Raw genomic sequence first — 72,089 nt, 5'->3', positions numbered from 1 at the left:
TGGACAAAAGGTCCTTTTGAAAGCAAGGTAGGGATCTGACATTATGCATTAAAGCAAAAGGATACCCTTTATGTTTTTGTAAAAGTGTATGGTTGGAGTTTGAAGATTGTATTCTGACATCCAGTTGTGCCATTAGTTGCTCAGGGCTGTGGGATGTACCAAAGTTATTTTTGCGGAGGAATGAATCGGTCATGTGATTTGAATTGGTTTTAACCTTTTTTGTACTGCATTGTCTGGCAGCATAGTATATCAATAAAGATTGACTTTGATTTAATTGACTTTGATTTACTTGACTTTTGTGTTGGTACAAAGTTATGAACCTTCTGTGTAGTTTTGTTGAATATTTTTTGTCCATATACATTACATGCTGTTAATAATGTAATTACCTGGTGTAGTGCTCATTTTTCTCTGTGACTGTATCAGAAGTCCAATGACCAGGTGACCAAAGAGGTGCGTCTGTCTCAAATTGCAAGGTGGTCTAGACAAGGGTCTTCAATTTAGAACTCTCAGGGTCCATGTTTCAGCACTGTTGGTTCTTTTTTTTAGGTCATTCTTGGGCAGAAATGCCTTTTCTAAAAAGTTTTTTTTAATGGAAGCTATTATGATTTGTCCTAATAGGAAGGCTCCAAAATTGCAAGCCCTGTCAAGTAGAGCGGAGAAAGTGTATTTTTTGCTACCGAGGCCTTTACATTTGTTCGTTACTGACAAAGGTTGTCTCCTCTTTCACTTGGGTATGGATATTGTTTTGCCCATTTTTGAGAGCTTATTCTAAAAGAGCTATGGCTACCTCATGATCAGTGTTGGCAGGAGTTTTGACATCCCAGATTGGTCATGTAGCTTCATCGTCATAAGCCAAACCTTCATCAAACACTATCATCTGGATGTGGGCTTCTCTGAGTCATGATTTTGCAGGGGGGTGCCTGGCTTTTATATGCTGCATTTGGGCTGTAGTGTTTTAGTGTTTTTGGTCACCAAACCTTTTATTGTGGTCAAAAACTCTTTAACAATTCATAAAAATTAAAAAAAATCTTAAATTTTTATAAGTCGGCCCCAGCTAAACAAAGCAAGTCCTGTTGGGTGTGTTAGTAGTTTGTCTTCATTATAGTTGAATCGTTCCATCCATATTACCAAGTCAGTTACATATCTTTTCACTTTTCTAGACCGACGCTGCCCGGAGGTATCTCTTCTGCTATCTACAATAACTCAAAAATAACTTTCAAATGAGTAGGTTCTAAACTTAATTTTTATTTAGTATAGAACTTGCCTTTATTTCCTAAATTTAACATTTTCATACCTTCATTCTTAAGGATTCATACATCATACCATCGACCAAATTTAAAAACTAAGACATTTTGGGAACACGGAATACTATAGACTAGGTGCCAATGCTCAAATTGCTTTTCTTGTGGATAAAAAGTTGGGAACTTTAAAATATTCCATATATTTTCTACAGTCTTAATGCATAAATATCTAACATCAAATTTTACATCTTAGAAGGGTCATTGCCATTAAACACTTTTTTTTTTTTTCAAAATTCATCTCACAAACATAATAATTTACACACTGGGAGTTCTAACTATTCTCATTGGGAAACCCTTGCTGTAGCAAAAGAGTTATAAATACTGCTCATCGTCATGTACAGCACAAAACTAAAGACCAAATGAGAAGGACTGCATGCAGGAAAAAATGTTACCTTTATTGACAAAAAAATGGGTATAATGCCAGCATCAGCAAGAGAGAATAATTCAAACGTATGTACAGTTTAACCTGCAATTCCCATTAAATAGAATTTTCTAATGTCAGGAAGAACCAAGATTGGTAGTTACATTAGACCACTGATCCCCAACTAGTGGCTCAGGGGCAACATGTTGCTCACCAACCCCTTGGTTGCTCTCAGTGCCCCCAAACCAGGGAGTTATTTTTGGATTCCTGACTTGGGGGCAAGTTTTGGTTGAACAGAAATAAGAGTTACTGCCAAATAAAGCCCCCTGTAAGCTGATAGTGTGCATAGAGGCCCCTAATAGCAAATCTTGAACTTTTATGGTGCTTGTGTTGCTCTCCAAGTCTTTTTACATTTGACTGTGGCTCACAAGTAAGAAAGGTTGGAGTCCCCTGCATTAAAGTCTGTATAAATTAGAAAAAACATCATATTCTGCAATATCACTAAGATGTAAAAATATATTCCATTACAGTGCCCCCACCCCTTTTTACTCACTCATAGCACTGCTTTTATATATGCATTCAAAGAAGTACAAAGCATGAAGGGGACAATTTATAAAGGACTGTAGAATGAAAAACACCAAAAGTAATGCGGCATTCCTTAATGAGAACTAATTGTGGTATTTCTAAAGGTTTATATTTTATTTTATAAACTCTTTAGCTCTACAAAAGACAAAATAAATGGAAGGGCTTCATGCAAATCACAGTGAGAGAAAAATGAAGTCACGGCTCTATTTTGTTACCACTGTTTTTGAACCTACTACATAACACAGCAACAGTATATCAGTTAGAGCAAAATTTAGACGGAATGCAATGGTGCCTTTGCTGCTTTGGCCCAAAGTTCAAATTGCCTGCATCAAAGAGAAAATGTAAGAAGTGGTGGAAATATCCTCTAGCCAAATACTCTCACACCCAATGCACTTGAATATTGTGATTTTTTTCATCCCTGTACAGAAATAAATCTACTTTAATGAGATCCTTCTCACTAAACAACATTTTTATGTTACAGAACATGTTGATTTGAAGCAAAGATATGCCGTTATATAAAGAATTGTTAACCTTTGCGGTACCTAATGTGCTGGCCTGTTGGAGAGAGATCAGTCTGTGTTTTTTGTATTCCTCTTGCTTCCTTAGACTTTTTAACATCTATCTAATTTTAGAAGAGATAATTACATTTCTGTCCACACTTCTGATCTCCTCAGACCATGCCCAGAATCACCATGACCCCTTCCTTATCAGCATAACCTTGTCTACTTCATGGGGAGCCTTAAGTAACATGGAAATAAGAACTCTGAACATGTCTTTCTTTGTTAATTTGGACAAAGCATTAATGTTTGCTTGCCTTGGTGATATATAACATGCTGCCCACAATTACTCAAGACAAGTCCAGACTGTTGGCATTTCCAGGGCTAGGGCATCCATGCCCCCATCCATAAGCACAAACTATCATTTTGAAATGTTCTTCTCCTTGATAAAGCATACATACCATTATGTGACTAACTTCCATTGCCTGCTACTTACATATTATGTTAGCCCCTGAAGAAGATCCTATATGCTAAGGGGGTCGTTGTGTGCAATTGACTGTAATCACCTTTCTCTATTCTTGAGGCTCTAGTTACTGTTTTTAATTTCTATATTATAAACACTTGTGACTTGTACTATTTTATATACTAAAACAGATTTATTTTATTTATACTTTATGGAGCTGAACAAGTTCAAAATAGAGATGAGCTCTTAACATTTACTGAAGCACAACTTAAGTTTATTTTGTATCTGTTTCTGAATAACTTGCCTGCCGACTAAATGGACGGATACTGAACGAGGGGCCATATGTGTATTATCACCATCCCATTGATCCATTTGTTTGGACTGAAAGCCTGAACTATAAGAACCACAATATGTGAAGAGACTTTGAACAGTTGTGGCTCCTCTTCATAATACTTTCGGCAGACTGATGGCAATATTCATCATGGACAATAATAAATATTGATCGAGGATTACGATCTAAATCGGTTTAACTACCTGACTAATTCTGGGAGCATTTCTTTCCCTTTCCAACCCAATTATACATCTACAGCACTGACAGTTTAGCAACACATTGTTCCCAAATTTCCAAACTCCAATATCCACTGTGATACAATAATAACACTGACCCTAAATAAATGTTATTGTATTTTTGTACACACATTAATTCTGTTTTTATTTAATACACTTAATACCTCTTTAATCTGTAGCGGTGTAGACGGTAGAGTTTAAGACCCCCATGGCACTTCCAAAATTAGCTAGAACCTCACTCATATAAATAAACGTAACTACAAGAATCAGGAATTATGTGACTCCAACACCTTCAATATGAAGTTTGGAAAGACCCGGCACCATGTTTTTACATGTTTTACTTGAATACTTTTACCGGATATATGTTTTTGCAGCTTCTGAAGTTCCCTTCTACTGTGTAAAATGAAAGAAAATATTGAAAACAAATCATTGACTGACTTCCACCTATTGGCATTTTCATCATCTGCAGGTACCCAAATCCTATTTCTAGTTAGTGTGATTATAATGTACCTACTGGCCATCTTTGGAAATCTGATTACTCTGATAATATGTTTGGTGTCCAAACTGCATAGGCCTATGTATTTCTTTCTATGCTACTTGGCACTTCTGGACATTATCTACGTCTCCACAACTCTCCCTAAGCTGATGGCTATTACCATTACAGGCGATAACAGCATTTCACTTAATGGCTGCATCATTCAAATGTTTATGTTTGCAACTTGTGTTATGGGAGAGTTTTTCCTGCTGGCCTTTATGGCTTATGATCGCTATGTGGCTATCTGCATCCCGCTGCGCTACTCTGTTATCATGAACAAAAGGACATGCAAAGTATTTGCCAATTTGTCCTGGCTTTGTAGTTCACTAAATGCAGTGATTTATTGTATAATAATACTTAATCTGCCATTTTGTCAAAGTCATGATATCAATAACATCTACTGTGGCCTAAAAACCATAGTCAAGCTCTCCTGTGGGGACATCACACAAATAGAGACTTTTATGTCTATTGAAAGTATATTTTTGGGATTGCTTCCATTCATGCTGATCATTACTTCCTATATATTTATCATAAATGCAATCCTAAAGATCCCCACTTCTACTGGCAGAGCCAAGACCTTCTCCAGCTGCTCGTCCCATATTACTACTGTAATAATATTCTATGTGATAGCTCTTATGATGTACATGAAGCCAGAATCTGAATATTCTCAAGAACAAGAAAAAGTGCTCACCTTGCTGTACGCTACTGTAATACCAATCTTAAATCCATTAGTATATAGTTTGAGAAATACAGAGATTTTACAAGCTTTGAATAAAATAATGCACAATATATTGCTAAATTGTAAGGTCAACCAACGTCAGTCACATTAAAATGATTGCAATGCTTGCTCTTTTAGGGGAACTATATGATACATAACCATATACCTTGTGACAGGCTGGCAGGTTTGCAATTCATCTGCCCTAAAATGTCTAGGGCTGCAAAGGGAGCTATACCTTTCAGCCAGGTAATTAAGCGGCAACTGAGGGTACAGAGACATGTCTGGCCGTTGCAACAGTGTGAGAGACTACAGGAGCCTGACAGATTGGCAAGGGGGCTGAGAGGGGATTGTGAAAGAGACCACCAGTGGGGAAGCTGGTACTGTGAATGTGAGGGACTATGGTTAATAAGAAAGGTATTGTTTATATTGTTTATGTTTAGGTGGAGATAATCCAGTAAGACCAGGGATCGCCGACATTTCTTACCCATGAGCCACAGTCAAATGTAAAAAGACTTGGGGAGCAACACAAGCATCATAAATGTTCATGGAGGTGCCAAATAAGGGCTGTGATTGGCTATTAGGAGCCTCTATGCACACTATCAAGCTTACAGGGGCTTTATTTGGTACTAAATCTTGTTTTTATTCAACCAAAACTTGCTACCAAGTCAGGAATTCAAAAATAACTACCTGGTTTGGGGGCGCTGAGAGCAACAGCCAAGGGGTTGGGGAGCAACATGTTGTTCACAAGCCACTGGTTGGGGATCCCTGATTTAGACTCTAAGGAGCAAGGGTCATTCAACTATTTACCCAGAGACTTAGGGAAAAAAGTGCAGTGAGAAAACTGCTTTAAACTGCAATTAATTGTCTCCTATCTGCCTTCACTATGCCATTGCAATCTTGAGCAAGGCCACACATATGGTGGAGGATGCGGGAAGACTTCTTTAAAGGACATAAGCTTATTTAAAGGGATGATGAGACTGGAAATGCCTTTAGGAAACTGTGACAAAATAGCAAATGTACAGGCAATAAGTGATGTCTTAAAGTAGAGAGATAGTGATTGGTGGATGCACTTCTGAAAAGACTGGGAGAGAGTTTGTAATTGAATGTGTTTCAGATGCTACTGAGGAAAATAATGATAAAAGACCCATCGCTAAAAAGTAAGAATTGTCATGTGCTGCATGAACCGTGAGAGTGGCACCAAAAGTTTCAGCAACAGCTGCAAAAGTGGGCAGAGAAAAGCCCAGCAGGTGTGCAAGGAGCAATGAAGGCTTGTACAGTGTCTTTAATGAAACAGACTCATTTTAAGCAGATGAAAACTGGACAGATGAAGTGGGATAGTGCAAGCCACATGGAGAAGCCAGGATGGAAATACCACAGGTTTGTTACTGGATGGAGAGAGTACAGGCCTGCAGGGCTGGGTGATTATCCCACTGGGTCCAACTGGGTTAGTCTTTAGCTAGAGAGGCTCCACCTCCCCCTCTTCCCAGTTTTGCTATGGAGTTGGGTGCTGTGTCTTTGTTAACTGCAGCTGATATAGACTTGGTAGGGACGTGACTTGTTTGATATGCCACTCACTCTATCACACAACAATTATACACCCGAGTGACAGTTATCTGAATATACCTGGGTTATTTATTTGTACCCTTTTTTAAGTTATCCCTATTAAAATGCTTTATTTCCCTGTAACTATTGAGTATTCTGCCCAATATGGTGCAAGACTCTCTGGATCAACATGCAGCAAAGTTTCCCAGAGGTGCCTCTCAAAGGGACTGGAAAAAATTTACATAAGTTAAAAGCGAATGGGTTCCAACTGTGGATTACATCAGACTTTACAAGAACCATATCTGTGGTATGAAATTAAGTGTTGCCGTTTGTACTTCCAATATATTACAGATATTAACTATGAAAAATATGGGACTATGAAAATCAGGCTGTTCCTGTTACATTTGATGCACCACAAGGGAAAGTTGACCATGAACTTGTTCTCACCCATTTAATTGGTCTGGAGGTTATACCAGGCATAGATTTTCCCCTTGGGGTCTCACTCTGCCAGTACTGGCTTTATGCTCCATTTATAACATATACAGGACAATGTCCAGTACTGTGCCCAGTCCTATAACAGTGAGTACATCTCCCCATATGAAGTAAAATTCAATGCGCTTTTGTACGAGCTTTAAGACAGCTGACCATTAACTCTTTGTGAACCATGTCATTGATGTGGAGGTCATACTGGGCACAGTTTTTCCTCTGTTCAGAGTGTGAGTCGCCACTGGAGAAAGGGAATGGCAGCAGCAGAATAGGAGCAGTCAGCAATAGGAATCAGCCCAGCAGGATGAAAAAAAGAGAGAAAAGAGGGACCTGGCTTACATTGTCAGGAATCGGCTACCCAGTCTGGAGCCCAAAATCAGCTGAGCCATTCTTGAGCAGGGGTAAGAGATAAGGCACATCCAGACCAGAATCCTGACCCAGTTAACACTCCACAGTCTCCACTGAACAAGGCCTGCCTTGGCTGAAGAAGGGCCCAGAAGCCACCAGACCCAGCATAACTCTATCCTACATAGTTTTTTCAGTGCTTGTCCTGCTGCTGGGGCCCACGTGGGGCAACCCTGATATGGAGCAGCCAGAAGAGACCAGTTCAGCAACACCAAGGCAGAATGGGCTAGGGAACCATCAGCCACCACACCAGAGCCAGTCTGTCTACTAGAACCAAGGCCCTGAGGGCCTCCTCTTATACACTGTAAGCTTTTTTATGCAGGGCCCTCTTTACGTCTTGTATTGGTTATTGGTTGCTATGTAAATACATGTTAATACTAATAAGTGAACCTACCTTTATAACCATACTTGCAGTAATGCTTGCTATCTACATTTATAGATGATGCAAAGTTGATGATGTTTAGGTTCTTTTATTAAACAGAAATTTGCACTAATTAGGATTAGTATCGAGGTTATCATTTTTATGGTACTAATAGCACCATGGCTTTTATCTTGTGAAGTTTAGAATGTATTTACCATGTAAATATGTTTTTAGCCTTAGAGAGGGATAATAATTCATTTTACAACGATCTCACTAGTATGTTTGGTGTCAATGATCTTGCTAGTATGGCTTTACTTTGGCAATAATAGTGTTCATTATCCATCTATAAAGTGATATCTCATTGCTCACTGTTTAATAAAAATCCATTAATACCTTTTGAGTCTGTACTTGACGCTCTTTTCTCTGAAGCGCTACAATTTAATATTATAGATGAAAAACTGTTCTCTTTTTTTAAAACCAGAAAAACCTAGAGCAGCTATATTTCACTATCTGCCAAAAACACATATAAAAGAGAGACCCCCATTAGGGAGACCAATTATTGCTGGAATAGGTCCTTTGGGAGAGAATCTATGTGAATAAATTGACTGCTTTTTGCAACCACTTGTCCTCAGGTTACCTAGCTATTTGAGGGATAGCGGCCATCTAATACACACTCTTTGTTACCAATGGGCTTCAATTGATGTCGTCTCTTTATACTCGGGCATACCCCATCAATTAGGTTTGGAGGCTATAAAATATCATCTCACTCACTACTCTTTTGAAAAAATTACCTACAAAGCCGTGGGACGGCTATGGGAGCAAAATCTGCTCCCTCATACGCCAATCTTTTTCTAGGTTGGTGGGAAGAAAAGCACATTTTTAGAAATAATGCACATCACATATATATTTAATATTATGGTCACTTTATTGATGACATCATCATCATGTGGTCAGGAACATCTCATCAATTTAATGAATATCTCACTATTGTAAACACAAACACATATAACCTTATAAATTTACTTTTGAGTTAAATCATAATTATCTTAACTATCTTTACATAATTTGGTCCACTGAAAATGCACACATTATCACCACCATCTTCCGCAAAGAATGTTCAGCCAATACAACCCTAAACGCTAAATCTAGTCATCCTAAACATTTGATTCATAATATGCCGTGTCAATTTTCACGTTTAAAAAAAAATTGCTCAAAATAAGAAGACTTTATAGAAAAATCTAAGGATCTATTTAAAAGACTTAAGGTCCCCATACACTGGCAGATTAGCTCGCTTGGCGATGTCCAGGGTAATTGGGCCAAATGATCAAATTATGACGGACAAAAAAGTCGATCCGACTAGATTTTCTAACCTGCCCTATCGAGATCTGGGTGATTTCAGGCCAGATATAGGTCGGGCAGGCCCCGTCGGAAGTGCCCATACATGGGCCGATTAGCTGCTGAAACGGTCTATGGGACTGATATCGGCAGCTAGTATTGGCCTCTGTATGGGGACCTTTAGTCAATTTTTACATTTAAACGCATTTGCTCAAAATAAGAAGAATTTATAGAAAAATCTAAGGATCTATTTAAAAGACTTAGTGAGAGAGGATATGCACCGGATATTTTGAATCACGCTTTTAAAAGAGCAGTGGCTACTAATAGAGAAAACCTCCTTAACTGATTCAAAGCTAATAATGGTAATATAACCTCGCTGGGTGCTGAAAAAGAAAATACACATGATACAACATTAGAGTCAAAAGATATTTCTACTATTTTATCTTGTATTATATATAGTCCCCAGTATGATGCAATTAAGAGGATTAAAGATAAGAACCTAATCATCCTTAAGACAGATCTGTCATTAAGATCTATATTAGACAAAGGGCTTAAGTTTGTTCCTAGAAGAACTGAAACTCTAGGAAACACACTATCCCCTAATTCTATCAACTAGATCAGAGAACACATGGCTATCTGCTCAAGGCATGTTCGGCTGTGGTTCAAAAAAATGCATGACATGTAACTTCATAGACAAAACGAATAATTTTTCTTCAACAATCACAAACACTATATAAATTGCAATTTTAGATACGTCATATACCTTTTGACATGCAAAAATGTAGCAAACAATACGTTGGTCTGAAAAGCAGGAAATTAAAAAGACGAATTTATGAACATATCCTAAACATCACTGACACATGAGTGGCTAGGTACTTTCATGAATGCTCCAATAGATCATTGTCTAACCTTTCAGTCATAGGCATTGATAGAATTACCCCAAGTCCCAGAGGAGGCAATATTACTAATGCCCTTATTAAAAAAGAAACCAAATGGATTTTACCTACACACACAACAACCAGAAGGTTTAAATTACGACTACGATGTATCTTGTTATGTATAACGAATGAAACGGATGTGTCTTGAAGTATCCATATAGACTGACTAGTATCTCTAACTTCATTTAATTTCTTATGGATACTCCATATTCACATCTTTTCCAATTTGGATTTATTATTGATATGAAATAAAAAATATGTGCTTAAGTGTTAGATACTTCTGACTATAAAAATATTGTGTATAGCAAGAAATAGATCTTATTCATTTTTTTTCTATATATTGCTATTCTCTCTATAATGGGTAACTGTTAGACAATGATCTAAGAAATAGAATATTAATCAAGGAATAAATAAACTGAGAATTATGTTCTATTTAAAGATAAATAAAAACGTTTTGTATATACTATTCTATGGAATCATGGCAGATTCCTAAACTGTATTGCTCTAACACTTGTGCCTTTTTTTCTTACAACCACAATTGTCACTCAATTAACTTTGATTAACAATACATTGTGATTAGTTGATTTTTCCTCTAAAGCCATTGGCTTATTTTGCTTTAAATACCTATTGTTTGTGGATTGTTACTCAGCCTATGATTAAGTACCATATGGGTACGAAACGCGTAAGGCTTTGTAGCATTATGTGTTAGTTTAAATAAACTTTTTTTGTTTTTACTTCATTTTCCGAGCTACTGCTGAAAAGCAGCACAGCCCCAATAGGGGCTTTCAAGCAGAGTTCAGGGGGTGGGAGAGTAACGGCACAAAAACGGGCAGCAAACGGGCAGCATCCAGGCACATTGGTTTGGATGGATCCAGGACATCAGGAGAGGGGTCACCGGACCGGGGTAACAGCCTGTCCCGCACAGAGTCTAAAAATTCCCAGAGCAGATGGCCCTGCAGGTTACTATTTCGCAAGCCCCGTAGGAGTCCACATGAAGGCTTAGTTGAAGAAAAAAATATGGAAGGGGGAATTCCTTGTGTTGTTTTCATAACTGCCTGGGGAGGATATTGTGGATGCAGAGGGGGAAAAGAATAAGAACAAAGCAAAAAAGAAGAAAGATGAGGATAAGATGCGGCACAGGAAAATCCCTAAAAAGTTTGGGAAATGGCTTAGAGTTTGACTAGGTGAAAGCATAGCCTCAGCGTGATGGCACGCAGACCTAACCTTCCCGGGCGTGCAGACTTAACGTGCCAGTGCAGTGACACGAGTAATGTAACACAACGTAGCGTAGCACATAGGCGCGCCGCCCTCTCACAATTTAATTTGGCAAATGGTGCATCAGGAGCTATAAGGTATAAGAAAACATGGAGCCCAGTCTCCTGCTTACCATTAGGGTTGAGCCATATTTACTATGTTAGGCTTGCCCCAAGAATGGCCGTATTGTTCGGCCCTGCCCTAAACCGATTGCGCCCAATGGGGCCCCGCTGCAATAGTCAGCTTCTTGGAGAAATGGAGATGACCCCCTTTCCAACTGATTGATGTGCAAAACAAGGGGTGCATAATAATGATATTGGTGTATTCTTTTTTTAATCTGAAACTTCTGATAAAAATGACAATTCGGCAAATGGTGCATCAGGGGCTATAAGGTATAAGAAAACATGGAGCCCAGTCTCCTGCTTACCATTAGGCCTGAGCTATGCTCTTTATGTCACAATCGTCCCAAAAATGGCCGTATTGTTCAGCTTAACAAACCGATTGCGCCCAATGGGGGTGCATAATAACAAGATAGCCGTATGTGTGTAGCTCTGTGGGATGCCTTTGCCAGAGTTTTAAAAAACATGATCAGGCCCCCTATGAATTTGCTACAATTAGTTGCCAACTTACACAGATATACGCCTTTAGCGTCACCTTCTATATATTTTCTTACTTTCTGTTTCTTTTGTTTTCAATATATTATATATACTAATGTTCTACTGTATTTATTAAATATCAACTGAGGTGTCTCAAAAAAGAAATCAATGCAACTAAAGATGGCCATACAAACAGCAGGCCGCAGAAGTGCTTACCAAAGATAGTAACTGCTTCATTTGCAAATGGCACTGGGAGATAGTAGACCTGTCCTACAATGCTCTGAAACAGAGCTTTAATTACTCAAAGTGGACAAGATTTTCTAAATGTCACATGAAGTTCTTTTAGGATGTGCCTTCTTTGCCTCTACTGCTACAGCTTGCCAGTAGAACATGCATTTCTGCCACTCCTTGCATAAGTGACTAATTTTAGGAGCCACCTAGGACATATGGCATTAGCCAGGCACAGGGAGATATGTTCAGGGGTCACTAACTTTTATGGCCAAAGCTTCTGTCAGTGGTCTCAATGGCATAAGAACCTGTGCTACAGGAAGTGCTAGCCTAGAGCTTTAGCTTAGTAAAAACACTCAGTGTTGTCCATATACAATAAAAAACGTTTATGGAGAAGAAAATGACCTTTATTTTATTCAGTTACAATGCAGCTGCAGAGATCTTTCTCTGGCCAAATCTTTTTCCAACTGACAGGAGGTGGGACGGTTACTGAGCCGCCAGGATCCGTCACTTTCTTTGATGGACAGCTCACCATGGACACAATTGCACTACAATTCGCTTGCTGTAACATGAGTTTCCATTGTTACTTTATACCATTTTCTGTGTCGCTGAATCCCGATCACCGCTACACTGCATGTTTTCTAATAGAAATGTGTGCCCCAGTTTAATTACACTTTTCATGGATGTGAGTATGTTCATTTATGAAGCTTGCACACTGATTGCCAATCTCCAGCTCTGAATCACTTTCTGTAACTTTATTACATATTGTAACTGTATGCACCATATTCTGTGTCGCTGAATGGCGCTCACTACTGCACAAGTGGTTCTGTAATAGAAATTTCTGCCCCAGTTAGAAAGGCAAGGTAGCAGGGATGCGAGTATGTTCATTCATGAGTCTTCTCTTTCTAATAGAGGCACTCCCATCGCCAATCTCCTGGTCTGCATCACTTGCTTAGTGTTTATTGTACCAGTATGTACCATATTCTGCATAGTGGAATCACAATCACCAATGCACAACAGTTTCTCTAACAGAAATGTGGACCCCAGTTAAAAGGGCAAGGTAGCCTGGATGTGAGTATGTTCATGCACGACTACTTTCCCTTGAGACAGGTGTAATTCATCGTCAATCTCCAGCTCTGAATCACTCGCTGTGACGTAGGTGTATATTGTAACTGTATGTACCATATTCTGTGTCGCTGAATCATTACTGTACAGCAGGTTCTCCAATTCAAATGTGGGCCCTAGTTAGAAGGGTAAGGGTATTTGAATGTATAATGACAGTGCATGATAGAGATTATAGCTTCATTAACAATTTTGAGTTATTCGATATTATCTAGACAAATTTATTAAAGCCCTACTGTGTTCTTATATATATGTAGGCAATGGTATTAAAATACTACAGTGTTTATATATATATTTCAGCCGTTTAGTATGTGCCTACTGTGCACTATAAAAGTATTCAAATGCCTTCAAGATGTAATATCTAATTTAATGTAATGGCCATAAAATATATTGTTATGTATAATTTTTGCACTGTTTGTACGAACATATATGTTTTGGGCTGAGTGCAGGGCAGTTTCTATAACCCTGGAATGTGTATTTTTTTTTTTTTTAAATCGTTATAATATAAGCTTAATACAGGGTTTGGCACTAACCCTGCACACTGTGTAATTGATATGTTGGGGGTATAAAAAGGAAGTGACACCAACATGCCACGCCTCCTCTGATGAAGCACCCATTGGTGCGAAACGATTTAGGAGAGTGGGTACCATGAGACACTTGGATATACCTTTCCACTGTTTGGTATAATATGGTTTTGTCTTATTTGATTGTGTTTGTTTAAATTTTAAGTCATTAATGTTATTTTATCTCACTGAAATACTTGTTGTCTGCTCGTTTATTGATTCAGGGCCTATCAGTGAGATTTAAGGTATAGATTCCCTTTCCTAATTTAATATATTGCATTCAAATTAGAAGGGTAAGGTAGTCTGGATGTGAATATGTTTATTCCGGTTTCTTACCCCTCTGACAGGTGCCCAATCATCACCAAATTTCAAGCTTTTTTTTCACTTGCTGTAATGCGAGTGTATATTGTAACTGTATATGGAACATTCTGTGTTGCTAAATCATGATCACAACTGCACAATAAGTTCTCTAATAGAAATGTGTCCCCCAATTAGAAGGGCAAGGTAGCCTGGATGGGAGTATGTTCATTAAGGCATCTTAAAAGTGCATGCCCATCGCCAATCTACAACTCCAAATCACTTGCTTTTATTTGATAGTTTATTTTGCTCTGTTTTGGTTTTAATTTAAATAGCTTTAATCTTTAGAGTATACTATCTTTTTGTACTTTTCTTTTTCACAGAACTTGCTGTATGTATGGGAGGTTTACAATTACCTGTGTTTTGTGGGCCTATAAGAAATGGCTAGTTAGACCTATCTACAGAAGTTCTGTTAATTTTGTTTAAAAAAACTGTGTGTGCCACTTTTGATTTACATTTGACTGGATGTGATGAACATGACTTATGCAAACCCCCCATAATTAGGCATATGTACAGTAGTTGATCAATTCAGTTCATTCAGTTTTAGGTTTGAATGGGTGTGCCACGGCCATTTTGTGACCATTTTCATCTCTCTGTTGTAGAACCAAAAGGCACACATACATCACTTGCTGGCTTGAATCCCTGCTTCTATATGCTGGACTCAACCCAAGCTGGTTGACAACTGCCAGGAATCTGAAACTAGCCAAAATGCTGTAGTGCTGCTTGACTATTTGTTAAGACAGCCTTCAAAGAGTTAACAAAAGTTTGAAGGCATGGCATTGTACTGGGCAACCCCCATATGCTGCAGCATGATTGCCAGTTTACCTGTGTGGAATAAATTCAAATGTACACAACCAATAGGATTATTCCCAGTGAACAAGGAGGGGTGGATCCCGTACCTCAGATTGTGTAAACTCCCCAAACAGTTCAGATGTCAAGAGACTGCTCTTGGAGAAAGACTTGGTTTTTTTCAGTGCTCATTTCTTCTGTAAGTTGAAAAACGAATGCTGCATACGCACAAGGCAAAATCTGACTTTCGGTGAATATAAAGATTAATGCCCAGGTTTCATAGCAAAATCACCTTTCAACATAAGCGAGATCGCCAGAAACACAAACAGACCTAATGGTCTTCCCAAATCAATTGAAAGCCAACCTAATATTGTGGTGTTCATTCTAGCTTTTGGGTTCCACCTAACGATCAGTTTCATTTATTTTGATAACTTCAAGCCAGTATGTAAGCATGCCACTGCTGTATAGAAATATGTAACTTGCATAAAATTGCCAACTTCTTTAGCCCATCCCCATTTCAATTGCTGGGGTCAATCTTGAGCTTTCCTCGGTGTCTTACACATCTTTTAAAGAAGAAATTCAACTACAGCTTGAAGCAGAAGATGGCATTAGGAAGGGTTAATTAAAAACTCAGTACTGTTATAGATAATTCTAATTCTGATGCCAATAAATATATATAGTAACATAGTAAGGATGAAAAATGATGTACATCCATCATGTTCAACCATAATGTCTATATATAATATCCTACAGGATTCCTCTTGAGAAAAGCTCTTTGCCGAAACGTTGGGGTAATTCTCATCGGTGGCAAGTGTATACGCTAAACTTGTGTGTTCTCTTTTGCCTATGCACATTTTGTGGTATGTATTACTCTGTTCATTTATGTATCTTTTCTTATCTTGTAATTGAAATTGACTGTTAAATTTCTTGTATACTATATAAAGGATTATTTTTTAATACTACCACTGTGCTCATATTCCTTGTGTGCAAACCCTTGTTCTATTTAAAATTACTGTTTGTGGTGCCCTGTATGGGGGTACTGTTTTTGGGTTTTTTTACACCAAAACTTTTATATATTTTTGCTCTTTATATGCTTAGTGAGTGCCCTCCATTTATGTATATTTACTATAATGTCTATATATAACCTGTTAGTTGATATTGGGACCCTGCTGTCTTTACCGACTAATGGGTCCGACCTGCCCCATCAGTGGGTTTGAGCCAAATAGGCAGAACTGTTTCTGTGGGTCACTCACTCTACCCTGACGGACCCCATCTCTGTGTTCTGTCAGCTGAAGGTCAAGATTGCTAAACTCAGAATAACAGAAATCGCCGCTCCAGACCCTATCATCGAAGGTCAACCCGACTCTGATCTGCCCCATCTATGGGTTTAAGCCAGAGCAGGTTACAGAGTTCTCCATTACTTGGCTGAAAGTAGATTCAAGAGGTCAAAAAACAGAATTTAAGTATTTGGATCAAGCTGAAATCAATGATCATTCCAAATATTGCCTGACAAAAAAAAGATGATGATATGAACTATTACCTAAGCTATCTGACCCTGAAGGCCGCAGTGCGGGAAGATGCTCAGTACTTCTGCATGACTAATAATCACACAACAAAGGAAACAATAGAGAAACATTTAACACGTCGGGTTTTAGATAAACACGCACTCTTCAAAAATCAACGCCCCCTTCCCCCCCGCTCTGTGTCCTCCAAGGTAAATCCATGGCTCTGACCGGTTTAAGTACAACAGAGGCTTATTCCGCACACCCTAGCTCTCCAAACCAGAACGCCCGGTGCACACCGCCAGAGGGATCGGCACCCTCCCAAAATCCAGTAGAACAGCAAAAAGCAAATGGCACTCAGGGCTAGAGGAAAAACTCCCTTTCAAAAAAGATTTCATTTGCGGAACAATGCAACGCCTCGAGGCAAAGTAGCCCCCTTATCAAGCTTGATAAGGGGGCTACTTTGCCTCGAGGCGTTGCATTGTTCCGCAAATAAAATCTTTTTTGAAAGGGAGTTTTTCCTCTAGCCCTGAGTGCCATTTGCTTTTTGCTGTTCTGACCGGTTTAAGCCATTGTTGGGGGGCATTTTCTATCACGGGAGGTACCGTGATCTAATTAATTGCTGCTCACCAGCAACCACGATTGCCAGAAAATTAACATCTTTATTTTATCTTAGAAAAAACACCTAAGGGCTCTGGTACACGGGGAGATTAGTCGCCCGCGGCAAAACTCCCTGCTCGCGGGCGACTAATCTCCCCGAGTTGCCTTCCCTCTGCCATCCCACCGGCGAACATGTAAGTCGCCGGCGGGATGGCAGACGCGGCGAGGCGATTTCGGGAAATCGCCGAAAAAGCCTCGCGAGTCTTTTTCGGCGATTTGCGCGAAATCGCGCCGCCGCGTCTGCCATCCCGCCGGCGACTTACATGTTCGCCGGTGGGATGGCAGAGGGAAGGCAACTCGGGGAGATTAGTCGCCCGCGAGCAGGGAGTTTTGCCGCGGGCGACTAATCTCCCCGTGTACCAGAGCCCTAAGTGAAAACTTCAACTGGCAAGTCCACAGTCACTGGCTTCTTCCTTGAGCTCCTCTGACTGGCCAGTGAATACAGTTGGCCTCCATTGGCTGTTTGAATTCACAGACCCCTTCACTGTGAGGATAGGTACCATGACACAATGCCGGATCTATTAATATATACCTTGTACCAACTGCAACCAAAGTAAAACTAAATATAGAAACAGTCAGTCCCCGCACGGGGCACCTGTCACATTAATTGTAATCAAATATTGATAAATAAGTGCTAATTTGTAGGTAAATTAACACAGGAATTTAATTTTTTTTGCATCAGATTGTTCCAAGAACACTTAAATGCAATATATGGCTAAAAGTCACGCATTTCTCAGAATTAAGAATACTGTTGCTGTCCCGTTTTGTTTCAATTAGGCAATAAAGGCCTCCAAGCGGGATACTTTTTACCAATCCAACACAAATAAGTTGTTTTATTAATTTATAAGGCCTTCTTACTTTTTAGACTAGATTTAGACTAAACAAGTAACCAGTTAATTAGTCCCTTTGTTATTCTGAAACATTGTAAAACACATATGTATAATATATACACTTATATTTTTATTTAAATATCTTATACAGACTTTTTTGGCCTCTGTGGAAAATCCAAAGATTGTTAAGATTGTAGGATATTAAAAAACACTTGGAATGTTTCAGCTGTTTTACCACAACAAACAAAATATGTGTGTTATATGCTGGTGTAGCATATTGTATACAGGTCCCAGCATATCTAAATATATGCATATACTGTACGTAGGTGCTGCTATACAGCTTACATTGAATAATTCACCATATCACCATAGTCAATAGGATTGTTCTGTCCCCAATAAGAGTTAATTATATCTTAGTTGGGATCAATTACAATGTAGTTTTATTATTACAGACAAAAAGAAAATCAATTTTAAAAATATCAATTATTCCATTAAAATGGAGCCTATAGGAGACAGGCTTTCTGTAATTGGGAGCTTTCTGGATAACGGGTCTCCAACTAACGGATCCCATACCGCTATACAGAACAGATGCGTGTGATTATTAATGATGTTGCTGAACTTGGTGAAAGTGCCCAATTATGTTTTTAAATGTCCATGGAACCAAAAGGAAGACCAACCTCTCTTAGCAGCTGCAGTAAGAACACAGTCAGACGCAGAAAAAAAGATTATTGTTACAGGGGTTGAAATTTCTGAGTGCATTATTACCTGTATACAATTTATTCATACTAGAGAGGTACATTTCCTTAAGAAAATGTGACTGGTGCTTGCCGTGGCAAAACTCGTGCCCCAATATTACAATGTTTCCTTCAGTTTGGTTAATTGCCCCCTGCTGGGGCAATTAACCTCCCACCCCTCAGAAAAGCCATTGCAACCCATTCCCGAATAAGCCGCACGGTTTGACACCTCATTCATGGGTCTACGCAAATGGTGGTTAATTGCCCCCTGCTGGGGCAATTAACCGTACACACCTCCGAAAAGTCATAGCACCCCATTCCCAAATAAGCCGCATGGTTTGACACCTCATTCATGGGTCTACGACAAACTAGTTATTTGCCAAAATCCCCATTATAAGTCAATGGGGCAAATTTGGGGACCTCTCTTGACCCGGGGGTAAAACTTATACCCCGCAAAAGGGTATCTTCTGACACAGGTTGCAAACCTCTTTAAATGTGGTAAATTTCACATTTCTAAAAAAAATCCCTCTCTGCACTACAATCTGTCAAAGTTGGCCTCAATGTTAAGTCAATGGGATTTTTGGCCTGGTTAATTGCCCCCGCTCCACCCCTTAGAAAAGTCATAGCACCCCATTCCCTAATAGGCCGCACGATTTGACACCTCACTTATGGGTCTACGACAAACGGTGCAGGACTAGTTACGTACCGAACTTTTGTATGGAAGAAGAAGAGAAACTAGAGAGGTACATTTCCTGAAGAAAATGTGAGTGGTGCTTGCCGTGGCAAAACTCGTGCCCCAATATTACAATGTTTCCGTCAGTTCTCTGTGACAATTGCCCCTGCTGGGGCATTTAACCGCCCACCCCTCAGAAAAGTCATAGCACCCCATTCCCGAATAAACCGCACGGTTTGACACCTCATTCATGGGTCTACGACAAACGGTGGTTAATTGCCCCCTGCTGGGACAATTAACGTCCAACCCCTCAGAAAAGGCATAGCACCCCATTCCCGAATAAGCCGCACAGTTTGACACCTCATTCATGGGTCTACGACAAGCGGTGGTTAATTGCCCCCTGCTGGGGCAATTAACCGCCCACTCCTCGGAAAGTCATACCACCCCATTCCCGAAAAAGCCGCACGGTTTGACACCTCATTCATGGGTCTACGACAAGCTGTGGTTAATTGCCACCTGCTGGGGCAATTAACCGCCCACCCCTCAGAAAAGTCATAGCACCCCATTCCCGAATAAGCCGCACGGTTTGACACCTCATTCATGGGTCTACGACAAACTAGTTATTTGCCAAAATCCCCATTATAAGTCAATGGGGCAAATTTGGGGACCTCTCTTGACCTGGGGGTAAAACTTATACCCTTTTGCGGGGTATCTTCTGACACAGGTTGCAAACCTCTTCAAATGTGGTAAATTTCACGTTTCTAAAAAAATCCCTCTCTGCACTACAATCTGTCAAAGTTGGCCTCAATGTTAAGTCAATGGGATTTTTGGCCCGGTTAATGGCCCCCGCTCCACCCCTTAGAAAAGTCATAGCACCCCATTCCCGAATAGGCCGCACGATTTGACACCTCACTCATGGGTCTACGACAAACGGTGCAGGACTAGTTACGTAACGAACTTTTGAACGGAAGAAGAAGAAAAATAAGCCTGTGAGATAACAGTAGTGATGCTTTGCTTCGCAAGCCCCACTAATTAAAGGTCTCAAATGGCCAGTCAAAAAGGCCCAAAGTTAATGGGATCAAACATCCATATCAAATAATACTTATTAAGTTTGGAAGACTTATTTGATATGAATACACTAATACCTGCTAACAGTAACACATGTTAATTGCTTTTGCTTTGCAGATCTAGTTTAATCACTTTGCCAGCTAGAAGCTGTCGAAATGGATTTTTAGCAAAAAAGGGGAGGGAAAAGTTGCCGTTTAAATTTGCTCAGTGAAGAGGCACGAAAAGGAGCATCTGCCAATAGCGCTTGTCAATAAATAGGCGAATGTGCTGGCGAATTTTAACCAGAGAAAGACAATTTGCCCTTTAGAAAATGTGCCCCATAGAGTATGCACCAACTATCTACTGCTCCTTTGATTTGAAACAACAAACTTTGGTTGCCATGGGTTACCATTGTGATGTCACAGTGGAACTTTGGCTGTCCCTGCATGTAGCGCAGAAAACAGAAGCCAAACCATCATTTGATTTTCCAGCTTGCTGAGGTAAACATCACAAACAATAATAAGTAAAACACTGATATTAAGAAAATATACATATACAGTTATTTATATATCTGTTTTTCTGTCTTCATAGAGAATCAAGTGATTTCAACAATGGACAAAATAAGAAAGTTTTTTTTGAAATTCTTTTGTTGTATACCATCTAATATAAAGGTAAATCTTCTAGTACTATGCTATTGGGTTGTTTTTAAGGTGTCAGGGCTCCAATACTGAGTTCCAAGTTTTCTATCCCAAGTGTTCTATCCCAATACCCGTGACATCGGTTGTTTTTTCATCTTCAGTTTATATAGAGATGATGGCTTAATATACATAATCACATAACTACATAATCTAAACACAAGTATATGTATATATATATATATATATATATATATATAATATATATATATATATACACACACGTGTGTGTATACAGTATACATGTGTTTGAATAGACATCATTTTGCATAAGTTAAAAGCTTTTATACATTTATATACACAACTTCATCTGCAGCACTTGTAACTTTAATGAGAAGGGGAGTGTGATAATAATAATCACTCACGTGTCACTTTAAGGATATTGGGAGTGTGTAATAAGTAGAATTTGGTACAATTTGCACAATTACAGGTATGGGACCTGTTATCCAGAATGCTCGGGATCTGGGGTATTTTGGATAAGGGGTCTTTCCATAATTCGGATCTTCTACCTTAAGGCTACTAAAAAATTATTTAAACAGTAATTAAACCCAATAGGATTGTTTTGCCTCCAATAAGGGGTAATTATATCTTAGTTGGGATCAAGTACAGGTACTGTTTTATTATTACAGAGAAAAGGGAATCATTTAACCATTAAATAAACCCAATAGGACTGTTCTGCCCCAATAAGGGGTAATTATATCTTAGTTGGGATCAAGTACAGGTACTGTTTTATTATTACAGAGAAAATGGAATCATTTAACCATTAAATAAACCCAATAGGGCTGTTCTGCCCCCAATAAGGGGTAATTATATCTTAGTTGGGATCAAGTACAGTACATTTTGTACAAGTACATTCAAGTACAAGTACATTTTGTGTTTAATATTTTTTCACTTTTTTTTTTTTTTTACTATTTACTATTATGCATTTACAGGTATGGGATCCCTTATATGGAAACCCATTATCCAGAAAGCCCCAAATTACAGAAAGCCTGTCTCCCAAAGACTCCATTTTAATCAAATAATTCAGATATCTTTAATGTATTTCCTTTTTCTCTGTAATAATAAAACAGTACCTTGTTTTTGATCCCAACAAAGAAATAATGAATCCTTACTGAAGGCAAAACAGTCCTACTGGGTTTAATTAATGTTTCATTGGCTATTTAGTAAACTTAAGGCATGGAGATCAAAATTATGGAAAGACCCCTTATCTGTAACACCCTTGGTCCTGAGCATTCTGGATAATGTGTCCTATACCTGTACTATTAGTATGTATTTACTATTACTACGGCAGCATGTATGGCAATAGCTTAGCATTAGAAATATACAAATTTGTACATGTGGTAACACAAGCTGCTCATTAGCAAGTTCTTTTGTGGGTTTTCCCTAAAAAGACAAATGTCCATACAGTAGCAAGGGTTTATATTAATGTGAACATCTGGGGACAGTGTCGGACGGGGTTAGCCGGGGCCCACCAGAAAACCAGACGTGTGGGACAGTCAGACACTGGAAATATATTATTTACATTACATTTTCTAAGGGTCTCATTTCTGCAAATTATTTCTCTCAACAGGAGAACGAAGAATCACTAGTAGTTACAGCTAGTAATGTTCAAGAAAACACAGAAGCTGCAAATAAACCTATTGGTGAGCAAATATTTATCAATATCTAGGCTGAATAGGTCAATGTACTGCCCAAGGGGCCAGTGCTTTTAAAGGAGAAGTAAAGGTTAAAATCCTGCTGAGCACTAACACCCAATAAAAATGAATGTGTTCAACATATGGATGATTTGACACCATCACAGGGTTTAAAAATGTCTCTTAATTCATTAGTTTTTTCCCAGCTGTCCGGAATTCTTTTCCCAAGCTGCAGTTAAGTGTTTAAATAAATCTGCCCCCATATCTGTTCTTATAATAAAATCCAGCCATAGCATAAACGTGCTCTTCTGGCCCTAAAAACCGGATAGACAGAGACAGGATAAAAAGAAAAAAAAATATAGACCAATTGCAATTTAATGTGAATAACCCCATTAAGTAGTAACACAGTTGCAACTCAGTAACCAAACTACAATGCCTTTTGTGCAGATTCTCCTGAGTGCAAGAATTGTTCCTCTGTCGTAAGGAACAAATGCACAAAAGCAACACGCCGGAGATACTTCAAAGCTCGGGTTAGAGCCGCAGTTGTGGTAAGTAATGTACCAACTCCGTGATTTAATCCCATTCTGTGAATTTAAGTATAACAGTATAACAATAAAAACATAATAATTTTCAAAAAGCTGTAATGTCAAATATCAATATCAGCCACTGATCTGACCCCACATCCTGCCCTGCATCAGGGTTGGTTTCTGAGCCATGCAGAAAATCTGATTTAGAAATGTCTTTTATTTACTTAAAAATATCCTTCCAGATGGGAACCCAGACTCAGTATCTTCTTTTAGTGAATAGTGAAGTTCTAGCTGCTAACCTCCAGCCAATTAGTAATCAGGGCAAGTACGTGTTCTGTTGGGATAGCTATGATTGGCTGAAAGGAGGAACCTGGTTCTAACAGTTATGTTCTTCCACTGTTACATTTGCCACTTTTCAGCCTTCAGGTTGGGGACAGAAAGTGACATTATTTGGGGTGCTGTTATGATGTAACGGGGTGAATGGGGCAGGGGAATGGGCAATGCAGGGGCTATCAGCCATGGAGAGGGTCAGGGAATGGGGGTTCTGGGTTGGGTTGCCACCCTTACAAATTTACTAGCCCTATATTACCGGCCCTACCTGTTGATCTGTAAGCTAGCCGGCTTGGTGGAAACTAGTAAATGTGTAATGACCTCTTGTTCTATACCTGATCTACCCCCATTCTGGACTGATCCACCAAGAACCTCCCTTTAACAGTATCACACTGGCAGTCAACTCTATAGCTCCGCCCTTTGGAGGCCTTTCATTGGCCCACCCCCCCCCTTTCATTGACACACCCACCCGCATCAATGTCCTACCCCCCCATAATCAGGCTGGTATTTATTTTTACAAAAGTTGGCACCTTAGTGGCAACTAGAGATGAGCGAATTTTTTCGCCAGGCATGGATTCGCAGCGAATTTCCGCATTTCCCCCTGGCAAACGGGAAAGATTTGCTCATCACCAGTGGCAACCCAATCCATTATATTCACTTTATATTTATAAATATGGAGAGAAAAATGGGCACCGCTGGTTTTTCTCTGTATAGCCCCTATTGTAGTATTCTAGAAGCAGCCAAATACTGTTAAACTACAAATCCCAAAACATACTTATTAATTCCCCTTATATACCTCTATGTCCTAAATATCACAAAGAAGACGTGTGATACCCTGTAAGCAATATATTCTGTATGAGCTGCGGTTATTAAGAAATCTCTCATTAACGCATTTCTGATTTAATACTATTCAGGAAAAGAAGATTTTCTGGGCTGATTCTATAGTACCCGACGTCAGAAGAGGCCTGCTCAGAAGGGGATGGACGCAAAAACTATCCCCCACCTTCAGTAAGTCTGCTTAGAAAAAGCCAAAGTATACCACATATAAGGTTTATAGGGAGCTCGGCACATTTTAGGATATGAGTATTGGCCCTGCAGTTTCATTAGCAAAAAGTAGATAAAGTAGAGTTGCATACAACTTCCTATAATAGGCCCGATGGCATTAAAGTTGCACGCAGCTTTATCTTCCAGTCACTGTGTGATCAAAAAGGCTCTCATGTTAACACATCCATAGGCCAGCAAGCATTTAATCTGCTACTGGTGATAAACCTGAGCCAATAAAACCACAAATTAATAATTTCTCACCTATTTTAGTGTGCTGCTGGGTTGCAGCTCTTTGGGGCGTATTTATTAACACTGGATACAAACATCACCGGTAATGTTGCCCATAGCAACCAATCATCAATAAGGTTTGAACAGTCACCTACAAGTCAGAAAACCAAAGCAAAGAACTGATTGGTTGCTATGAGCAACGTCACCAATGATATCCTTAATATACATATACATTTCCGGCTCCAAGCAGCCTGGGGTACTTTTCTACAGACACCACGAAAGGTAATAAAACTGCTGTAATGATACTGACACACTGTTTTTCCCTTGACAGGTGACAATGCCATGGCAACCCTATTCTCTGTTCCATGCAGAACCGATTACTATCAGGTAAATCCATATCTGTGTTAGTACAAGATCCTAAATAACAACCTGTGGATATAACCAGTGTGTATGTTGGACCCAACTAAGATATGATTAATCCATATTGGCGGCAAAACAATCCAATTGTGTTAAATATATGTTTAAAAGATTTTTAGTAGAGTTAAGGTATGGAGATCCAAATTACAGAATGATCCCTTATCCAGAAAAGCCCAAATCCCGAGAATTCTGGATAACAGGTCCCAGGCCTTTAGTTACTTGGCCAGTTGTTATTCCCATTGTGTAGAGGAAATAATATGATACGCCATTATCATAATCATCAATTTATTTATAGAGCAGCAGCAAATTAAGCAGCTCTTCATATGAATTCACATAGAATTACATCCACCCACGTAGACTGTAAGCTCTATGGGGCAGGCACTTCCTACTGTGCCTATTACTGCATGGAGCTTTATCACTATATATTTAAAAATAGCATAAATATATATGCCACCTGGGTGGTATTTTACTGGCCTCTCTGGTAAAACTGCCAAATTTACCGGCAATGTAGTTCTTGTAATACCCTAAAGATAAGGCCCTGGCCCACCCTTGATCCTTGATCCAAACTTATATTTATTTTCTTCCTGGAGTGCATCCCTCTCTCCGGCTGTGGCACTTTATAGTCCCACCCCTTTAATAGCATTACCCCACCCCTTTTACATTATTGCCCATCCCCTTCTGGTTTACAGTAAGTTATTTAGGAAGGTGGCAACCCTATTTATTTACCATTATTTAGCATTTAACAAAGGTTACAGAATTAAAAAAAATAGGACAAGAAGTTATCATTTGCTATCCCATTTTATTATACATGGTTTCCATTAATAACACCTTGTATATTTATGTTCCAGTCGAGAGTGCATTATAATGTACAGCCCAACTTCATCTGGACGTACGACGATATTTCCCCAAGGAATCTAAATAATGACCAGATGTTAAGTGATTTTATGGATAATCCATGCTTCGTATCCAAGGTGAGCCATCTTCTAAAGTTACTTACAATCACCCACAGCAACCAATCAGATATCTGCTTTTAATTTCTGTCTTGTAGTAGGGTAGACAAAACAGATTGCTTATTTGTGGCTACTTATAAATACAGCCCAAAATTCTCATGCAGCTTTGCAAGTTTGCCTTTAATTTAAACAATATAACAGAAACTCACATGCAGTTTGATTTAAATGCTGCTATTTGGTATAAATGGTGATTCAATTATGAATATATATATATTTGTATAAAAGCACAAATAGCTCTACGCTGGCCCATTATAAAGCACTGGGGTATGGCCACTCATAGCAGCACCTTTGGCATTCATTAGCTTGCCCAAGGCAATCACCCCTTACAGTTGCACCAACCTCCCTCCCTGCTGGAATCCTAACCCCATCCCTCCCTGCTGCTGACAGCCCCCACTCACCCATCTCTAAGGGTAGTGGCAAACAATATTAGTCTACCCAAAATGCTCTCCCATCGGCAATAATGTAAATCGCCAGTGAAAAAGGCATACACAGTAATATTTTATCCAAAGTTTCCTGAGCAAAAAACTTTAGGCGACTTCAGAAAATGAAGCACTGTGTGTGCCTTCCCACTGGCGATTTACTTTATTGCCAGTGGGAAAGCATTTTGGGGATATTCGCCCATAGTAGAAGAGGGCTGGCAGAAGTGAGTATTTTCCAGTAAATTTTTTAACCTGACTAAATGAGATTGGCATAGAGATGAATAAGGCTATGATAAGATGCCCCTCGTGACTGGTCACACATAGACACTTCCGACATTTGACGTTGGATAACATGGTACACAGTGACCAAGTTGGCATAGCTATAGAAGCCAGAAATTTGGGCAATTCATAAAATTTCAATGGCAGATTATACTGAATCATCTTCATGGCTGTTTTTGCTCATCCTTGTTCCAACCACTCAGTCATTTGCTATAATTGTTTAGGACATGCACTTTAAATGTACTGAAAATATATAACTAAATGTGTTCTCTACATGCCAGGTTGGGATGTGCACCAGTTTAAAGAAACTGTATCGGTTTGCTGGTGCAGATCCGTATACTTTCTACCCTCGATGCTACGTCTTGGAGAAGAGAGAAGAGAGGCAAGCATTCATTGGTAAGAGTGACTAGAATGTGATGGCAGTATATTCTAGGGATATTATTATCTCACGTGTGGATTTTGGGCTTTTTACTTTTTATAACTAAAGTATTATTTATCTCTATGGTTATTTTTCTAAGTTGCCCTTTTTTATTGAATAGTTATTATGGGGCATTTTTGGGGTTGCCATCTTTGGGTTGCTGCAACTGTGGGCAGGGGGGTGGGCACTGATGTTATAGGGGAGGGCACTGACATTGGGGGCAGGGGCCATGCCATCAGTGGGTGGGACTATGATGTGGCGATTGCTTGGGCAATCACCATGTCAATCAAGGAGAGTCCTGTCCGGACAGCCCTTCTGAAAACTGGGTTGTCAGAGACTCAGCTTACACTCAAAAATAATCATGTTTTATAGGGCTAAAGGCAGCGGGACACACCTTCTAAACACTGTTTTATGTAAAAGAAGATAAATCCAATGTTTTGCCTGCTTAGAAATACAATACTGTGTGTCATTTCTTAGTTTCTCATTCTCATGGCTGAATATATTCTAACAAAGATCTTGCATTTATTTAGATGACTTCAGGATGACTGCTGCCCGTAGCATTCTTAAATGGGTTGTGAGAACCAATGAACCAGGTAAGTCTGCGTCACAGAAATGTATGGTTACTTGTAGGATTTGGACCCCACCATTATAGCTACTGCCATAGTACAGTAACACCTTGCACATTTCATACTGTAAGATTAGACTAAAGCAATATAAAACTGCAATCAACTGATTTCCAATTATATATATTTGTTTATTATTCTCACTTCTTATTCATCATCTCCTGTTCGTTCTTATCTGCAGAAACAAGAAGGATCTACCGCGGTAGAAATGTTGTTCCAGAAGCTGTTATATGGGCGGCCCTTGTGGCTTGCAAGCTGCATCTTGACACCTTGGAACACAGAGCCAATGATCGCTTAACCAAAGCCAAGGTGGCTGCTCATTGGAAAATACTCCTTCGTGACTACTATCAGGTCATGCAGTAAGTAACCATTCATAGAAATTTGGAAAAGTTATTTATTATTACAGTTATACGATTTGTTAAAAACCTTTATCCAAAAAGTTCCAAATTACAAGAAGGCCTTCTCCCATAGAGTTCATTTTAAAAATAATTTTATTTCTGTAATAATAAAACAGTGCCTTGTACTTGATTCCAACAAAGCTCCATTAATCCATATTGGTGGCAAAACAATCCTATTAGGTTTGTTTCATGTTTTAATGATTTAGAAGACTAAAGGTCTGGTGATCCAAATTATGGGAAGATCCCCAGTTCCCAAGCATTCTGGATAATAGATCCTATAGCTGTATTGGAAATCGCCTTGCTCATTGGAGAACAGTGACAGTGAACACAATGAGAGCAAATCATTTCCTAACAATAATTAAGTATTGAAAAGGCAGATAATGCCAGTAAGATGTGATCCAAAATACTGTTCCTCGCTGAACTGCAGGGCATTGTATCAGGGGACAAACTAGATGGAGTGCCCTATATGTAATAAAAGGCACTACGTTTGCCTAGGAGCATAACCTACAGCAACCAATAAGATGTTTGTTTTTAAGCGGGTGACAAGTGAATGCTACCTGCTGATTGGTTGCTATGGGTTACTGCTCCTGGGCAAACTTAGTGCCTTTTATTACATTACCCCTAGCTTATGTAGCTTATTAGGTCAAATTTAGATCATGTAGAAGAGAGATTTGTTGTAGACAACAGATGCATTGGTATATATTATAGTACTCCATAAACAATTTATAATAAACTATAATATGACCAGTATTTATTATACCTCCCTCTCATCCCTGTCCATGTATTGTTACAGTCACGGAGCACACATACAAAATTCTCAGAAGTATGTGGAACAGTGCCGCCGTATGTTACAAAGGCTGGAGCCACTGATGCCACAGCTCAATATAGACGGAGAAAAAAACATATGGATATTAAAACCAGGATATCTATCTAGAGGCAGAGGTAAGGAAATCTGCAAAATGGGGGCATATGATATTTATGGGGGAAAAAAACTCAAATTACTGGTGGGCGCTGATTTGTTATGCTTATAACAGTCATCCAAAACATTAATCTTTTGCCCCAGTGTTTGTAAATGGGATGGTGCCTGCCCTTGCTTCAGCCCTAGTCTAGTTTTTAAACATAGGAAATGGTACAAGGGCAGACCATAGAGGGTTGTCATCTCATAAGTTAAAACTAAATATGTAACAAATCCAAATCCTTAATGGCTAGTTTGCATATTTTTCTGTGCCAGAATGTGTCTAAATGAGTTTCTACTTAGCCCTGTGGGGTTAGGATCAATATGGGTCTGGTGTTTAGGCAGTTAAGTGGTAACCTTGTTAGACTAATGCAGGGTTCCCCAACCTTTTTCACCCATGAACCGCATTCAATTGTAAAAAGAGTTGGGGAGTAACACAAGCAAAAAAATATTCCCAGTAGTGCCAAATATGGGTTGTGATTGGCTATACAGTAGCCACATGTGGATTGGCAGCCTTGAGGAGGCTCTGTTTGGAAGAACACATGGTTTTATGCCTCCAAAACTTGCCCCCAGTCAAAAATAAGCACCTGCTTTGAGGCCACGGGGAGCAACAACAAAGGGTTTGAGAGCAACGTGTTGCTTGCGAGCCACTGGTTGGTGTTCACTGGTCTCATGTATTCTACATTGTTGGTAAGAATCCATACATTACAAACTGGGGTACTAGAGTCTTTAGGTGTCTATAAAAATTATTTCCACAAACACTGATGCTATCTTTACATGTTATTACAGGCATACATTGCAGAAATCGCCTGGACAGGATACTTCGGGTAGCGGAACCTGGTTTCGAATGGGTGGCACAAAAGTACATTGAGAGGCCACTTCTTGTATACGGAACCAAAATCGATCTCCGTCAGCATTTCCTTATAACGGACTGGAACCCCTTAACCATCTGGTTCTACAAGGACAGTTTCATCCGTTTCTCGTCACAGCCCTTCACGGTGGAGTGTTTAGACCGGTATGTAGATGGAGTAATATCTCAAGTACAACTTCTTTTTTATGTAATAATGGCATTTGTACATGTTACTATTACCTTAGGCTCCTCCATAGGCAGAACTTACCCTCGCTCTGCTTTATTTTGGCATATCACTAACTAGAATATCCTGCATTACAGCCATTTAGGAATAACAAGAATAACTATTTTTGCTTAACAAATTCGAATGACATTATAAAACGCGAAGCCATACTCCATAGAGGCTGAAAAAAAGGATAATGGAGTGATTAATCCCAAGTTTGCATGATTTTGTTTTGTAACTTATATGTCACTTTGTTTCTATATCAGTCTGTGATATAGAAACAATGGGGTTGGAATGGGGTTGTTCCTTCTCCAGCACTGTGCTTCTTGTCTGTACCTTTCCCCCTCACCCCGTATCTTTGCCATAAGGAAACAGAGCAAGCAAATGGTAGAGGCATACAGATTTAATGGCAGGGCCCACCTAGTGTTGCCACCCAGACGATATTTGAACAGCCTAGCCAGCAAATTGCCAGCTAGGGTCGGTGCGAGTATTACAAATTTACTGGCAGTAGAGTAATATAGTATAGCCTGGAAGTTTGTAATAGAGGCAACCCTACCTATAATCCCTCCCTTCCCTGACTCTCTGCAACGGATAAATTCTTTTTTTTTTTTTTTTGTAAATGCCAGCTTCTGCCCCACCTATCTGCCCATTTCCCCACTCCGTCCTCCCAATCCCCTTTGTAGCCTGCCCATTTTCCCACCTCCCAAATGATGTCACTGACCTCTCCCCAACCTGAAGGCCAGTAATAAAAGAAGAAAAAGAGGTGGCAACCCACTAAGGTTTTACACTGTATACTGATGGCCCAGTCTCACCCTGATAGTAGCTGCAGTACTTTCAGGGCCCTGCAAGTTTGCTCTAACTATGGCAGGCAGCTTGATATTTGTTTGCCAGACACCAATATACTCAATGTTGTAAAGTATCTTTGCATACTTGGCCTTTTTAAAGAACACCCTCCATGTTAATGTAGTATAGCACTGGGCATCCCTGATCTCAGTGGGCAGTAGTATTGCATTAATAGTGAACCTGGTTGCAGGCAGATAAACCAAACAACTGTATTGTTCTTGTCCTTTCAGCTCCATCCATGTGTGCAATAACGCTATACAGAGACATCTAAAGAATGCATCATATCGGAACCCTCACCTGCCTGAAGAAAACATGTGGCACAGTGATGAATTCCAGTATTACCTTCGCTCTATCGGAAAAGAGCATGTCTGGGATTCAATCATCATACCAGGGATGAAGAAAGCTCTTATCCATGCTGTGCAGGTTGCCCAGGATACAATACGCCCCAGAAAAAACAGCTTCGACCTTTATGGGGCAGATTTTATGTTTGATGAAAACTTCCAGCCTTGGTTACTGGAGATCAATTTTAAACCTGATATAATTAAAGACACGTCCGTGATGAACGTTCTTATTCCGCCCATGATAGAGAGCTTGCTATGTGTCTTGATTGACCGCAAGACTGACCCTGACTGCGACGTGGGAGGATTTGAGCTTATATATAAACAGGTAAGTGCAAGTCAAGGGCAGAATCTTTCATACGGGTACATGTAAAGAAAAATCTACAACCACCGACACATGAAGGGGATAATGTGTAATCATTCTTAGATATGTGCCCTTGGTTGGCCATGTTGAAGAGAGCATTTACAGCAAGCTCCCTTTGCCCTAGGGGCACAGCTAAGACCCTGGGAAACCCACCCAATCACAATTAACCTATGTTTGTGCTTACTAAGGTTTATCCTTACTCACTGCAGATACATTTAAAAGCAATAAATTCCAACAATATTTAGCACAGCAAATAAATAAATATTCAGCCATACATCCTTAATTATAGTAAGGGAAGATGAGAACACAAAGGGGGCCAATTCACTAAAGGTCGATAAAACGAGCACTATTTATAGCGTGCATTAAAAATGTTATTGCTTCTTATTTTTTGCGACTTAATGCACGATTAACTAAAAGGATACTTGCGTTAATTAAAACGCAATGTTGTTTGCATTATTTAACTCGCGATAAGCGTTTTTCTTGTGTTATTTACCGCCACGTGCGTTAATTCCCGCTGCACGCAATATATTGCGCACAATTTAACGCACGTAACCATTACGTTCGTAAAACTACTGTTCTGAATATTCCCATTTCCCTGCAAACTGGAGGCTGCATCACTCTGGGGCCAACACAGACTTGAATAAATCCCACTGCAAAGTCCGTATTGTGTTGCCAAAAGCTCACGAACCACAATTTTCTTTAAGTACCGCCTGCCCCAAGTAGGTGTTAATCTTCGCACAGACTAATGCGATATTCAGCGCATCTAACCCTTCTTATGTGTGTGAATCATGCGTATTATTTCTATTCGCTAATTAATGCAATGCGTTAAAATTAAAGCCTTGCGATGATGCGTTATTTAGCGCATGCGATATGCATCTTAACGCATGCGAAAAGACTTTGATGAATTGGTACTTATTTATCACGTCAATTTTAACGCAAAACACCATGCGATAAGCGTTATCGACCTTTAGTGAATCGGCCCCAATGCTTTAAAACTAACATCTTGCGATGATGCGTTGTTATTTAGCGCATGTGATATGCGTCTTAACACATGCAAAAGGACCTTTAGTGAATCAGCCTTAAAGTCTTTCAGGGTACCAATTGATTGTATCAGTATAGCACAGGATATAATTAATAAGGCTGTATAACAATAAGTAGCAAATGCAGTCCATTTAGTGTTATTAAAAATCTTTTGGTACTGTATTCTCTGAGGATAGGAGATGCCATTTGTGTATGTAATAGCCATGTTTTGTAACTCCCATTAGACTGGTATATTTCAGTTCTGAAAGTTTTTCTGCTTTTTTCAATTCCAGTCCCTAAATAAACAAGGAAAAAGGTGAAAGCGAAGAGAGTCCTAATTAAAAAGCCTTTGTGATGGGCAAGCCAATCAGGACAACGCAGGGCATCTAATAAGCTGATTATACAATTACTGCAAAGGGGAGCACCACTACGATGTCAAAGCCTAAAGGTAATCAAAGAAGGTGCAAGATCATAATTATATGAACCTATTTTGCAAAAGAAAAAGTATGGCCATAAAGATTCACTCTGCCTGATTTGAAACTAAAACCCGCCTTTTTAGGCAGGGTCTCTCTCTTTTTTATTAGTTACCTGATGGGGTGCTTTTCTTTGTAAGTACCAGGCACTGGGGAGTTGTTTGCATGAGGGGGAGGTTTGACCCATTATTGCCACTGAGACACATTACTGGTGAGCGTGGTATTACACTATAAGATATATTAATTCTAGTTTCTGCTATTTTTAAATTCTAGGCTGAATATACTGGAAAATACGTGATTTGCTTATTGACAATGAAGAAACACTGGATTGGTGGGTGCTTATCCCTGCCTACGGTTTCGGAGGTGGACTAGGACAGAGGACTAGTGAGGAGCAAAAATCGACTACCTAGGGTGTTGGAGGTGGGACCAGGACAGAGGACTAGTGAGGAGCAAAAATCGACTACCTAGGGTGTTGGAGGTGGGACCAGGACAGAGGACTTAGTGAGGAGCAATAATCGACTACCTAGGGTGTTGGAGGTGGGACCAGGACAGAGGACTAGTGAGGAGCAAAGAAAAAGACATTCCAGGAACTTTTTTTTTTCTCATGCCAGGTCCTTAAACCATTCCAGCACTGGACATGGGATACCTGGGGCCAATATTAGGGAATTTTGTCAGTACTAGGTCGGCCAGTTTGACCCTGTGCCTTTCCCTATGATCCCCATTGTTTTGTAATTGTTATATTTAAATAAAGATGATATGAAATGAATAAAGTTAAGACCTCTATTACATTTGTTTAGTAAGAGAGAATTGTGTGCTGCTGAATGTCACCAGGCCCAGACTGGCAATCTGTGGGTTCTGGCAAATGCCAGAGGGGCTGCTGTAAGATGCCATAGACAGTCACTATTTATTGGGCTGCTGGGGGGCTGTTTGGGCCTCTGTGGACTTGAAATGCAAGGGCCTATTTTGAATGCCAGTTCGGACCTGGTTGCCACTTGGTCGGTGTTTGTGCACTCACACTTAACGACTGACCAGCTGTGGCTAATAAAGGTCATACATTTCCTTTGTGTATTGAATGGCCTAATTAATTATTATTATCATTTATATAGAGCCATCATCTCCTGTAGCTTTTTACAGGACATACAAATACAAGACCTGAATAAATGCAGAGTTACTTAAGGATATTGTTAGGAGACAATGGCGGGAGGGCCCTGCTCACAAGAGATGCTGAGGGCTTTAAATAATGGTATCCTGAAGTGATCATTTGAAAGCCCGGAGGCTCTAAAAAGGCAACAGAAAGTGCCTTGTGGGATTTTTGTAGACCTGTTATTTGAATAAATGAAGTTCACACTTGGCCTGAACATGCCCTGTTTTTAATTTCTTCAGTAATTTTAATAGGATGCAATGATGATCTTGCATTTTATTGTCTTGAGAGTTTTGTCAGAAACATCATTAGTTTTGTGCCAACAGAATCATTCTGTCAATACCTGTCCTAATTGTAATCCATTGCCATTTCATGTCATTTCCATTCCTCTCAAGGCAACTTCTGCGCCACGCATGCCATCCCACCAGCGATTTACTTTCTAGCTGGTGGGATGCCATTTCGGGGGGAACTAGTCGCCCACTGCCCGCCTGTCACAGCCCTAAAGGAACAGTTGCAACAAAAAATCAAAGTGTTGTAAAGTAAATTAAATGTTAATGTAATGTTGCCCCGCCCTGGTGCAACTGGTGTGTTTGTCTCAGAAACCCTACTATAGTTTATCTAAACAAAGCTGCTGTGTAGCCCCGGGGGCAGCCATTCCTGCACTGGTACAACTGGGGTGTTTGCTACAGAAACCCTACTATAGTTTATATAAATACCCTGCTGTGTAGCCCCGGGGGCAGCCATTCCTGCACTGGTACAGCTGGGGTGTTTGCTACAGAAACCCTACTATAGTTTATATAAATACCCCGTTGTGTAGCCCCGGGGGCAGCCATTCCTGCACTGGTACAGCTGGGGTGTTTGCTACAGAAACCCTACTATAGTTTATATAAATACCCCGCTGTGTAGCCCCGGGGGCAGCCATTCCTGCACTGGTACAGCTGGGGTGTTTGCTACAGAAACCCTACTATAGTTTATATAAATACCCCGCTGTGTAGCCCCGGGGGAAGCCATTCCTGCACTGGTACAGCTGGGGTTTTTGCTACAGAAACCCTACTATAGTTTATATAAATACCCTGCTGTGTAGCCCCGGGGGCAGCCATTCCTACACTGGTGCAACTGGTGTGTTTGTCTCAGAAACCCTACTATAGTTTATCTAAACAAAGCTGATGTGTAGCCCCGGCTTCTTAGGGGAAGATTTATCAAAATTCGAGTTTGTGAAAAATATAACCAATAAAACTCGTGTGACTTTTCTTCTCAAATGCTAGCTTATTTAAGAAAGAAGTGCGATAGAATATTCCTGCGCAAGTTTTCTCTCAGAAAAAAAGCACAATGAGGTTAAAAAAACTCGAGACAGTTCTTATGGAGTTCTAAGCTTTTATTTGCTGAGATTTTTCTGGTGACTTTTCAAAGATTTCTTTTTCAATAAATACAAACTACATTTTTCACTGCATTTTTTACTCGAATCATGAAAAAAATAAAAAATTTTTGAAAAAATTGGCCCCTTGCTGTATTTGTTTCATTTTAGCAGTTTACAAAAAGGACAAATTGAACATTTCTAGCCAAATAATTGTTTTAATTTAAAGCAGTTTACATGTATAAAAGTGCTGTCATAATCTGTTATCGGAAAATAGTTGGTTTAGAAACCAACAAATGATGCAATCCCAACAAATGAAACTATTTTCAAATAACAGTTAACTATAAAGGTTGTTATTTTATCTCCTCGTTTTAATGTAACATTTTTGCAGGGATTTTCTAATGATTACTAAATTCCTATGTGATTTTTCCCCCAAGGTTTAAGCGCCTTAGGGAAGCAAATCTAATGACTCTAGGAATAATAACAACTACTGTATAAAAAGGCCCAAGTAATTAGAAAACTAGAGAGATGGTCCAGTAATAAGAACTGAACAAGGTACTGTACATTTTATGTTAAGTCTCCAATGATCGTGAAAAAACAGACTTGGGAAAGCAAAAAACGCAAACCCTGCAGACTAATATTGTGATTCAAATTTTATTTAGATTTTGGATACCATGGGGCCGTTTCACTAAAGGTTGATAAAACAAGTGCTATTTTACAGCATGCGTTAAAAATTTTATCACTTCTTATTTTTTGCGACTTAACGCTCGATTCACTAAAAGGACACGTCATAATTAAGAAGTGATGTTTTGTGTTATTTATCTCGCGATGACATTTTCAAGCGATATATTATGCAGCACGCGATATATTACGCACATAACCATTACTTTCTGAAAACTATTGTTCTGAAAATAACCGTTTCCCTGCAAACTGGAGGCTGCATAACTCTGGGGCCAACACAGACTTGAAAAAATCCCACTGCAAAGTCCATATTGTGTTGCCAAAAGCTCACAAACCACAATTTTCTTTAAGTACCGCCTGCCCCAAGTAGGTGTTAATCTTCGCACAGACTAATGCGATATCTAACCCTTCTTATGTGTTTGTGAATCATGCATTATTATTATTTCTATTCGCTAATTAATGCAATGCGTTAGAAATAATGCTTTCCGATGATGCATTTTTAAGCATTCAATATGTGGATTAATGCATGCAAAATAACTGATGAATCTGTACTTAATTATCGCATGCTTAACGGAAAAAAACGCGATAAGCGTTATCAACCTTTAGTGAATCGCCCCCCCCCCCATGTGTTCTAAAACCAGGCCTGCTACCAAATAAATTGCAGTTGACCTTAACTGATTTTTAAGATACCACCGTAGATTTGTCCAAAATGTCTGCTTTTAATCATTTTTCTGCACATATTTATATTGTAAATATATGATAAACAGAATAACAAAATTAAGGGGGTTATTTATCCATGTTCATATTTTAGGGGCAGATTATGACCCATTAAAAAAGAAACAAAGATTACGAATTTGAGGTATTTAATTTCCACCTATTTTTATTTCAAGGTTGTTCAAAGTAGATCAATTACAAAAATCACACAAGTATGAATTTTGATAAATAAGCCTCCAAGAGTCACGGATAAGCTTTATGGCTTTTTCAGGCTACAGGTGGTTTGTTGTTTTATTTTTGTTTTCATTTTAGTGTATATAGCGTATAATACAAACAGACCAACACTAATAAGTAAAAAGGGGATAAACAAATAAATAAAACAAGCATACCAAGCTAGAGTGTACATACAATGCACCCAGATATTAGTTAGGAAAATAAACAAATAATCAAGTAATCAATGCGTTAGGCACAATGCAGTACCTAAAAGTTACATCAACCCGGGTGTGTATACCCCGGGCCCATCGCTGGGTAAATCTAGCTCCAGCTGTGTGGTCCGGGTGCTCAGTGCCCTGAACCCGTAGCCTAAGGAAATCAATTGAAAATCTTCAAAGCGGCCTACCTATGATTAAGTGTGCATGCACGAAACGCATCAGGCGAAAAGGTTTTATGAATATGAATAAAGACTACGTTTTATTGGACTTCCTGGCTATCCGGTGTGTTCTGCTAGCCTCTTTGAAGATTTTTTATATAGCGTATAACACCATGACAGCTATAAAAAATGTATACATTGACTTATATAGTAGTCCCAATCCCAGATAAAAAGGCAAAGTCCCTGTATCTGACTCCATTTAGACGGCATTCATAACGCCATTGGAATAACAAAAATGTGAAAAAAATACAAAATTATCAAAACATTTTTTCCATGACAAAAGGCTATTGAGAACAAAACAATATATTTACATTTAAAGATTACAGTTAAATCTGTTGGTCAAGCGCCTAAAAATATTTTTTCAACAGGTTGTTACAGAAGTCAGCTTATGGATTCATCTAACAAATTGAAATGCAATACAGAAGTTCAAATAAGAATGATTTCACTCCTGATTTCATTATAAAAACATAAAACTTGCATATAACAGAGGTAAAGATAAAGTAAACAACACACCACAGATCCAATGGCAACATGTCTCAAGACGGCAATAACATCACACTGCCGAGGGAATTCCACTTTTCAACATTTTCCAATTCGGAGGAAGTCAACTTCTGGGTTTTCGTTGTTGTTTTAATGATGTATTTACTTATTGTGCTTGGGAACACAATGATAGCTACACTTATATGTCTCATCTACCAACTACACACTCCAATGTACTTCTTTCTGTGCAACCTGGCCGTCCAAGACATTCTCTATGCGTCTACGACTATGCCGAAGCTCATGGCTATCACAGCAACAGGGAATACTGACATATCTTTTCAAGGCTGTATCACGCAAATCTTTGTATTTGACTTTTGTATCATCACTGAATTTTTCTTACTAGTTGCTATGGCGTTTGACCGTTATGTGGCTATTGGTATTCCCCTTCACTATTTACTCATCATGAGGAGAATTGTATGCGTTGTAATGGCTTCTACATGCTGGGTTATTGGGGGGTTTAATTCCTTGCTCTTCACTCTGCTAATCTCAAAATTATCATTCTGCAGTTCAAAGGAAATTGATCATTTCTTCTGTGACCCTAAAGCTTTGTTGAAACTGTCCTGCAGCGACACTACAATTATTATGTCTACTGTATTTGCGGAAGGGGTGTTTTTTGGATTTCTTCCATGTCTTATTGTAATGTCTTATGCATCTATCATTTCCACCATAGTAAAGATCCAAACCTCAGAAGGAAGACGGAAGGCTTTTTCCAGGTGTTCCTCACATTTAACGATTGTTATCATATTTTTTGGGACATCTATTGGCCTATATTTAAAGCCACAACTTGACAACTCACTAGAATGTGACAAGTTCCTGTCTTTGCTTTATGTTGCTTTGGTTCCGATACTAAATCCCCTCGTATACACTCTGAGAAACAAACAGGTTTTAATGTCAGTTACACAGATTATAAACAAGAAGTCTACTGCTGTAAAACAGAAAAGCAAAATGGCTTTAAATCTTAGATATCCAGACTGATCATTGGGAAATGTACCTATATAGATATACATAAACGTTTCTATATCTATTTTTAGCAATTTAAATAAAGCAAAAACCTAGGAGGTCAATTTATTAAACTATAAAACTATTTTCCACAAAAAACAATGTAAAATAAATGTATTAATAAAGGCTTGTACTTTATATTTACTGAGGATGATGATAGCATTTTACACCAATTAATGAGGACCTCCACCCAAACACAACATAAGCTTTCTGAAAAGTAAACATGATTTTAAGCGACTTTGCATTATACATCAATTAAAAAAATGCAGCCTTTTTATGTTTTTTAATGTAATAATATGGTATGGAACAGTTCCCTAAGCCCAGCCGCCCCCTGTTGGATCTGGCTGACTACTTTGACACTCAAAAAAAAGTGTTAAGATTAAGGCGATGTCAAAGGCTGCTACCTATTAACTAATTTTGGTATCAGCTAACGGTGGTCCATGGTGGGTTTGGACCCTTCTTAAAGTCCAATTTATCATCAGAGAGTTTTCTCAGTTTATTTAGCCAACTCATTAAACACAGGCATGCTTTGGTATTAAGTGAAATTTACGAAAAACGTTGAACTTTATACAATACTGAATAATTAAGATTCATGTTCGTTAGCACAGCACACTTCACATTCACAATTAAGTGACCACTATATAATTGAGGGGGATTAAAAACTGTTATATAATAAATTTAGTGTTTAAATGTTTTAATTTCAAATTCATTTCACTGCAGCTTTCTATAAACCATCCCATTTTAACATATTAATTAGGGTTTGGTGTTTATTATCTATTGCATTTCTTAAGAAATAAATTAATTAAATAAATTAAGAATAGTACTCATAACTGGCAGTTACCATATATACTCGAGTATAAGCCGATCCGAATATAAGCCGAGGTACCTAATTTTACCTAAGAAAACTGGAAAAACTTATTGACTCGAGTATAAGCCTAGGGTGGGAAATGCAGCCGCTACTGCTAAGTTTTAATAATCAAAATAAATACCTATAAAATTACATTAATTGAGGCATGGTATACGTTTTTCAATATTTATTTCAAAGAAAAACAGTAAACTAGCTCTGTAAGCGGAGAAAAGGGTCAACAAAAACAATATGAGTACTACTCCACGCTCATTGCACATTGGCAAACTGGCAGCAGACCCAGTCCCGGAGGGATGTAAGGGGAAATAAGTATTGCTAGTGGGAGCCTAGGCCAGGGCACTGGAGGGTCTGGTTGCAGGTGGCCTAATTTGCACACTAAGGAGAGAGGGTGCTAGTCTAGAGGGACCCGAGTATAAGCCGAGGGTGACTTTTTCAGCACATTTTGGGTGCTGAAAAACTAGGCTTATACTCGAGTATATACAGTATATGCAGGGCTCTCATTTAAAGAAGTTTGACAAACTGAAACAAAAATAAAACAATTCATAGATTCATCCAGTTTTTCTTTTAAGAATGATGTTTTAAGTATGTCCTGTGTTATTAATTTGGGATTATGTTGTAAAGCAGGGATCCCCAACCTTTCTTACTCGTGAGCCACAGTCAAATGTAAAAAGACTTGGAGTGCAACACAAGCACCATAAAAGTTAATAGAGGTGCATAATAAGGGCTGTGATTGGCTATTAGGGGCCTCTCTATGCATACTATCAGCTTACAGGGGGGCTTTATTTGGTAGTAAATCTTGTTTTAACTCAACCAAAACTTGCCCCCAAGCTGAGAATTCAAAAATAAGGAGCTGCTTTGAGGCCACTGGGAGCAACATCCAAGGAATTGGGGAGCAACATGTTGCCCCCCCGAGCCACTGGTTGGGGATGACTGTAGTAAAACATACAAACTATAAAGCCCCCATATGAAATCTGATATTTACTCTAATTTTCTTCCTCATAAAAAGAGACAGAAGAGCCGACCATTGAATCAGGAGCCCATGCTGTGGGGGGAGAGTCAGAGAGCCAGGGACTCGCAAACCTTAGTAGCACAAATTAGAGATCCAACAGGAAATCTGGTTAACACCCCGGAGGACATACTTAGAACCTTCTCAAATTTCTATGAGAGCCTCAATAAGACTAGGAATGCCTACTCCTTGGACCAACTACACCAATTTTTAGATACGATTAATTTCCCCTGCGTAACACGAGAAGAGACAAAATACCTAGACAGCCCCATAACTGAAGCTAAAATAGCAGAGGCAATCTATGCTCTCCTCTCTAACAAATGCCCTGGCACGGACACCTTCCTGTTTGCCTGGAGGCCATTGAAAAGTCCGCAAAACATGTTTGTCGCACTCCTTTTTTTGTTGCCCGTACCCATTTTGACACAACCGTGCCCAATTTCACACTTTTTTTTACGCGCAACAAATTTTTTCCCGCTGAATTTTCTCTGCAAAACAATTTGCCAATGACGAAATGCGGAAATTCTCTGCGAATCTATGCCTGGTGAAATTCACTCATCACTACTTAGAACTACTTTATATCCCCTATTTTTGTTTATCATTGTCTTAACTTTTTTGGCAGGTTTAGCCATGAAAAAACACCCACACACTCAAATTAGTGAAAGAAGTTGAGCAAAAAACGCCAATTGACTTCAATGTATTTTGGGACTTTTTGCCGTATCAAATTTTTCTGCTAAACAGGACAGATTTGCTCATCATTATTGATCAATATATACACACATATACATGTGATCTTTATGTTTATTATATAGTATATGTAGTAGGTCCATATGAATGGATATATATGATTATTTGGTACTATAGATTTTATATTGTGCACTAGCTTGGCTGCTAGAGGCCATGTATAAGATAAAAAAGCTCATTCTCATGTGAATATTCCAAAGATTATTTTAATTCCAGTTTTATGTTTGGTCCTATGGGATTACATCCCTGTTGTATCTCAAAACAATTTAAAAGGGCTGCAGTTATTTCGAAAGCACAGACAACCAATATCCAAAGAATGTTTGGATTGTCAGGTAAAGGTTTACTCTTCCTGATCTAATTGTACTTGTATGGGTAAAGTTATCAGCACATTAATATAATACATATTCAAAAAACAAGACTAGGATCACATTTAGCAAAAACATAAGTGATATATAACATTCTCTCCCACATTTACTTACAAACCACACACTATATTCAATTATAAAAGCCGTATAGGCAGTATTTTTTTTTATAAGATTCTGCATGATTTCCATTACAAACAAATAAGAAAACGAAAACAGAAAAAAGGGCAGTAAAGAAAAGGAAGTGAGGCTAAGTACTGAGGAATAAGGAGTATTTCCTAGCACAGTTCTGGAAAGCGTAAGCATCTCGTTGGTAAATTTTAACGCCTCCCCCCCGAATTGCCGGACAGGTCCAAAAGACATGAAACATAGTGCCCATCTCATCTCTACACTTTCTCATCTCTACACATTGATCTGACACATTATGCCTCATGGAGAAGAATAGATGTGAGACCAGCTTGAGCATGTTAGACCACAACTCTTATAGCCATTTAATCTTGTTTTTTTTTTTTTTTTTTTTTTCAAAATGAGAGGGACCTGATAAGGACAATATAATATAAACCATGAAAGGGGTTTGGTCAGGTCTTGTCTATAGAGGTATGTCTCAAGGGTTGTTTTAGCTAATCTTATAGGCCTTGCAGGGCACTGTATACTTAAAGTGTGCCGAAGATGTAAGTATCTGAGTACCTGAGTTTTTGCATTCACCAGCTGTGACTTTATCCCCTAGAATTATACCAAGCTGAACCCCCCCCCCCCCCCCCGTCTGGCAATATCTGGATAAGTGGGGGAGATGGTTATTGCCCCATAGTGGAGTCTGAGGAGACCAAGACGCAGAAGGGCTGCAAGCCAACATCTCGGACTTCTCAAAGGCCTGTACAATTGTGACCAAAGAAGGTGTAGTAGCAAAATAGAAGAAAATTCTTTGATAAGGGAGTTTAGATAGGGCTTCAATGGAGCATACTGTAGCAGATTCTAAGACTACTGCGGGTTATTTATATTAGGGACCGGCCACAAATGACCATATACCATACAGATGTAATAATGCCTGGTGCGGGGGTTTATTGCGGAGAATTTTGTTAACATTTTTGTTTCAAATGTTTTGTTTGAATTATTTTTGTTTTTCTTTAAGGCGTAGGTGAAAATGTCACTATTACCACCTTTCCAAGAATATTCAATCTCATCGCATTTTCCAGACTTCCACATATCCAAACGGCTATCTTCCTTTGCGTTTTCTTGATTTATGTAATGGCTATTCTTGGAAACATGACCATTATCTCCCTTGTATATCTGGTGCCCCAGCTGCACACACCAATGTATTTTTACCTGGGGAACCTGTCAGTCCAAGATATACTCTATGTTTCTGCTATTTTGCCAAAGCTAATGTCTATCACAATAACAGGTGATTCCAGTATTTCCTACCAAGCCTGTACTGCACAGCTATTTGTATTTGTGTTTTGTGTTTGTACTGAATTTATGCTATTAACCTCCATGGCTTATGACCGTTATTTGGCTATTTGTGTCCCTCTACATTACTCACAAATCATGAACAAAAACCTTTGCATTATTTTAGCTGCTGTGTCTTGGTTCATTGGTATTCTAAAGTCATTGTTATATACACTTTTGATGTCACAGTTATTGTTTTGTCATTCTAGGGAAATTAACCATTTCTTCTGTGATGTAAAGACATTACTTAAGCTTTCTTGCAATGATCTTACAAATGTCAAAACCATCATATCTGTGGATGGGGTGTTTTTGGGGTTCCTTCCATTCACACTCATAACAACCTCTTATGCGTTTATTGTTTCAACAGTTTTAAAGATCCAAACGACATTGGGCAGACTGAAGGTATTTTCTAGCTGCTTCTCCCATCTGACGGTTGTTATATTATTTTTTGGGACAGCTATTAGCTTGTACTTGAAACCGGAGTCTAAAAACTCACAAGAAAATGACAAGTTACTGTCACTGTTGTATGTTGCATTGGTCCCAATGTTAAACCCACTAGTATACAGCCTGAAAAACAAACAGGTTTCCTTAGCCTTTAAAAAAATTGCTAAAAAGTTCAATATACGTTTTAAAAGAACATAACATTGACCAAGTAAACATTTATAAATAACAAATATATTCTTGTCTCTCATTTCTGTCTATCAATTAAGAGTATTCTGAAGTGAATATACGCATTATTTATAAGGTATTAGTGAATAAAGCGAAACAAGATTCTGTAATGCTTTCAGCTACTTTGTCCAGTCCGTGAATGAGGTTACTTTTTTAAAGATATCATACAAAAAAAATCAATATAAAATAAAAAAATAATCACCAGTGAGACGTACATCATGGGAACCCCAATTATAAAGAGAGTATGGGTCAGTATGTGAGAGGATAGATAGGTCAGTATGGGTCTGTATGTGAGTGGATAGATAGGTCAGTATGGGTCTGTATGTGAGTGGATAGATAAGTCAGTATGGGTCTGTATGTGAGTGGATAGATAGGTCAGTATGGGTCTGTGTGCGCTGGGGTTCGCTTGGAAGGGTTTTGGGATGGATATTGAGTCTTTTTTTCAACCCAACTTAACTATGTAACTGTATGTAACATGCAAGAACTATGGTGTCATTGCTGCTCTGTTAATTTTACCTAAATGCATCCTCTTCCTGCCCTTATGGTGAGGGATTAGAATGGGCTCAAACTCCTGCTCTCTGAGTACGATTGGCTCAATCCGATAAGCCACCGGGTCAAACTGCAATCAGAGAGAAATTTGCCTTAGTGGATATTTGTATGATATTGCTGAACCACGTGTAACATATAAACAACATGGACTTATCCTTCTGATAAGACCCAAAGGATCACTAGACAATGATACAAGTAATGTGTGCCCCTTAGTGGGTGGCACCATGTCAACAGAGCTGAAACACTCTACTTCCAGTAGAGAGTACTTGTTGGAAAGAAACTTCAGGCATAATTAATAAATCAGTACACAAGGGGACTCAATACACAAGTCATATAAGGATCATGTTTATGTTTTGTTGAGGTCGTGCCTCCATCCTGTCACACTAATGGCACTTACTGGGTGATAAAAATTGAAGAACCGTTTGCAGGTTGGATCAATCCTCTTCAGACCTCGCACTGTCAAGTACATGCCAACGGGTGAGCCCCAAGCAAAGAAGACTTCGGGGTGAAAGCTCAACTGGGGATACTTGACTGACACCTGGTATAAGAAAGAGGATATAAGAATTCAGAAGTAAACGGATCCCATTTTTGGAGAGGGTTTGCAGCCTGAGGGCCAGTTAGGGTGTCTTTGGTGGATGTCAAGGAACTATAGGAGACTGAATGCAACAAACATCCTTTAATATCGCTTTAACCTTGTTATTATTAAAACCAACATATTCTGCGGCACTGTACAACAGAATGAGCTTAGGGGGACTCCAACTACATTTTTTAAAACAATGGCGACCCTGAATGCCTTTTATCTGGACAAGGTTACAGTAGGACTGGAGACTGCCAAGACAGGACCAGGGGAGATAGAGATGTTCTGGTCTCATACCTGTCCAATCCCAACGTCAAAGTATTCATAATTCACAACATTGGGGGGACTACCGGATGTGAGAAAAGGCTTCTTGGAGTCTGCTGTAGGGGATGTTGCTTGGGCAGTGCCAGAAGTATCCTGTAAAGAGACAGTGTTATACAGCTGCTGATGGACAGGGACAGGAGTAACAGCCAGCAAATATGGCTGGGCTCAAACAGATGTTTCTGCTTCTCTTCTTCATACACCAACATCCCAACTACTGATGCCTGGAGACCCAAGAGCTACTGCCACCTTGAACATGGCAGTAATTCCAAAGTTCCCTCAGTGTGCCATGTCAATCAGCATAGCAGATCAAAAGTATCACATGCTAGCCATTTAAACACCACTCCCACCATGAACACCTTCAGTGCAAATTGCATCTGCATTCTGATCAAAATCCTAGTGAAGATGCATTCGGTTGGACCCATTAGACTCAAATACATAGTATGAACTCCCCACATGGAGGCTACAATGATGGTGTGGAAATGTTGCATTGTTGGTAAAAAAAAACAAAAAAAAACAGGGTAATTTGTGTTTGAAATTGCACTTTGCACTTGTAAATGATCCCTTCTGTTTTTCTTTTTACATCAGGAAAATCTCAATAATAAGTAAACAAAATCAGGACATGAAAATCTGCTCACCTTCTGCCACCCTCTGTGCCTTATATATTGAAGGAGTTTTTTCCGTGGCCCTAAAGGAATTTCCAGATCCTTCAGGTCATTTTCTGTGCATAAAGCCTGGAATAAAAAGAGCACACATTTTTGGCAAGTACTGTAAAACATAATTACATAGACACACAATATAATTCTATGAATTCTATACACACTGATAATGATCTTCCATACTTGTGCCAATACACCAGTTAGTACACCTCTTTAAATAAGGGGCAAAGTACAGGGGGCACAGGAACAAGTGGGCCCTAGAATTAATACCTGCTTTACGCATGAGTTGCTTTCAGAATTCCCTTTGCATTCTGCAACTGACTTGCACATAATGATAGATTTCTGTGCTGCGGGCATTGGCGTGCCAGTGATAACATGATTTGTACCCCCACTTATATGTGCTAAAATGTAATAATGCAACTTATTTGTGATAAAATGAAGCAGCCACAAGTAAGGGTCAGTGTGGTAAATCCAGCTCAGGTTAGGTGAATGCAGGTTCCACTATAACAATGGAAGTCAGTGAAATATGGTAAAAGGAACATGCCCAATCTCATGCCTAACCAAATACAATTTTGACAAAAGGCAATGAGTGGGGAAAAAAGCCACTTTACCAGGGCCTCTATGTCAATCTTCTCTCGCTCAAACACACTGCAATATTCTGTGAGCTCCAGCTGCTGCAGAACCTCACTCAGCCTTGGCTTGTCTCTCTGTGACTCTGAGTGGAGTAATGTAGTCTGAAAAAAGGGAAAGTACAACTCTCTGTTTATGGACTGAGTACCCATCTGCGTGGCAGCTATGAAATGTACCAAACAGAGGTTACCTTCGTCATGTCCTGACTGCTGAGGGATGAATCTGTTTGGTTGGTGAGAATGTCAAACAGAATGACAGATCCTATAGAGAGATGGTTAAGATTATGGCTTGTTGATATAAGTTAATAAAGTTAACAAATGAATATATGACAGTTTCTGCTGGCACTTTGTTGAGAGTATTGTACTGGTGACAAGAGGCCATTAGCAGGGGATAATAGAAAGAAGGCCTCAAGTATAGGGATTTTGTTTTAACTGTAACATAGCAAACATCTGGCAGCACCTAATGGTTTTGGGGGTTAAAAGTGCCGTCAGGTGCTTCCCATTCAAGCACTTCTCTGCTGGCTGATATACACTACAACAAAATATTATAGGTGCAATAAAGATAGCAGATCTACAACTGAGATTAAAAAAGGTTCCTCTATTGTAAAATTTGCAGGCAGAGAAAATGCCCCCCATGTACCATCAAGCCAAAGGGCAGCCACGACATGCGATTTACCATGAGGATTAGCAGATCTTTGGTTGGTAGGATGCAAGCATTCCTAGTAACTGGTTAAAGTGAAATAGACCAGATGCCGGTGCAGTAAATAAATGCTATAGTGTTAACCTATAGGTACAACATTCTGTGGGCAGAAAACTTGAAAAACTGAATTGAACTGAAGGGTGTTTCTTTTTTCTTCCACCAAGTGGTGGATGCCATCCTGTGTCCCCAAAGGTGATGAGAGAGAAATTACATACCAAGGCTATGACCAGTCACAGAAACATGTCCTTTGAAGTCAGGGTTTCTTTCTCTGAATATACTGTAGATACGATCCATTTCCCCACATACAGTATTCACAATGGTCTGGCAGTATGTGGGGCTGTTGTAGAAAAACAGATCCAACACGGTCTCGTTGGTGAAGTGGCGGAGGCGGCTGATACTGGGCAGAGTGATCCTCTGGATGTCGCTGTGTACAAAAGGTACAATGTATGATTTGTGTTCAGGGATTACAAGATCACAAACTATAATAAGCAATAACTCATCATTTAACTCACTGCAGAGAGGTAGAACCCTCCAACTAGTCAAAAACAGGCTGGATCAGACACAGAGCAGAGCAGACAGGACTATCTGACTGCCACTCAGCACAACACTACCCATCGAAAGGTTTGTCGCGCCAAACTGTGCTTGTTCACTACAAAATGTAGATACTGATGCTCTAATCAATCTAAAGGTCCCCATACACGGGCCGGTTATAGCTGCCGATATCGGTCCCTTGGACCGATCCGGCAGCTAATCGGCCTGTGTATGGGCAGAACTGAGCGGCCTGGCTGACCGATATCTGGCCTGAAATTGGCCAGATCTCGATCGGCCAGGTTAGAAAATCCAGTCGGATCAGGGACCGCATCAGCTCGTTGATGTGGTTCCCGAACAGACTGCTGCATGGCCGCAAATGTAACTCGATCGTTTGGCCCCAGGGCCAAACGATCGGATTATTTTTTTTTTTAAGCTACTTGCTACCCGATATCGCCCACCCATAGGTGGGCATATCGGGTGAAGATCCGCTCGCTTGGCGACATCGCCAAGCGAGCGGATCTTATAGTTTATGGGGACCTTAATACTGCAATGGTAATATATTTATATAAAGAACTCATGGGTCCTAATACAAATAGTTTTTTACAGTTCACCTGGTACATACTCATCAACACCAGTAGCATCAGCATGTAGCGCGCTGTGCCAGTCTACAGGGAGGAACTGTACCGGCCAATCAGCCCTTCCTCCGTGGCCTTCTTGAAATGAGCAGGAAGAAGGTTCAGAGTCACACTGTGGAAATCAGTCACTAAGGAAGGAAGACAGAATCATAATGCGTGTTTATTTGTACAATTAAAGGAAATGGGAAATGTGCAGACAGGCACACTTTGTTTGCACAAAGTATCACATTTGTGGCATAAAGTATCACAAAGAACTGACAGACAAAGGCTGCTTGTTAAGTTGATGTGACTGATGGAAGGGACTCACCGCACTGTATGATGCTTCTGAACTGAAGGTCACAGGCTGGACCAATGCCATGCACCATGAACACCAAGTGATCAATCTGAGATGGCTCCCCTAAAACAGCAGAAATAATTGATAAAATCTCTGGGTGAATCAGAGCAAGTGTTGCTGGGACTGGAAAAACTGGACCAGAGAGAAGCTTCACTTAATTCTATTGCTTGTTTATACAGCTTGGCCAATGGATGCAATGCCCTCACTGGACTCTACTGATGATAAGTTCTCCCACTGCTTGGTGCACCCCCCAATTGAGCTCCTAATCAACAAGTGCACCCATGAGTCCAAGAGTTCCAGGGCGCAGTTCTGCCCACACAACTGGGATCACACCTGCATTTTTACAAATCATTTAAACACAAAGGGCCTATATTATAGATGCTCAACATGCAGACTTCTAATTCTTGCAGAAGGAACATTTCTATTACCCGTAGTCACCTTTTTGCTGGTTAAGAACTATGGAGACTGTGGATCAGCAATAGCTGGAGTGGGTGCAGTTTGGATATTGGGATATGATTTTTTGTGATCACTTAAAAAAAGTCCAATTTACCAGACGGTATCTCCACAGAAATATTCTCTACTCCCCTCTTCACTGTTCGAGGCCGACCTTGCTCACTGGGTGTGGCTCCCCACTCATCCGGGATTCCCACTGGCTGATAATGGACCATTAGCTGTGCAGTCAGAAAAAAAGAAATGGAACAGAATTACAGATTTAACCTACTGTATAATACAAAAAAAGCTATTTTCATTTATAGAATATGTTAGTACTTGTACATGTACAAATCTGGGTATGCACATTAAGATCAGCTCATTTGGAGAAGTCACCAAATGAATGGATCATTGCCCAATGTGGTCCTCGCACAGATTTTGAAACCTGCCTGATAAATATATTGCCAATTTTTGCCCAGCTATCTATTGGAAAGGGCCCCTAAAAAAATATTGCTCCTGAACTTATTACCTTGGGGTTGTGTAGAATAATAATGTCCCTGAATGGGGATTCCAGCCTCTACTTCCACTCATTCAGAGTTACTGCCAACATGTATGCATCCTGTGAGAGAACACAATATGTAGGGACATGTTATTGCCAAGTCATATACACAGCACTCAGAGAGAAGCCCTGCTTTGATGTCCAGCATTTGGTACGGTTGCCCTTCGCTCATAACACAGTTATAGGTACTGAAAAACACTGTTGCATCAGTTGTATTTCTAGGAATAGACAGGACAATAATAAGTGTTTTCATGCAAGATGTGGGAAGGATAGACTTAAGCCTTTCTGCAACTTCCACTTGACTGTACATTCCCCCATAATCAGAGCTGTAGAGTATGATGAGATTAGTATAAATATGTTAAAAGCAGTGAGGGTAAAGGCCTCCCATTACTAGAACACATTGCACTGACATACACTGCAGAATCACACTGTACCTCCAGGACTTGGCTGAAGTCCTCTGGATACGGAACATATCTACTCTCCTCTCCCTTGTAGAACCAAGTGCATCTCTGCACCTCAGATTCCTTCTCTTCCCAGTACACCGCCCTCTGTTTGCGACTACCCAGATGTACATCATATCGACCTCCGCGTGTTGGGATCACTATAGTCTGTGGGTTGACACCTAGCGAAAAGAAAAATTCATAAGATTATATTTATCATAGAACAAACACAAGCAGCGTGTTAAATCCATCTAATCTCATCACCGACATATAATACTTAAGGATAAATGAGTAATGCTCTTTATTAGTGGTAATCTCAATAGGATTATACCACTTTGTCTTCTTGACACATCCACTGCCTGCAGAAGTTGTCAATGTGATTTCTGCCTCAGAGATTCACAAGAGGGACCTTCAATGAGCAATTTAACCAGAATGGTAGGATCTTTGGGCAACTTTGACTTTAAAGGTCAAGAAAAAAAGCTGAAATTCTTAGTCTTATGATATCCCACAGGCAGATCCGGACTGAAGATTCAAAATAGGGTTTATTCTGTGCTGCAGACAGTGAACAGAGTCCCAAACAGCTCAATAACAACCCCAATAAATTGTGACTGTCTATAGCATCTTACAGCAGCTCCTCTGGCATTTGCCAGAATCTACAGATTGTCAGTCTGGGCCTGACCACATTTATCTTTGCAGCTAAGTACCCCATGCCAGAATAACTAACCTACAGTGATCCTCTAGTCTCCTCTTTCTCTATGCCCTGGGTGTAGGGCATGGAGATATGCATGTGCTCTGTAATGCCTACTCTGCGGGAACCATCATATTACCTTTGAATTCCTGCTTTATTAACAAGCCCTCCCTATACTTCCTCACCATATTACAGCCAATACCTGAGCTAAACGCCTGCTCCAGTTTATCGGAATCTTCCCTGCTGAAGGGGAACCAGGGACTCCTGTTGTCTTGCACTTGATGGTAGAACCAGTGTGGAGTCACTGCCTCATACACCTGAGAAGCGTCCACCATCTCGAAGGATTCAGTGGACACTCTGGAGGGGGAAGTCTCCTGTGGTTCTTGTGAGGACATCTCCTGGAAACAACCAAAAGGAACGCGTTAGTAAACTGCAGGACTACTAGTAAATAACCTGGAAGCAGGAGGCAGGTTTGTCTGGGTTTGCCTAGAACCTTAGGCTAATTGTAACCTTAATGGTGCAAAAATTTAACAGAATGCCTATTATGGAAAATAAAATGTATGTGTTTAGTAACACTTGAATGGGGGGGTTGGCTGCTAAAATCTTTCATTTGGTCTCTCTTTGTAAGCACAGACCAACACTCCCACCATAGAGGACTAATCTAATGCTCATCGTTATTACACTAGTATTCATTTCCGAGTAAAGGCAATGGAAAGTGCTCCCATAGTGCTCTTCTCATGTGGGATATGTGAGATTTACAGCAATGAAGGCAGCCTTCATAGGTGCACAGGATAGGCTGGGACACTTGCCCAGAGTTGGCTCAGGGATTCAAAGCAAGGCTCTAATGTGAGAGCCAGTGCCAGCAACAGATCATGTATCTGGGCTTCTCAAGGGCAGTCATACAGAGGAAGAACAGGGAATTAGATTTCACTAATAAAATAATTGTGATATATTTGTGCAGTTGGTCAATTTAACACCCTAAGAGATAATCAAGTGAGTAAATGCTTGGTAAAAGGGGGTGGTTGGCTTTCCAAAGTACCCAGTTACCCCTACAGAGTGCAAGTACCTTAAAGAGTCAAACTTTCTGTTCCTTTAAGGAGATATAAAAGGTAAAATTTTTAGGTGGTGCCAAAATTTTAGCCCCCTCCTAAGGATTATAATTGCATACTCGGCACAGTGCTCCTATCCAGGACTGGTGCAGTGAACATGAGCACTAGGCTGGGGCCTCAGGTAAGAATTATAATCACTGGGGGATTTTGGTACCTGTTTTATTTATATAGCAACAACATGTTCTGTAGCTCTTTACAGAGATTATACATCATTCCCATTAGTCCTGTGCCAGGGGAATTTTCAATTTAAAGTGCCTATAACATTCACACACACTAGGGTAAGTTTCATCAGAAGCCAATTAATTAAAACTGACTTTATTATATGTGTGAATTTGATTGGAAACTTATTGATAGGCCAAGGCACAGATAGAGGCATGGGATGGGATAGGGGTAAATAAGGGCAAAAATTGTCATTTACTGAAAAGGACCCTAAGCATCAGCTGGGTGTGGCACAGGGGGCGGTTACTCTGGAGATTTGGTCATTTACAGTCAAGGAGCTAAACGCTACAGAATCCTTTGTGTGGTTTCTATGGGAACGTAGGAAGGGGTCAATAACATGGCGACTCCCTTAGTGGCTACTCACTTTGATTTCGACTCCATTTGATCACAGCTATGGTTTAGCCAGCTGCCGGCAGTGACCAACACCGAACTGGCCAAAATGCCTTATTAGTATAACCTGCGGAAGGCAGAGAGGGCCCTGCTCATTAGAGCTTGCAATCTAATGTTCAAGCACAGCTTCTGGGCCTTCCCATATCCATCCATTGCTAGTGTAAAATGCACCATAAGCGCAAGGGTTTCTATACTGTGGCACCATAAATATGTCACCCATGTAACACTGAGGCAGACAGAAGAGGAAGAGGGTTTGGGTGAAGAGAATATAAGGCAGACAGAAGATGGTTAAAGCGTCAGGTCATGAATTCAACAAGAGGGACCCCAAAGTCAACCACAAGAGGGACCCCAAAGTCAACCACAAGAGGGACCCCAAAGTCAACCACAAGAGGGACCCCAAAGTCAACCACAAGAGGGACCCCAAAGTCAACCACAAGAGGGACCCCAAAGTCAACAAATTCAACAAGAGGGACCCCAAATTCAACCAGAAGAGCGGCCCCAAAGTCAACAACAAATTCAAGAAGAGGGGACCCTAAAAGCAACAACATCACAGACTGCCTGGTTTCTTGCCATTTTCCAGCAGCTAGTCAGTACAGCAGCACCTGCAAGTCTATTCATGTGAAATAATCACACAAGCACCTCAGAATAAACATAAACGTGCATGTTATCAATAAATAGTACAATTATTACTTATTATTAGACTGATGGAGGCTACAGGCGTTACTGGCAATACACATCCGAATGCATAGAAAGCAGACTGATAAAAATATTCCATTTACAGTAAGTTCAGAGTGAGTAAAGGGTAAGTTCTCCCACCTTATGAATATCTAGCGGCACTTTAACCCGTGCAGCGTTGCTGCCCCTGGCGCATGATGCCGGCTATGGGGAAACCTCTGGCTCTGACATGTTCTCATTACTCTGTCACTGAGGATGAGCCCAGAGAAGGGGTGTGGCCATGACGTCATTGCGGATCTCCTCCCTCTGCTGCCCACAAACACTGTGTATATGACGATCCCTAGCAAGCCCCTCCCATGGCTGCGCCAATTTGTCAGGTCACGTGGTGTGTCCGTGAAATCCGGCACAACCAACACTGACGGGGAGGGGGGAGGATGTTAGAATGGGGGAGCGGGTGTTGGGGGTTCACTGTAACGCACAATGGCAATTAGGGAATTCTAATAATGATGAAATAGAAAGCAGGCAATGGGAGCAGTAGTGGAAAGAAGTTGAACTGCATGTACGGCGGCAGCCGAGGACATTTTGTAGGGCAAGAGGGGAAAGAGCGGTTGCAGACATGTCTCTTAGCTACACTTTTGGTCGCCTAGATTAAATGAACGGGAGTCTTGGGGACAGGCATTACACCTATGAAGCAGTGGGGGATACTGTAGTTTAGCACAATGGGGTATTTATGGACGGTCGGGGTCATGTCTGTAGTACTATGAGGCCCAACAGGGAAGGATGTTAGAATGGGGGGAGAGGGGAGTGGGGGTTGTGTTGGGGGGGGTTGGCTGTAACGCAGAAGAGCGAATAGGGAATTCTTATGATAATGAAATAGAAAGCGGACAAGGGGAGCAGCAGTGAAAAGAAGTTAAACTGCGTGTAGGACGGAAGCCGGGGACATTTTGTAGGGAAAGAGCGGCTGCAGACTTGTCTCTAAGCTACACTTTTTGTCACATTAAATGAACAGGAGTCTTGAGGATTGGGTTATTAATGCTAAAACAATTACTCTACCTAATAACACCCAAGGCCATATTTGCTTGTCTAGGGGTGAATTTTGATGATCAGTAGTGATAACATCAGTGAATTAAATATTAAAGGCTCCCTATAAAGTTTCCTTATTGTCAATGTTCAATACAAAGTGAACAAAAAGCTGATAGAGCAAGAACTGAGTAGGTGAAAAGCAAATGTTTGTGTTGTCAAAGGGGGATCATGTCTAAATGGCAAACTAAAATATTTCTGGGATGGCCTACTGATTGGGGGTTAAGAATACACATTTTAAAATGAGGTTTGAGGATACAAGTGAAATTGTGCCAGCGGGCAGAGCCAACCTGATTGGAGGGGAGGATGTTAGAATGGGGGAGAGGGGCGCGCGGGGGTTTGCGGAAGGGCAAATAGGGAATTCTAATAATGTAATAGAAAGCTGGCAAGGGGAGCATTTTGTAGGGCAAGAGTGGAAAGAGCGGCTGCAGACTTCTTAGCTACACTTTTGGCCGACTAAATTAAATAAACAGGAGGAGTCTTGGGGATTGGCACACCTATAAAGCAGTAGGGGATATTGTAGTTTAGTACTGTGGGGTATTTGTGGGGGGTGGGTCTTGAGAACTATGAGGCCCACGGTCCCCAGCAGGCCTAATAATAGTGACTGTGGCATCTTAGGGCTGAAATCCGCAGTAACAAATGCTAAAGCTGAGCGTAATGTTATTTATAGATAAAACAATGCTAGTGATACCTGCAAGTCCAGTGACAAGATTTGGTTTAAAGAATGCAATTCGTATTTTTTTTCTCAGATTTCAGTTTTCATTTCTATATTAGTTTGGCCTTTTGTGAGTCGATAGACAGAGTTAGGGATTTGGTGCATTCTTGAATTGAATTTTTCACACTAAGTAAAACCAGATAACTCCAGATAACCTATTAACACCCAAGGCCATATTTGCTTGTCTAGGGATGAACTTTTCTGGTCACAAACGATAACACTGGTGAATTAAATATCAAAGGCTCCCTAAAAAGTATCCTTATTGTCAATATTCAATACAAAGTGAATGAGAAGTTAATAGAGCAGGAACTGAGTAGGTGAAAAGCAAATGTTTGTGTAGTCAAAGGGGGATCATGTCTAAATGGCAAACTAAAATATTTCTGGAATGGACAACTGATTGGGGGTTAAGAATACACATTTTAAAATGAGGATACAAGAGAAATTGCGCCAGCGGGAAGGGCCAACCTGATGGGAGGGGAGGATGTTAGAACGGGGGAGAGGGGAGCAGGGGTTGTGTGGGGGGGGGTTCGCTGTAATGCAGAAGGGCAAACAGGGAATCCTAATAATATAGAAAGCAGGCAAGGGGAGAAGCAGTGGAAAGAAGTTGAACTGCGTGTACAGCGGCAGCCGGGGACATATTGTAGGGCAAGAGGGGAAAGAGCGGCAAGAGCGGCTGTAGACTTGTCTCTTAGCTACACTTTCAGCCGACTAGATTAAATGAACAGGAGTCTTGGGGTTTGGCCGTTAAACCTATGAAGCAGAAGGGAATATTGTAGTTTAGCACTGTGGGGTATTTATGGACGATGGGGGTGGGTCTGAAGTACTATGAGGCCCAACAATCCCCAGCAGCCTAATAGTGACTTTGGCATCTTAGGGCTGAAATCTGTAGTAGCAAACAATTATTCCAGCTATTGACCCAAGGCCATATTTGCTTGTCTAGGGATGAACTTTTCTGGTCACAAACGATAACATCGGTTAAGAGTAATCTCAGCCTGGCAATTATAGGTCTATTACTTTGACATCTGTGGGTCAGGTTGTTTAAAATTTATTTGGATTGTAAAAAGCTTTTGATGCAGCACTGTATTACAAATAAGGCCTGTTGGTCTTTATTAATGTTTGTGCATGGGTAGGAAAGTGGCTGCAGAATCATGTAGAGGGCAGCGGTCGACTGTACAGTCTACTTGGAGAAGGGTTCTTAGCGGGTTCCTGAAGGGCTCTATTGAGATTACTTTAACAAATGCCAAATCTTTTCCTATTAACCTGCACAACATTGCTGAATATGTCCTTACCAGAGTAGAGTACAGACAACTAAAAAAACAAACAAAAAAAAACCTCATACAGTCTTAATTCCTGCTTTGACGATTGTAACTAACTTACTCCTTACAAGGATTCCAAAACATCACCTTTACAACTCCAATATGTTTAAGGCTGCCAACAGCTTTTAATTTATCTTTCTTCATCGGCTCCCATTTCCTCTAGAATCAAAATTCAAATTACTCACATTTAAGGCCCTTATCAATGAAGCTCCTTCCTATCTCAGCTCTGATCTCAAAATTCTCATTTACGTTACCTATGCTCTGCTTCTGACCTTCGCCTCTTTCCCTCTCATCACTTCTCCCCATTTCAGACTGCAAGACTTCTCATAAGCTTCTGCTCGTCTCTGGAATTCTCTCTTCAGCTGACCATTTCAAAGACCATTTAGGGAAGCATATTCAATGTAACTTTACTAATCAGATACCAAACTTTTTTATTCCTTTTAAAAATGTACCCTTAACCCTCTAGATAGTAAGCTCTTGAGAAAGGACCATCTGATACTAATCTTGCTTTGTTAACCTTATAGTTTAAACTGCTTAAGATCCCAATTTGTTATAAATCAATGTAAATCGCTGAGTAATTTGCTGGTGCTATATAAATGATTTTAAAACTCATTAATGACAATGTTTTGGTGTTTGCAGATAGGCGAAGTTACCAGGTTTAAAACAGCAGAGTGGCTTGGTGGGTAGCACCAATGGCTTTGCAGTGCTTAAGTCAATAATTCAACTCCAGACAGGGCACTGTCTGCAAGGAGTTTGTATGTTGCTCATGTATGCACAGGTTTCTTCCAGGTACTCCTGTTTCCCTCCCACACTCCAAAATCACACAGGTTATGTGGCTCCTAACAAATTGGCACGTGTGAATGCAATAGGGACCTTAGATTGTAAGCTCCCCTAGACTTATGTGAATTATGTAGTTTTTGAAATGTGTTGCTGATATACAAGAAACACTAAGTACATCATGTTTTTATTTGTATTAATTTGTGTTGCGCCACTGGCCAATTCATTTGCCAAATGGGCAACAAAATTCACCACATAAAAGTTTCCAACACAACAAAAAAAAAAATTGGCCATCAGTCGCATGTAAAAAAAAAAAATCCATTTACCATTGTGAATCTATTTCGGCAAAGCTAAAATACGGGACAGATTTGTTCATCACTACCTAAAATTAGTACTCAAAGCCCCCCCCCAATTAAGTGCACAAAAACTACTCGACTTGTTAAAGTCTTATGAGCAAAACCCTTTCCCAAGAGCTTGAGTTTCTTTACTGGCAAGGAATTAAGTTTCTCTATACAGAAGTTGTAAATGCTTTTTAAACCAGTTAAATTACAGAATAAAAATTTCAACATGAACTTTGGGCCAGCACTTTAGGATGGTGCAATCTGTTTTGTGGTGTTCTACCAGCCTCACTGCAGGTCATGTATTTGAAACATTCTTGGTTTCCTACAATAATTTCGAGTCCATCAAGTTGAACACATCCAAGTAAACTAAGCACACACAACCCACACCTACCAATCTATACACTCGCATACAAACTATATATACACAACCACTAATACTAAGGGGCTGATTTACTTACCCACGAACGGGTCGAATGGAGTCCGATTGCGTTTTTTTCGTAATGATCGGTACTTTGCGATTTTTTCGTATGTTTTTCGGATTCTTTACGAATTTTTCGGATCCAATACGATTTTTGCGTAAAAACGCGAGTTTTCCTATCCATTACGAAAGTTGCGTAAAAAGTTGCGCATTTTGCGTAGCGTTAAAACTTACGCGAAAAGTTGCGCATTTTTCGCGTAAGTTTTAACGCTACGAAAAATGCGCAACTTTTCGCGTAAGTTTTAACGCTACGAAAAATGCGCAACTTTTCGCGTAAGTTTTAACGCTACGAAAAATGCGCAACTTTTTACGCAACTTTCGTAATGGATACGAAAAACTCGCGTTTTTACGCAAAAATCGTATTGGTAACGAAAAATTCGTACAGAATCCGAAAAAATCGCAAAACATACGAAAAAGTCGCAAAATGTTCGTTTTCAAGTCGGAACTTTTCCAATTCGGGTCGGATTCGTGGGTTAGTAAATCAGCCCCTAACTGTAGATATTAGTATCACAATAGCCTTGGGATATTCTGATTGTTCAAGAACTCATCCAGGCCCCTCTAATAGGCATTAACAGAATCTGCCATTACAGCATCACTAGGAAGGGCATTCCCCAACCTCACTGCCCTCACCGTGAGGAACCCCCTACACTGCTTCAAATGGAAGCTCCATTCCTCTAATCTAAAGGGGTGACCTCTGGTGCATTGATCTTTTTTTCCCCCATAAAAACAAAAAACACCTAGTTTAGTTGCCTCTGCACTCTCTCCAGCGCATTAATATCCTTCTTAAGGACTGGAGCCCAAAACTGCACTGCATACTCAAGGTGAGGCCTTACCAGAGACCTAATGCCCTTTTTTATACAAGACAGCACTTTATTTGCTTTAGTAGCCACAGAATGACACTGCCTGGAATTAGACATGTTATCTACAAAAACCCCTAGATCCTTCTCCATTAAAGGATCCCCCAACAAACTACTATTCAGTAGATAGTTTCCTTTTATATTATTTCTACCAAAATGCATAACTTTGCACTTATCAACATTGAACCTCATTTTCCAGTTTGCTGCCCAGTTTTCCAATTTTTTCAAATCGCTCTGGAAAGCGGAAGCATCCTGCATAGAACCAAGTTAGACTGGTTCTCCTTAATTGGCCTACTCTAGTTTGTATGAAGCCCTTACAGATGATTTGCCATTTTAGCATTGTAGCCCACTACATCTATAGTCATTTTCCTTAGTTATATGCCCAATCAGCATGTACAAATTCTCCAAGAAATGTTCCAATTCTATACACAAAAGAGGGGTAGTCTTCATTCTACAGTCTGAAAAACTATAGTCCATTATATACACAGCTTATTTACTATGTAAACATGTACCATTTCAGTTTAAAGGGATCCCCAAAATGCCTCTATTTTCAGTCAAGTCCACAAAATGTTTGTACTGGTAAATTATAGCATATACAGAATTACTGGTCCTTTACCGGCTGCCTGGCCATGAATCAAGGTCCTATAGGCATTTTATATCAAGTGCCTTTAAAAAAAAAAAAAAAAAAAAAGGCCAGCACAGCTTTAAATTTTCCTTACAAATTTGTCCAATATTAAAGGACATGTAAACGCTACATCTCCGTACCACGTATATAAGTTGGACACTTCTACCCCACCCAAACCACACCATTTGTACTGCATATCCCCTCTGTTCACCAGATCACATTTTCCTAAAACAAATTGGCTGCAGGGTGAAAGCTTTTTCCCTCACATCTTGACATTTACATCTACAAACAGCATGTGCTCTGTAAAGTTCATGCAATGTAGAATGCAGGCTTGCACAGGCAGAACTTCGATCAAGAGTCCTGCTTGGATTGAGCACTGTAATGGTTAAGCTGGTCTCCGGAATGAAGGTAAGGAGAAAATAAAATGTGCACAAATAGAGTATCTATGGTAATCAGCAGAACCACCTCTTCATAGGCTACTAGACTGGAGGGTGTTGACTAACAGGATGCTCAGTTCTTCTCAACTCAGGTTACCCAGGAGCTAAAGGCAATTCATGAGGGAGTGGGCTGAGTGGGTTAGAGAAGGAATCCCAAGTGATTAAAAGGATGCTGCAGCCTTACTATTAAGCCTTTTACCAGTTGCAGCAGATAGAAATTTTAAAATGAGAGGCTGGCTGTTCACAGATTCAATTTTTTGTAGGGAGTTTACATGTCCTTTAATACAAAAAAGCCAGGATTAACTAGAGTTCAATGTAGTTTGACAAATTGCAGATTGTCAACTGTTCAGCAGGGTCACAGATCAGGTCCCTTGTACTTTGTAAGTTGTGTGTATGTTCAAAGTAAACACTCACTTTACAGCATTGGTGCAATATTTGTAATTAAGTATATAAAATGTCTCCAACTACAGGCATTGCTATGAATCCCATCTATCCACCTTTTCACTTGGGTCTAAAAAACTACATCTAACCTCACTTTCTAGAGAAGCTTCTCAAGAGAATAAGTGCACATAGTGCAAAAATTGGCTTATTAGCCACTTTATTTGAGCCGGGCGCTGTTACCTTTTAATGGAATTGAAGCCATTATTTTAGCTTTCAGCTGATGGGATAAGTTACTGCTAATATCTATTATAGCTGATATCGCACATTCAGAATAACGTAGCTAACTTATATCTGATACGGTTAGAGATTCATTTCCGAGGTAGGACTATTTTTTACTTATTTTAAACAACCTCTACGTGTTATTGTGACCTCAGACCACTGGAATCCTTTAAGAAATCCACACTCCATTTAGAAACCCTTTATTTTTTTTGGGTCGTATGTAAAAGAAAAATTTTCAAAATTTGCCAAGACTTTTGGCTCAGAATTTGTAAAACATTATTACACCACATTGCTTCCACCAGTTTGTGTTCACACAACTAGGAGGAAACCAGCACCTACGAACAGGAAGTACCACAGCTTTTGTGTAGCTTAATAGGAGGGGCAGCATTGGGCTGGTACATCAATTCCAGGTAGAAAGCAGCCATTTGCACCCTCACTACTAAGCAGCACCCACTAACTGCACAGGCCCTGGCCATGAACTCAGGCCGCCCAGCCAAATACTAGATATTACTCCCCCTTATCACTTGGGTCTACAAAACTGAATTACATCCAACAACCTCACTTTCTAGAGAAGATTCTCAAATAAAAAAAAAAATGCAGTGCAAAAATTGGCTTATTAGCCACTTTATTTGAGCCCGTTGCTTTGTTACCATTCAATGGAACTGCAGCCATTACTTTAGCTTTCAGCTGATGGGACAATTTAGCATTAAAGCCGATATCGCACATTCAGCATAATGCAGCTAACTTATCTGATAATGTTAGAGATTCATTTCCCAGGCAGGACTAGACTATTTTCTTTAAACAATCTCTACATGTCACTGTGGCCTCAGGCCACTGGGATCCACTATAAGAAATCCACACACCCCATTAATAAACCCCATTTTTGGGTTGTATGTAAAAGAAAAACCTTTCAAAATCAGAGTCTGCTGAGACTTTTGGTTCAGAATGTGTAAAAATATTTTTATACCAGATTGCTTCCCCCCATTTGTGTTCACACAACTATGACTGAGAAAAATAGCTCAGCACCTGGGAACATAAACTACACAGGAGCTGTGGTACTTTGATAGATGGGGTGGCACCGGGCTGGGATATCAATTCCAGGCAGAAAGCGGCCATATGCACCCATAATATACATCAAGCAGCTACTAAACTGCGCCACTAACTGAATAGGCCCCGGCCATTAAAACAGGACGCCGCTTGAACCCTTTGGAATATTACTCCCGCCCGAACCCTTGGGATATTACTTTGCTTTCAGTCCCCCCCCCCACAGACCCGCTCCCGTTTTCAGTCCCCCCACCCACAGACCCGCTCCCGTTTTCAATCCCCCCACCCACAGACCCGCTCCCGCTTTCAGCCCCCCCCACCCACAGACCCGCTCCCACCACCCCAGAAAGTTTCTCACAGCCGTTACATCAACTCTACTGCCGCCCTAATTCCCTTCCCCGTTAAACACGACGTCTACTCCGAAAACTACATGCGCAATTAATGGCTGCCTCCTCCCCGTCCCATTCACTTCTCCGCCCTATTACAGACGAAACTTATGTGCCATTACTCTAAGCTCTCAAAGTATTCCAGTCGTCAGAATGCTAAACAAACAGCCCGAATTATTCCCCGCTTCTTCCCCCGCCACAACCCAAGGATACCCGCCCGCACCCACATCTCGTAAATTCCACACACAAATGCCGTGCCCCTCCCGCTGAGGCTGCCTTTATAGCGGACGGGTTGCCATGGTAACCACGTTTCCGTGACGTCGTATTGTGCCGCTGCTCGGTGTGTAAAGTTTTGGATTGGCAATTGGAAAAAAAAAAGTCTTCACCTGTCTCCAGAGAAATGTCATTTAGGAAGGTTGTTAATGCTTTAGTTTGGTTCTGGGTTATCCTTAATATTCCCAAAATTGATCTCTCACAGTAATGTGGTATAAGTGGAAATGTCATATCTGGAGAGTGGTGCATTACAAAGTGTCCAGAGAATAATCACCACAGCTATTAGTAGTGTTGCCATCTTTTCTGGGAGAAACAGTAGCCTTGCTATATTTTTATCTCTGTTCCCTGTTGGTATGAAGCATCATTTTTACAGGCCATGCCACTAAAATACTTGCCAGGTGCAACAGTAACTATAGGGGGGGGGGGGCACAGTAATATTTCTTCTCAAGCTGAGTGCTATGTGCAAATGAGTGGGTATATTAGGTTTCCTGGGTGGACAACAAATATCTTTGCCATTAAGCCTGGGCCGCATGCATGTGTTGCTAATTTCAGTCCCTGGCTTTTTTGCCACAGGAAATGTTTGCTCCTGGGTTTAGCCTCCATGTTTAAAGCTGACCTATTTCTTGAGACTGCAAAGTATATTGAAGGGCTATGATTTTTTATGACCATGATTTAGGGGCCCATAAAAGTACAAATGAGAAAAAATCATATTTTGTCTAACTTTCGGAACTTTTGCGTAGTTTCCACTATATTTTTGCAGGTTGGAGCTGCAGAGTGCCATTGAGCCCTATGGGAGGCTTTCCTTGGGCCGGGTTGGAGCTGCAGAGTGCCATTGAGCCCTATGGGAGACTTTCCTTGGGCCGGGTTGGAGCTGCAGAGTGCCATTGAGCCCTATGGGAGACTTTCCTTGGGCCGGGTTGGAGCTGCAGAGTGCCATTGAGCCCTATGGGAGACTTTCCTTGGGCCGGGTTGGAGCTGCAGAGTGCCATTGAGCCCTATGGGAGACTTTCCTTGGGCCGGGTTGGAGCTGCAGAGTGCCATTGAGCCCTATGGGAGACTTTCCTTGGGCCGGGTTGGAGCTGCAGAGTGCCATTGAGCCCTATGGGAGACTTTCCTTGGGCCGGGTTGGAGCTGCAGAGTGCCATTGAGCCCTATGGGAGACTTTCCTTGGGCCGGGTTGGAGCTGCAGAGTGCCATTGAGCCCTATGGGAGGCTTTCCTTGGGCCAGGTTGGAGCTGCAGAGTGCCATTGAGTCCTATGGGAGACTTTCCTTGGGCCGGGTTGGAGCTGCAGAGTGCCATTGAGCCCTATGGGAGACTTTCCTTGGGCCGGGTTGGAGCTGCAGAGTGCCATTGAGCCCTATGGGAGACTTTCCTTGGGGCGGGTTGGAGCTGCAGAGTGCCATTGAGCCCTATGGGAGACTTTCCTTGGGCCAGGTTGGAGCTGCAGAGTGCCATTGAGCCCTATGGGAGACTTTCCTTGGGCCAGGTTGGAGCTGCAGAGTGCCATTGAGTCCTATGGGAGACTTTCCTTGGGCCGGGTTGGAGCTGCAGAGTGCCATTGAGCCCTATGGGAGACTTTCCTTGGGCCGGGTTGGAGCTGCAGAGTGCCATTGAGCCCTATGGGAGACTTTCCTTGGGCCGGGTTGGAGCTGCAGAGCGCCATTGAGCCCTATGGGAGACTTTCCTTGGGCCAGGTTGGAGCTGCAGAGTGCCATTGAGTCCTATGGAAAACTTCCAAAATCATACATTGAAGTTTCAAAGTCAGAAAGGGTTTTGCGATCGCTCGGATACGTAAATTTCGTAACTTTCGGATCGTAAGTACGATATTTTCATACGTTTCCATAGAATTTTCGGAACATTTTCGATCATCAGAAATTATCGGATTTACTCCAAATTTTTCCAATCGTGCTTTTAAAATCGTGGTTTAATTCATGGGCCACTCACTGTCCAGCGTTTTTCCAAAGGATTATGAGGCGATTACTAATCCTACAACTGCTCAACTGAGTGTAACTGTAGATGTATTTAAATTACCTTTACTTTATATTGCTAGACTAGAGATTGATAAACCTCACATGCAAGATCATTATTAAATGTAGTAAAACAGAGCTCGAGGGTCACTTTGGTTTAAACTTTTTAGTGCCACAGGACGTAGAATCTACGTCCTGGGGCACTTCCGGGTTTGGGAGCGGAGAAGCGGCTTTTCTTCGCTCCCCGCTCGTTCCCCAGCCTCCAGACAATAGTCAGAGGCGGGGAACGAGTGGCCCCTGGGTCGCAATCACCCAGGGGCCCCATAGGGAAAGCCTAGCACGTGTAATCTACGTGCTGGGCTTTCCCTGCAGTTTCTCTCCCTCCCTCCACTCCCCCTCTGCTCTGGCCCCCCCCTCTCTGCACTCACCATCGGCTGCAGCTACTGTGAAGATGTCTCTCTGGTCTGGCTTCGATCTTCAGCCCAGGTAGGTGCCAAATACACACACAAACACAATCACACACTTATTACTCTAATACACACTTATACTCACACTTACACACACAAACATGCATTTTTGGGGTGGTTTTCACACATTCACACTCACACTTACTTGCACACACACATTCATAGTCACACTTACTTGCACACATGCACACAAAACACATTTTACCATGTGTACACACTCACTTACACACTTATGTATTTTTGTAAAAATGTATTTTTTATTCTTGCCTGAAAAAAATGTTTTATTGCCATTCCGGATAGTGTATTCGCTAACCGCACAGCGCAATACTTTTTGTGTATTATTTTGGTGTTTCTACTACATTTTCTGTGATTTTGGTGCATTTTGGGGTATTTTATTGCATGTTTAGCCATGTTATTGCATTTTCAGTTATGCATAGTTGTTGTTCGCTTGACTTTGTCTGTAAAACCTATTTGCCCAAGCCAGAATACTCAAACTGTTATTCTGACCGCAGATATTATTAGGCAAAAAAAAAAAAAGATTTTTCTTTATTTTTATCAATTTTATTGCTTTTCATATTGTTCTTTATTACTTGTCTTTGCACATGGATATTTTGTCTGCTGTATTTCAATTTGGCATCCTGTGTACCCCACTTAGTTTGGTAAATCTATGCATATTGGGCATCAAACTGTTCAGTAGACCCCTGGCGTTCATATTTAGAGTGTTTTATGTTGGTACGTTACTAAATGTGGGGTACATAATGGGGCAACATTCAAGCTTTGTGACGATTTTCAGAAATGTCACATAAACCGTTCTGTTTAGCATAGCTTTGTAGTTTGGTAGTTTGCAGTAGAAAGTTGTATTTGCCCATTTTTGTTTTGTCAGAATGTGTACTTTCGGAAAATGTATGGTTTTCTATGGTCTCGGTACTGTTAGGGGGTCTTATGCCACATAATACACATACCGGGTGCAAAAATTGCATGAGCTGGAGCGTCTTATGTGAAAATTCATATGCACTATTTTTACTTGGGTGCCCCTGTACCCCACATAGTTTGGTAAATCTATGCATATAGGGCATCAAACTGTTCAGTAGACCCCTGGCGTTCATATTTAGAATGTTTTATGTTGATACGGTACAAAATGTGGGGGTACATAATGGGGTAAAATGCAAGCTTTGTGACAATTTTCAGAAATGTCATAAAAACCGTTCTGTTTAGCATAGCTTTGTAGTTTGGTAGTTTGCAGTACAAAGATGTATTTACCCATTTTTGTTTTGTCAGACTGTGTACTTTCGGAAAATATATGGTTTTCTATGGTCTCCTTACTGTTAGGGGGTCTTATGGCACATAATACACATACCGGGTGCAAAAACTGAATGAGCCGAAGCTTCTTATGTGAAAATTCATACGCACTATTTTTACTTGGGTGCCCCTGTACCCCACATAGTTTGGTAAATCTATGCATATAGGGCATCAAACTGTTCAGTAGACCCCTGGCGTTCATATTTAGAATGTTTTATGTTGATACGGTACAAAATGTGGGGGTACATAATGGGGTAAAATGCAAGCTTTGTGACAATTTTCAGAAATGTCATAAAAACCGTTCTGTTTAGCATAGCTTTGTAGTTTGGTAGTTTGCAGTAGAAAGATGTATTTACCCATTTTTGTTTTGTCAGACTGTGTACTTTCGGAAAATGTATAGTTTTCTAGGGTCTCCTTACTGTTAGGGGGTCTTATGCCGCATAATGCACATGCCGGTAGCTTATATTGCAGTGTATACACTTTGTATGCACTAACTTCCTTTTGGGGTCTCTAAATGCCAGATACATCGGTGATCCTATGCACAATGGGCACAATGGGACCCTTGGCTTTCATATTTAGGGTGTGTTTTCTTGGTACCTAATGTTATGTGGGAGATAAGGTGCTTGAAAGTGGAAGATTTGATGTGATTTTCAGGTATTTCACCAAAACTAGCAATTTTGGGAAAGCACTGCGACTCTGTAGTTTGGAGTAGAAAGACATGGGTACCAATTTTGAATTCGCCCGAATGTGTACTTTCCAAAAATATATGGTTTTGGGGGGTCAATGTATTTTTTTGTGTTTTTACCCCACAGAAAATGCAGTAAATGTGTTGAATTTTCAGTAGCTAAAGAGACCTCTGGGGCAATCTCTATGCACTGATGTCCTTATGGGGTCTCTAAATGCCAGATACAGTGCTGATCCTATGCACAATGGGCATCAAACTGTTCAGCGGACCCTTGGCTTTCATATTTAGGGTGTGTTTTCTTGGTACCTAATGTTATGTGGGAGATAAGGTGCTTGAAAGTGGAAGATTTGATGTGACTTTCAGGTATTTCACCAAAACTAGCAATTTTGGGAAAGCACTGCGACTCTGTAGTTTGGAGTAGAAAGACATGGGTACCAATTTTGAATTTGGCCGAATGTGTACTTTCCAAAAATATATGGTTTGGGGGGGTCAATGTATTTTTTTGTGTTTTTACCCCACAGAAAATGCAGTAAATGTGTTGAATTTTCAGTAGCTAAAGAGACCTCTGGGGCAATCTCTATGCACTGACGTCCTTATGGGGTCTCTAAATGCCAGATACAGTGCTGATCCTATGCACAATGGGCATCAAACTGTTCAGCGGACCCTTGGCTTTCATATTTAGGGTGTGTTTTCTTGGTACCTAATGTTATGTGGGAGATAAGGTGCTTGAAAGTGGAAGATTTGATGTGATTTTCATGTATTTCAACAAAACTAGCAATTTTGGGAAAGCACTGCGACTCTGTAGTTTGGAGTAGAAAGACATGGGTACCAATTTTGAAGTTGCCCGAATGTGTACTTTCCAAAAATATATGGTTTTGGGGGGTCAATGTATTTTTTTGTGTTTTTACCCCACAGAAAATGCAGTAAATGTGTTGAATTTTCAGTAGCTAAAGAGATCTCCTGGGCAATTTGTATGCACTGACTTCCTTATGGGGTCTCTAAATGCCAGATACAGTGCTGATCCTATGCACAATGGGCATCAAACTGTTCAGCAGACCCTTGGCTTTCATATTTAGGGTGTGTTCTTTTGGTACCTAATGTTATGTGGGAGATAAGGTGCTTAAAATGGAAGATTTGATGTGATTTTTAGGTATTTCATCAAAACTGGCAATTTTGGGAAAGCACTGCGACTCTGTAGTTTGGAGTAGAAAGACATGGGTACCAATTTTGAATTCGCCCGAATGTGTACTTTCCAAAAATATATGGTTTTGGGGGATCAATGTATTTTTTTGTGTTTTTACCCCACAGAAAATGCAGTAAATGTGTTGAATTTTCAGTAGCTAAAGAGATCTCCGGGGCAATTTGTATGTACTAACTTCCTTTTGGGGTTTCTAAATGCCAGATACATCGGTGATCCTATGCACAATGGGAATCAGTGTGTTTTCTTGGTACCTAATGTTATGTGGGAGATAAGGTGCTTGAAAGTTGAAGATTTGAGGTGATTTTTTAGAATTTTCATAATTTTTTATAGAAAATGCTAAATTCAGTAAAGCATTGCCGTTTGGTACTTAGGAGTTGGAAGACATAGTTACCCATTTCGGATTCGTCAGAATGTGTAGTTTTCAAAAATGTATGGTTTCCTGGGGTAAACCTAATGTTCCAGGATTTTTGGCTTTGGAATGTAAAGTATGCTGTATTCCGCTGTAATGCTTTGAAAATTTAGTAATTTACTGCTGGGAGTTTTAGATCTATAGAAGTCAGAAATCTCAATAAAACTATACATATCAGGTATTGGCACATTCGGGAGACATGAGACTTTCCAAATCAGTTGAATTTTTGTCCATAAAATAAAATATGTTTCTGGTAGAAATCCTTATATCATGAAAAATAGCATTTTTTCTTTTTTTTTTTGTATTTCAAGCTCTAAATCTTGTTCCAGAAGTGGAAATACACAAAAACTCAGGTAGATTTGGAAAGCTCAGGTTCTCCTGAAAAAAACAATATATAGTTTGCCTACCTAAACTTAACCCTGCCCCCAGTAAAAGCCCCTACATTGAGAGAGCACAGAATGTTTACAAAACGTCTGGCACTGGGGGGAACTGAAATGACGAATTCGGCTGGCACTTAAAGGGTTAAATACAAGTTTTCAGTTAGATCTGTTACCTAATAAAGCAACAGTAAACAAAAGTCAGGCTAAGCAATGAAATGTTGAAGTCAATGTCCTAGGCAAAATTTTACAGTTCAAATTTTTAAAGAAATCTGGAGAATAGGTAGACGCATTGAAAATAATGAGTAGAATACAAATTTGCTGTATTGACCTTTTTTCTATAATAAAGTTTTTTCATAAATAAGTACAAATTCAAGTTTGGTAATTTTTCAAGTTTATTTGAATTTTTTTTAAAAAAAACTCTAAAATTCACATATTCAGATTTTGATAATGAAGTTTCCCATGTTGCTATTAACTTTCTGTACTTTAAATTGCTGGACTATAGATTGGTAAACCCGCTTTTCTTCTGCTTGTATAGCTATGAGATCAAAGTGAGATTTACTATGTTTTTTATTCCTTTATAATGTTTTTACAGATTCTTATAAAAGCAATTTTCTAGATGAGCATGGGATTATAACTAGTTAATCATTCATCTTTTAAAGTTTCTCCGCATAAGGAATTCAGCTTTTTTTTCCATATCCCCATATGTTAGGATTTCTCAGAATGCAGAACCCATTGGTAAGGATTTAGCCACATCCTGAACTGAATCTGAATCATATTTAAACTATATATAACCTTAAAACAAAGCTACAGAAGCAATTGGGGATATATGTAATACTGAGCTATGGTTTAGGTATATCAAACAGCTGAATATCATATCCAACAGAATATTTATTTTTAAGTTCAATTTGGTCATAAGGTTTTTAGTAAATATTAGAAAAACAATTGTCTAGATCAGGGGTCCTCTAACCTTTCTTACTCTTGAGCCACAGTCAAATGTAAAAAGACTTGGGAAGCAACACAAGCAGCATAAAAGTTCATGGAGGAGCCAAATAAGGGCTGTGATTGGCTATTAGGGGCCTCTATGCAAACTGTCAGCTTACAGGGGCTTTATTTGGTAGTAAATCTTGTTTTTATTCAACCAAAACTTGCCACCAAGTCAGGAATTAAAAATAACTCCCTGGTTTGGGGGCACTGAGAGCAACATCCAAGGGGTTGGGGAGCAACATGTTGCCTCCGAGTCACTGGTTGGGGATCACTGGTCTAGATGTTGGTCTGTCATTACTAATAATTAGAAACCTAGAAAACTGTAGTACAATAAAAATTAAAAACCAGCTGTATAGGTTACTGTATAGGTTACTCAATGAAATTATAGTAAAAATAAATTATATAAATATATATTTAAAATAACATGAACCTAAATACAACATTGCATGATGATCGTTCCAGTCCTAAAATAACCCTTACCTTTGCGCTTACATTGCATGACAAAATGATATAACTGATATAAGAAAACTGTAGTAACTGCCAGATCCCAGCCTTATCTCTTAGATCATTGGCCTTTTGCCTGAATCCTTATGAGTAATCACATTATCATTGAATCAGTAGAAACCACAACCACAGCACAATTCTTGTTAAAAATAATATTCTCACAAGTTGTTGTTTAAAACCAATTTGTATGTATGTATAACTTTATTTATAAAGCGCCACAAGGGTACGCAGCGCTGTACAATCTTACAGAATACAAAATTACACACAGGGAGGACAAGTGATATAATAAATAAATACAATAAATATATATATATATATAAGCGCCATGTGGTATGAGACACAGTAGGAAGGAGGTCCCTGCCCCGTAAAGCTTACAATCTAAGTGATTTTAGTGCCCTACCTATTACTATAATCCAAGGATACTAGCATGTTTTAGTCCTCTTTATATTTTTTGTAGAACAGTGGAACTGGGTGTTAGGTGTTGATTGAGCGAGTGAGGGTGGCGTGGGTAGCAGAAATGTCGGGGGAAGTTGGAGATCCGTGGGGTAGGTTAAGGATTGGCAGTGGAAATCAGATGGCAGATTGCGACTGTGCTGTGCTGATTTGAGGCTGCAACATACAGACTGATACACAGGGGTGCGCTCTGGGTACTCACCAACTTAGTGGAAGCGTGGTGAAACCTCCTCACACTATTCACATTCCGCATCTATGCCAGACACAATCTAACGCCATTAGCACACCACTACTAGCCCTGTTCTAACCTGTGACACTCGTGCAATGTCATACAACTCTATGTAAAGGCTAATACGTATATAGGGGAAAGAAGTTCATGTAACAATTTTGGGGGGGACTCATAGTAATACTTGACCCCACTATTTCTCTCAGCCCATAATACCTGATATACAGTTTGTTTTAATTGCTTTTACAAATTATGTGGTTTATTTTTAATTATTTGTAACTAAAAGTTAAGGATTAATTTTATATAGCGGCCAGATAATACAACCCTACTAACTGAATTGCTATTGTGGCCATAACACGGGCAGTGCATTCTCTTTTC

The 72,089-nt window shown here is 40.0% G+C and overlaps 2 protein-coding genes and 1 pseudogene across 3 annotated transcripts; 2 read left to right on the top strand and 1 right to left on the bottom strand.

Moving 5' to 3' along the window:
- The first annotated feature begins 21,041 nt into the window (after positions 1-21,041).
- On the top strand, positions 21,042-28,371 carry LOC116409558 (tubulin monoglycylase TTLL3-like). Its single transcript, XM_031898234.1, has 10 exons — positions 21,042-21,120; positions 22,715-22,787; positions 23,226-23,326; positions 24,550-24,643; positions 25,239-25,294; positions 26,173-26,295; positions 27,314-27,428; positions 27,981-28,043; positions 28,255-28,275; positions 28,355-28,371. Exons 1-10 carry the CDS (start codon positions 21,061-21,063, stop codon positions 28,369-28,371), a joined length of 723 nt encoding a protein of 240 aa, XP_031754094.1. The 5' UTR covers positions 21,042-21,060.
- LOC116409496 (tubulin monoglycylase TTLL3-like) lies at positions 28,069-34,301 on the top strand. Of its 2 annotated transcripts, XM_031898151.1 has the most exons (6): positions 28,069-28,432; positions 29,265-29,413; positions 30,216-30,441; positions 31,573-32,008; positions 33,358-33,525; positions 33,811-34,301. In XM_031898151.1, exons 1-5 carry the CDS (start codon positions 28,428-28,430, stop codon positions 33,382-33,384), a joined length of 843 nt encoding a protein of 280 aa, XP_031754011.1. In that variant the 5' UTR covers positions 28,069-28,427; the 3' UTR covers positions 33,385-33,525; positions 33,811-34,301. The 2 variants fall into 2 exon arrangements, with proteins under 2 accessions (XP_031754011.1, XP_031754012.1); XM_031898152.1 differs by lacking the exons at positions 33,358-33,525; positions 33,811-34,301 and having other exon boundaries at positions 28,178-28,432; positions 31,573-32,146.
- A 3,265-nt stretch (positions 34,302-37,566) lies between these two features.
- Positions 37,567-52,179, bottom strand: LOC100497150 (annotated as a pseudogene).
- Between the last annotated feature and the right edge of the window lie 19,910 nt (positions 52,180-72,089).

This window comes from Xenopus tropicalis, chromosome 3 (genome assembly GCF_000004195.4).
Source record: "Xenopus tropicalis strain Nigerian chromosome 3, UCB_Xtro_10.0, whole genome shotgun sequence".
Taxonomy (NCBI): Eukaryota; Metazoa; Chordata; class Amphibia; order Anura; family Pipidae; genus Xenopus; species Xenopus tropicalis.
Note: the sequence above shows the minus strand (reverse complement) of the source record. Positions and strands in the feature narration are given on the sequence as shown.

Bases quoted from the DNA above. Each gene is read 5' to 3' on its own strand.
- LOC116409558 (XM_031898234.1), top strand. From the start codon at position 21,061: ATGGACAAAATAAGAAAGTTTTTTTTGAAATTCTTTTGTTGTATACCA. The intron at 22,788-23,225 runs GTGAGCAAATAT...CCTTTTGTGCAG, and splicing joins AGCTGCAAATAAACCTATTG to ATTCTCCTGAGTGCAAGAAT. The intron at 26,296-27,313 runs GTGAGCCATCTT...TCTACATGCCAG, and splicing joins ATCCATGCTTCGTATCCAAG to GTTGGGATGTGCACCAGTTT.
- LOC116409496 (XM_031898152.1), top strand. The intron at 29,414-30,215 runs GTAAGGAAATCT...ATGTTATTACAG, and splicing joins ATATCTATCTAGAGGCAGAG to GCATACATTGCAGAAATCGC. The intron at 30,442-31,572 runs GTATGTAGATGG...TTGTCCTTTCAG, and splicing joins ACGGTGGAGTGTTTAGACCG to CTCCATCCATGTGTGCAATA.